The sequence below is a fragment of the Pleurodeles waltl genome, chromosome 7, assembly GCF_031143425.1.
Source record: "Pleurodeles waltl isolate 20211129_DDA chromosome 7, aPleWal1.hap1.20221129, whole genome shotgun sequence".
Classification (NCBI taxonomy): Eukaryota; Metazoa; Chordata; class Amphibia; order Caudata; family Salamandridae; genus Pleurodeles; species Pleurodeles waltl.
Genome location: NC_090446.1, coordinates 66,518,534 through 66,581,210, shown reverse-complemented (window position 1 = coordinate 66,581,210; position 62,677 = coordinate 66,518,534). Strand labels below are relative to the sequence as shown.

Here is a 62,677-nt window from a genome sequence, read left to right as displayed (position 1 = left end):
TCAACTCTTTTGAGAGAAAAGGTTCTGAAGTAGAAGAAAAACTGAGCAGAGCTCAGGGAGACTCCCTTCACACGACGTGCGGTAGAAAATCTGAGGAAGGGAGCTTCTCTGGAGAAGGTTCTAGAGGGTGCTGGTGCCTGATTGGACAGCAGGCAGGTTTGGGTCCTTTCACAAAAGGACATGGATAGGCTATGTGAGCAATTGCTGGCTCCATTATAGCCTATGGCAAAAACATTTTTTTTAATTAATTATTGCTATTTTATGTACCGTGGGACTCTCACTTTGACGATGGGGATGATTCAAGCATGTGAATTTATGAAAGATTCAATACTGGATAACCCAGCCTTCAGGAGGCCGAAGGTCCGCTCTATAATCCTCCTAGTTCGCCCATGGGCCTCTTGTAGCGTTCCTCTGCCCTTGTCCTGGGATTCCTCACTGGGGTCAGTAGCCATGACAGGTTGGGGTAACCAGAGTCACCTGCAAATGGCGAGGGACAACTGTTAGACACACACTAACTCATAGGGACATCCATAGACCGAGACAACTATTCCCACTGATTTGGGTCCAGGTGCTCACCTAATAGCCACTCCCTGTGCCTCTGTAGTTGCCCCATCACATAAGGGATGCTGCTATTCCGCAGGATGTAAGCGTCATGCACTGAGCCAGGGAATTTTGCATTAACATGGGAGATGTACTGGTCTGCCAAACACACCATCTGCACATTCATCGAATGGTAACTCTTCCGGTTTCTGTACACCTGTTCACTCCTGCGGGGGGACCAAGGCCACATGTGTCCCATCAATTGCACCTATGATGTTGGGGATATGTCCCAGGGCATAGAAGTCACCTTTCACTGTAGGCAAATCCTCCACCTGAGGGAACACGATGTATCTCCGCATGTGTTTCAGCAGGGCAGACAACACTCCGGACAACACGTTGGAAAACATAGGCTGGGACATCCCGGATGCTATGGCCACTGTTGTTTGAAAAGACCCACTTACTAGGAAATGGAGTACTGACAGCACCTGCACTACAGGGAGTGCAGAATTATTAGGCAAGTTGTATTTTTGAGGATTAATTTTATTATTGAACAACAACCATGTTCTCAATGAACCCAAAAAGCTCATTAATATCAAAGCTGAATATTTTTGGAAGTAGTTTCTAGTTTGTTTTTAGTTTTAGCTATGTTAGGGGGATATCTGTGTGTGCAGGTGACTATTACTGTGCATAATTATTAGGCAACTTAACAAAAAAATATATATACCCATTTCAATTATTTATTATTACCAGTGAAACCAATATAACATCTCAACATTCACAAATATACATTTCTGACATTCAAAAACAAAACAAAAACAAATCAGTGACCAATATAGCCACCTTTCTTTGCAAGGACACTCAAAAGCCTGCCATCCATGGATTCTGTCAGTGTTTTGATCTGTTCACCATCAACATTGCGTGCAGCAGCAACCACAGCCTCCCAGACACTGTTCAGAGAGGTGTACTGTTTTCCCTCCTTGTAAATCTCACATTTGATGATGGACCACAGGTTCTCAATGGGGTTCAGATCAGGTGAACAAGGAGGCCATGTCATTAGATTTCCTTCTTTTATACCCTTTCTTGCCAGCCACGCTGTGGAGTACTTGGACGCGTGTGATGGAGCATTGTCCTGCATGAAAATCATGTTTTTCTTGAAGGATGCAGACTTCTTCCTGTACCACTGCTTGAAGAAGGTGTCTTCCAGGAACTGGCAGTAGGACTGGGAGTTGAGCTTGACTCCATCCTCAACCCGAAAAGGCCCCACAAGCTCATCTTTGATGATACCAGCCCAAACCAGTACTCCACCTTGCTGGCGTCTGAGTCGGACTGGAGCTCTCTGCCCTTTACCAATCCAGCCACGGGCCCATCCATCTGGCCCATCAAGACTCACTCTCATTTTATCAGTCCATAAAACCTTAGAAAAATCAGTCTTGAGATATTTCTTGGCCCAGTCTTGACGTTTCAGCTTGTGTGTCTTGTTCAGTGGTGGTCGTCTTTCAGCCTTTCTTACCTTGGCCATGTCTCTGAGTATCGCACACCTTGTGCTTTTGGGCACTCCAGTGATGTTGCAGCTCTGAAATATGGCCAAACTGGTGGCAAGTGGCATCGTGGCAGCTGCACGCTTGACTTTTCTCAGTTCATGGGCAGTTATTTTGCGCCTTGGTTTTTCCACACGCTTCTTGCGACCCTGTTGACTATTTTGAATGAAACGCTTGATTGTTCGATGATCACGCTTCAGAAGCTTTGCAATTTTAAGAGTGCTGCATCCCTCTGCAAGATATCTCACTATTTTTGACTTTTCTGAGCCTGTCAAGTCCTTCTTTTGACCCATTTTGCCAAAGGAAAGGAAGTTGCCTAATAATTATGCACACCTGATATAGGGTGTTGATGTCATTAGACCACACCCCTTCTCATTACAGAGATGCACATCACCTAATATGCTTAATTGGTAGTAGGCTTTCGAGCCTATACAGCTTGGAGTAAGACAACATGCATAAAGAGGATGATGTGGTCAAAATACTCATTTGCCTAATAATTCTGCACTCCCTGTAGAGGGGGGACTCCTGTGGGATGGCGGATAGCTGACATCAGGTCTGGCTCCAACTGGGCACACAGTTCCAGGATTGTGGCACGATCAAGCCTGTAGGTGATGATCACATGTCTTTCCTCCATTGTCGATAGGTCCACCAGTGGTCTGTACACTGGAGGATGCCGCCATCTCCTCACATGCTCCAGCGGACGGTGCCTATGGAGGAGAACAGCGAGCACAGAGTCAACCAACTCTGAGGTACGTAAACACAGCTTACTCTGAACATATTAATAAATTGAAATTTGCCTGTATGAGTGGTTAGGCAAGGCCTAGGTATGTGTGATGCAGTCAAAAATAAAGCCATGTGGGCCCCTAAAAACTGGCGGCTGTCTGACCTGTAAGGTGGGACAAGGGGATATGAGGTAACTGCGCTGGCATTGTACACTGTTGCGGTAGGCGGTCGAAGACCGCAGCTCAATTCTGCATTGGTTAACATTGGACCCTATGGGTCCCAAGAGCCAATGACGATGTACCCTGGTGGTGATGGTACGCACCGCCGCGGACGTGACCGCCATTTTCTCTCTGTTCAATCACTCGATACCTGATCTTCGACAGGAGAGGACCTACACTGAAGGTGCTGATGTGACCTCAGTCTGGAAGAGACAATGGCTTGTGTGTCTATGGAAAGGGCCCCTGCTTTCAGCATGGAGGAGTTGGAGAAACTCGTGGATGGGGTCCTCCCCCAGTACACGCTACTCTCTGGTCCTCCAGACAAACAGGTAAGTACACTGTGAGCATGCTGTATGGGCAATGCCTGTGTGGAGTGGGGTGGATGAAAGATGGGGGGTGAGAATGAGGCGTGCATGAAACGACAGTGAGTGCATGTGCGTCATGGCAAGGGTAGGGATGCGGGCCAATGACTGTGACGGTGCGGACGGTAATAACTCTCTTTTCCCCTGTACAATTCCTGTAGGTCAGCGCCCACCAGAAGAAGGACATCTGGCATGCCATCGCCAAGGAAGTCCGGACCCTGGGGCTCTACCACAGACAGAGCACCCACTGCGGGAAAAGATGGGAGGACATTCACCGCTGGAGCAAGAAGACGGCGGAGGCCCAGCTGGGGATGGCCTCCCAATGTGGGAGGGGTGTCTGTCGCACCATGACCCCCCTGATGTTCAGGAACCTGGCGGTGGCGTATCCGGACTTCGATGGGTGCTTGAGGGCATCACAGCAGCAACAAGGGGGTGAGTACACTCTCATTCTGCTGATTCAGCACGCAGTTTAGGTGTCTGGGTGGAGGGGGTGGGCTGTGGGTTCCCCTAGGCCAGGGCGAGTTTGCTAGGCAAGGTCCCTTCTTCAGGCAGGCCCTGTGGCACCCCACCCCACCTGTGTACAGTGCCAACTACACCTAGTCAGGCTCCTGTGACATCCATGTGTGCAGAAATCGGCCATAGCCTTGTAAGCCATGTCCCTGGGATTGAATAGTGGACCCCAAGTGCGCGGCGTAGTGCAGGGGGCTTCTGTGTCTGTCGTGTCTGCCAACGGTAGCAGTATTGCATGCACTGAACATGTCTTTCTTCTGCCCCCCCCCCCCCTTTTTGAGGTCTCCCTGTACTTGTGTGCATTAGCATCATCAGGCGGAGGAGCAGTGGCACCGGAGCAGGAGGGAGCTGCATCCCACATGGCCCTGGAGGGCGAGACTACGGACTCCAAAATCACCAGTTAGATGGAGGGCGAGGGGAGCTCCATGGCGGGGACAGGAGAAGACACTAGCGAGACGGACTCCTCCTCTGATGGGAGCTCCCTTGCGTTGGAGGCCCCATCTGTGCCCCCTGCTTCTACAGGTACAGCCGCCACCCCCCCTACCAGCACCGCCCTCCCAGCAGCCCCTCAGGCTTTGCCCCGTGCCCGCTCACCCAGGAGGGTGGGCATTACCTTCGCCCCAGCCACCTCAGCCCCTGTCACCCCTGCTGCCCTCAGTGAGGAGGCCATTGACCTCCTCAGGTCACTCACTGTTGGGCAGTCTACCATTTTGAATGCCATCCAGGGTGTAGAGAGGCAGTTGCAAAAGACGAATGCATACCTGGAGGGCATTCATTCTGATCAGGCAGCCCTTTAGCGAGCTTTTCAGACTCTGGCCTCAGCACTGATGGCAGCCATTGCCCCTGTCTCTAGCCTCCCCCCTCCAACTTCCTCCACCCAGACCCAATCCCCAGTACCTCAGCCTATCCTAAGCACACCATCAGACCAGCATGCACACACCTCAACACACAAGGTAAGCTCTGGCAAACATAAGCACCACACATCCCACAGGCACTCACGCAAGCATCAGACACATGCAGACACACCAACATCCACTGCCTCCACTGTGTCCCCCTCCTCCCTCCCAGTCTCATCTCCACTCACACCTGCATGCACTACATCCTCAGCCACTGCGTCCATCACCAGCACACCCACCACCACACCCCGCACACGTGCAGTCACCACCCCACTACCATTCACACATCCCCTGTGTCCTCTCCCAGTGTGTCTGTGAGGCCACCTCCCAAGGTACACAAACAAAGCCACACACCCACCCAAAAGACATCCACCTCACGACAGCCTCCAGCCCATGCACCTTCACCCAAAGTCAGCAAACATACACCTCCTACAACCACAACCTCTTCCTCCACTCCCAAACCCCCTCCACCTACCCGTGCCAGTGTTCCTAAGAAACTTTTCCTGGCCAGCCTTGACCTCTTTCCCTCTCCTACCCCACCCCGTCAGTCTCCTAGGGCCCGACTCTCCAGGTCCCAACCTAGCACCTCAGCCACAACATCGGCAGGACCAGTGGTGCCAGTAGTCACCGGATTATGGAGTGCACCAGGCAGCAGGGCAGCCAGTGTGGCAAGGAGCCACAGCACGGACAGTCCCCCACCTGTCAAGCATCAAAAGTTGGCCAGTGCCCGGCGGGAGAGGGGAAAGAAACCAGCCACCAAAGCCGCTCCCAGGGGTACAGTTGGGAATGTGGAGACAGCTGCGACACCATCCAAGGTGGGAAAGGGGCACAATAAAACGGGGAAGATCAGCACGGTGGACAAGACCGCCAGCAGCTACACTGCCCAGGAGAAGACCGCCAGCAGCCCTGCTGCCACAGACAGGACCACCAGCAGCAGCCCCGCTGCCCAGGAGGTGACCGTCAGCAGCCCCGCTGCCACAGACAAGATCGCCAGCAGCCCCGCTGCCCAGGAGAAGACCACCAGCAGCTGAACCGCTGCCCAGGACACCGCCGCCAGCAGCAACACTGCCACAGACAAGACTGCCACCAGCTGAACCGCTGCCCAGGACACCTCCGCCAGCAGCCACACTGCCACAGACAAGACCGCCAGCAGCTGAACCGCTGCCCAGGACACCGCCGCCAGCAGCCCCGCAGGCCACAGACAAGACTGCCACCAGCTGAACCGCTGCCCAGGACACCGCCGCCAGCAGCAACACTGCCACAGACAAGACTGCCACCAGCTGAACCGCTGCCCAGGACACTGCTGCCAGCAGCCCAGGACAAGACCACCACCAGCTGAACTATTGCCCAGGACACCGCCGCCAGCAGCCACACTGCCACAGACAAGACCGCCAGCAGCTGAACCGCTGCCCAGGACACCGCCGCCAGCAGCCCCGCAGGCCACAGACAAGACTGCCACCAGCTGAACCGCTGCCAAGGACACCGCCGCCAGCAGCAACACTGCCACAGACAAGACTGCCACCAGCTGAACCGCTGCCCAGGACACCGCCGCCAGCAGCAACACTGCCACAGACAAGACTGCCACCAGCTGAACCGCTGCCCAGGACACTGCTGCCAGCAGCCCAGGACAAGACCGCCACCAGCTGAACCGCTGTCCAGGACACCGCCGCCAGCAGCCACACTGCCACAAACAAGACCGCCAGCAGCTGAACCGCTGCCCAGGACACCGCCGCCAGCAGCCCCGCAGGACACAGACAAGACTGCCACCAGCTGAACCGCTGCCCAGGACACCGCCGCCAGCAGCAACACTGCCACAGACAAGACTGCCACCAGCTGAACCGCTGCCCAGGACACTGCTGCCAGCAGCCCAGGACAAGACCGCCACCAGCTGAACCGCTGCCCAGGACACCGCCGCCAGCAGCCACACTGCCACAGACAAGACCGCCACCAGCTGAACCGCTGCCCAGGACACCGCTGCCAGCAGCCCCGCAGGCCAGTCAGCGCCAATGATGCCAATGCTACTGAGTCCGCCACAGGCAGGATGAAGCACTCTGGGCACAAGGCCCCCTCCAGAACCAGTGGAGAGATACATCCACTACCTCTGTCCTTGGCAGGATGAACCACTCTGGGCACAAGGCCCCCTCCAGAACCAGTGGAGAGATACATCCACTCCCTCTGTCCTTGGCAGGATGAAGTACTCTGGCACAAGGCCCCCTCCAGAAACCAGTGGAGACTGTTATCCACTTGAGAGACTGTGGCTTTGCACTCCCCAGGATTGAACAGTGGGCAAACCACCCATTGTAGAGACTTGAGAGACTGCGGCTTTGCACTCCCCAGGATTGAACAGTGGGCAACCCACCCACTGTAGAGACTTGAGAGACTGTGGCTTTGCACTCCCCAGGATTGAACAGTGGGCATGGAGCCCCCTCGTGGATCTGGCGTCGTGCACTCATCCGGCTGAGGTGCCACCCCTTCCTTTCCTCCTGAGGTGCCTGTTTTATTTCTTTTTGATGCCCCTGCAGTGTTCGCTCCATTTTGATCGGGTATTGAATGTGGGCCTCGCACATGCCTTTTGGGCCCAGTGATCGACGGACTATGATGGTGGAATCCCTTGGACTTGTGTTCTTGGTGTATATACTTTTATATAGTATAAATGTATGTAATTGTAAATATTTTTGATGTATGTAATTGAATATATCACAATTATTCGACTCATTTCCTTTTGTCCTTGCATTTTTCCAGGGGGGTTGGGGGTGTAACTGTTATGTATCAATATGGATTGGCATGTGTGTTGTAGTGGGTGGGGGTGGGGGTGTTGCGTGTGTGTCACTGTTGTTTTTTCCTCCCCTGTGTCGTAGGTGCAGTACTCACCGTTGTCTTCGCCGCTGGCGTTCGTCCTCCTGGTAGAGGAGCAGGAAGATAAAGGCTGGGAGTATCTGAATTTCCGGTTCCATGGCGTCCTGGTTCCTCGTGGGGTGTATAGAGGTGAGCGTTTTCCCTTCGAAGTCCTGTTTCCGCCGTGTTTTTGTTCGCGGGGAATCCGCCCCGGAAAAGGTGGCGGATTGGTGGGTTGTAATAGTGTGGGCGGTACATTGTCCTCCGCCTGTCTGCTGGCGGTTACCGCCACGGTGTTTGTTTGTACCGCCGTGGCGGTCGAAGTGTTAAAGTGTCTGTCTATGTTGGCGGTTTCTGCCACGGTCGTAATTCCATTTTTTTTACCCCTGGCCTGTTGGTGGTTTTACCGCCACTTTAACACCGACCGCCAGGGTTGTTATGACCACCTATGTGCTTGAAAACAAAACCCTCACCTCAGTTTTTAGTACCAGTGATAGTACCTTGTAAGCTTTTTAACAATGGTAAGGAAAACCTTAAGACAATGACAGTTCCTAATCAATATTTGGTCTATTTGAATTACTATAGTCAAAGTCAAAATCATACTTTATTCAGTTGCATCAGCAACCATAAAAGTGCAAAACAGTACATAAAAGTGGACGATATATGATAAAAGGCAAAACAATCAGTGAGTACAGCAGCAACATAACAAAAACATAAATGCATTTATTTATATATAAAAACAAACATTTCCCCACACTCAGGGCCTCATTTACGAGGCCTTAGCCGCACACTGCACCAGTGGAGCATCATTTTTCTTTATGCTCCACTGGCGTAGTGTGCCAGCCTATAATTACAAGGCCACTAATGGTCTTGTAAATGAGGACCACTTTCATACATAACACTGCGTGAAAGGGGCATTCAATTGGTGTTGCTTGGGGTGTTCCCACACAACACCCCTGAAACCCGGAGGAATCTGATGCATCCCCGCATTTATAAGTCTGGGAATGTGTCAGATTCCTACACCACCTCAGGGGTGGCGTAAGAGTGATGCAAAAGGGAGAAGTATCTCTATTTCTCCTAGATTTTTCCTTTTTGCTGGGTGCTGCATTCTGCAGCACACATGGAGAGAAGAACACACCACTTGTGATTTCATTTTATGGAGGAAGGTGTACCATCCGGCACAATAACAATCATTTCCACAAGGCAACGGTGCCTGCGTTGGCACATGGCAGTAATGTGTGGACCAGCGCAGAGGGAGAGGACAGAAATGCGCAGTATCTTGTAGTTACGGCACAGCATTGCCCAAATATTTTGTAACCATGCTTTAGAGCAGCATGGTTGCTGTGCAGCATTGCTAAAACCACTGAAAAAGCTTTATTATGATGTGTTTTGTTTTTTAAAGGTGATTTTTTTACCATAGCACTTTTTTATTGCACCATAATGTAACACGGAGGAAGGGAAGGGATGATGCAGGTGGGTGGAAAGGTCAGTCAAGACAGGATTGGGGCAACCACCAGGACAACTGAAGGTGGTTAAGGGTGAAGAGGAGCAGCCACAAGGACAACAGAGGTTGAGCAGAAGGGGCAGGGCAACCACACAGACAAAGTAGGGTGGGTGGAAGGGACGAGTGCAGGCACACAGACAATGCATTGTGGGTGGAAAGGGTAAAGGCAACCACACAGAAAATGGTGGGTCGGCACAAGTGGCAGGGACAACAACATAGACAAAGGAGAGTGGGTGGAAGGAGAAGAGGCAATAACACAGACAATGGAAAATGGCTGGGAGGGGCTGGGGCAAGGAGGCGGATCATGAAGAGCGGGAGGATGGTCCATAGGCAAGCAAACTGCCAACAGAGGGTGGAAAGGGCTGGGAGCAAGCACATGGACTATGGAAGGGACTGCAAAGGCACATGAAAGGAGAGTTGTACATGAAGATGACAGATGAAAAACACATGCACTCCTGTAGAGTGCTTCAACAAAAAGAAAGCAGTAGACCAAGAACAAATGAGCAGTGAAAGGACACAAGTAATACCTGATACTCCAGGGTGGAACAAATTCACAAAGAGAAAGCTGACAAATAAAAAGAAAGCAAATGGGAGTGAAAATGAAGCCAATCAACGGTAAGCAATAAGTGCCCCCAAAACCCCCATAAGATGTTAAAGCTGCCAAACTCTCAAATTGTTCTGATTAATTCTTCTGGATTGTAAGCATTTGGTTATTATTAGTCTGTTTCTTGGCCTGTTAAGTGAATATTTTACCCATTTAAAGTTTAAAAAAAACAAAAAGATTGTGCTCGAGGTACTGAAATCTATAATTAGTCATATTTTTTTCTCCTTTTTTTGTAAACGGAAGTTATTGTATAATGTAAGACTCACGTGATAAAGTTACGCCTGTGTTGGATGGGTGTGTGGTGGAGTGTAAGACCATCCCCCAGTGAGGGGCTGAAACAGTTAAGTGTCCAGCAGAACAATACATACCTCCCAAAATCCAAACAAAGGGACAAAGAGTCCAACCTGTGGGAATAGACAAAACAAACTAGGCACCAATGAGACTCTCAGTCTCTAAAGGCAATCATCAGGACAGCAATGAACAAGTGGAAAGGTGCAGTTGGCAGCACCCGGGCATCACTGGTTTTCATCTATAATTCAACCAGATGATTCTGGGCATGAACAGGTGTGGATTCAGTCCAGACCCTGCATCAGCATGTCGGGTGGGTTGAAGTCCACTCATACAATGTTGGTTGGTCCTGTCAGCTCTCACTGTGGTTTGGTTCGTGTCAGCAGCTCAAAATGGGGTGCATCAGGAGCATCAGTGGAGTCTGCTGCAGAGCTCTCTCTTGGGGTGCCTTGGCTCTGTGAAGAACAGCCTTATAAGAACTGGGATGGCATTGATGATGTTTGGGAGTCTTCGGCTGAAGCCCCAGTGCCTCCCATTATCAGCTGATGAAGCAGCTTCAGGGCCACCACTCGTGCAGGGATTCCCTTGAGGCCCTTTCCAATAGGTCGCCACAGGACCTCGTGGACTGAGCTGGGCTGTGTGGTGGCTGCACGGGCTGATGCAGGACTGCCAACAGAGCAACGGCTGAGTCACTTGTGCAACCACAAGGGTCGATGTCTTATAGTCGGGTGTGCTAGAGAACAGGACCCAGGTGCAGGTGGAGCAAGCAGATAGTCTCTGGATGACTGGTCCCTCACAGTGCCAGGGGTGCTTCCTTGGCCTCTTGATGAATAGCAGGTGCAAGGCTCCAATCTTGTGGTGAGATGCTCGTTCAGTAGTTATGATGATGCACGTGGCATGATGGTGTTGTTACCATTAGACAACCTGTAGGCTTCCCTTCCTGGAATATCCCCACCTCTCTGACTTAGTGGGGGTGGATTCTGGATGCTCTTCTTCCATTCTCTGCCATGCCCCTCTGACCCTTTTCTGATCACAACAGTGTGACGGGTTATGGTTGCTTTTGTGGTCTCGACTGGGTGGTGTTTCAAGATTTTCTACTTTGTTTCACCTGTCTGTCCTGGAAGGCATCACATATATGTTCTTGGCCGATGTAGAAATTTCTGGCTGCTGCTTGGAAGGCTCTATGACGTTTTGCAACAAGCAGAGGGTGGGGTGAAGCCTTTTCTGTCAGCTGCAGGTTTCTTTGTACTGAGAGGGGCGCTCTCTCACACAGCAGACTTGCAGTGTGCCCTCACCTGTCTTTCTTCTGCAGACAGGCGATAGTAGCAGCATCTGGCGGGCAGATAGTTTCACTGACTGGCAGAGACTGTAATTGGACTCAGTAGCTGGGATCTGCCCACGTCGGTCTCCAATCCTGTGCAGGGGCACTGGGGCTGCACTCTACTGGGCTTCTTTACCTCTAGCAGTCATTGATGTGCCCCATGCACCTGCAAGCTCTTGGTTACAGCTGGTGCAGAAGTTGGATTGGTACAAGAGGCAAAAGGTCTCTTCTACCTCTTCTCTGTGGTGGCAGCATGTGGCCACAAAGGGTTTAGTGCTCACATCAGTTGTCTCTGCATCCCATTTCAGCCCTCTGGCACCTCGGCTCAGCCTAATGTGCATGTAGCTCATCCAGCGGCACCTCAGCCGGATGCCCTCTTATGCACCTCGCTGCACTCCCCGCTGTCCCAACTGTCTCCATACCAAGTGCGGCAGTCCTGCACCATGCTCTCAGCAGGCAGATGCTTGTCCCAAATTCTTCCCTTAGGCCAGGGCAGATTTCTCCCCCTTCACAGCGCAAGGTAGACTTGTGTCTGGGTGAAGATGGTCACCACGGCAGACCAGCCATCCTTCTCCCTCGCTCTGCTTTTCTCTGGGCAGCCCTGCTTGTGGGGTCAGAACCCCCTCATCATCAATGTGACATTGTGGGCACTAGGCCCACATGGCAAAGTAAGAACAACACTGATACTGGAGCTATGGGTAATACATATGGTCCAGGGTTCACACGCCCACCCCCTTTAATTAGTAGGTGTCACGTCAAATGTGACGCCTGTGTTGGATTGGTATTGGGTGGGTGCTGGACCAGGCCCTTTTGCCGGGTTATCTCCAAACCTTTTGCCTTCTTCCTGCTATTTTTCTGACATATTTTTGTTGGCTTCAGGACTCTGGGCACTATCCCACTGTTAACCAGTGCTGAAGTGCTGTCTAAAACTGATTGGTGAATGGTTTATCCATGATTGGCATATCTGATTTACTAGTAAGTCCCTAGTATAGTGCACCAGGTGTGCCCAGGGTCTGTAAAACAAATGCAACTAGTGGGCCTGCTGCACTGATTGTAGAACCCACATGAGTAGCCCTGCAAACATGTCTCGGGCCTGCCATTGCAGTGCCTATGTGTAGGAAGCTGGCTCTGTATATACTATATCAAAGTGAGATATAGGGGGTCATTCCTACATTGGCGGGCGGCGGTCGCCGCCCGCCAAGCGGGAACCGCCACTTGGCCGCTCCGCAGTCAAAAGACCGCGGAGGCCATTCTGGCTTTCCCGTTGGGCCGGCGGGCGCCTGCCAAGGGAGCGCCCGCCGGCCCAGCGGGAAAGGCCCTGCAACCTAGAAGCCGGCTCCGAATGGAGCCGGCGGTGTTGCAGGGGTGCGACGGGTGCAGTTGCACCCGTCGCGATTTTCACTGTCTGCTAAGCAGACAGTGAAAATCATGCTGGGGCCCTGTTAGGGGGCCCCTGCACTGCCCATGCCAGTGGCATGGGCAGTGCAGGGGCTCCCAGGGGCCCCACGACACCCGTTCCCGCCATCCTGTTCCTGACGGTAAAAAACGCCAGAAACAGGGTGGCGGGAAGGGGGTCGGAATCTCCATGGCAGCGCCGCCATGGAGATTCAGCCCAGACAGGGGAAATCCGGCGGGAAACCGCCGGATCCCCTTTTCTGACCGCGGCTTTACCGCAGCGGTCAGAATGGGCAGGGAAGCACCGCCAGCCTGTTGGCGGTGCTTCCTTCATTTTAGCCCTGGCGGTCGCGGACCGCCAGGGTTAGAATGACCCCCATAGTGTGCACAGAGTCCAGTGGTTCCCCAGAGGCTTAACAGAGGCTAAAGTAGATAACACTAATGCTCTCTTTGTGGTAGTGGGGTTGAGCAGTTAGGCTTATCAGAGCGTATTGCAAAGCATTTGTTGTACACCCAGAAAACAGAAGAAGCACACACTCAATGACTTAACTCCAGCCCAATGGTTCTTAAATTGCAATATATTTTCTTAGTTTATTTTTAGAACCACAAGATTCAAGTTGCAGGTAAGTACCTCAAAAGTTTCGTATTTCACACAGGTATCATCAGTACTTTGTTTGAAATAGGTAAGTAGTACAGTTTTTGAATTATTGGCAAAAAGCTATTTTAAAAATGGACACTGCAATTTTTAAACAGTACCTGGGGGAAGAAAAGTTAGATCTGTTTACAGGTAAGTACAACACTTACAGTCTCAGTCTCTAGGTCTTAGGAAGTCCACTGGTTGGGGTTCAAGTTAACCCCAAACACCCACCACCAGTATCAAGGCCCAGCTATATGTAGAGGTCAAAGTTGAACAAATTTTAAGTGGGATACTATGGAGACAGGGGGTACTCGGAGTCCGGCCAGCCAGCAGGTAAGTACCTGCGACTCTGAGGACAGACCAGGGGAGATTAGAAGAGCACTGGAGGGGCCACTAGTAGGCACCAAACACACACTCTCAGGGGCACAGGGGTGGCCAGGTGCAGGGTGCAAGCAGGACGTTGGGTTTCCAATGCTGGTCTATGGGGGACCCAGGGGGTCGCTCAGAGGCTGCAGGCAGGGTCCAGGGGGATGTCTCGGGCACACCACCGGTTGGACAGGAAGGAGGGCCGTCTGCTGGGCGATGAGGCACTTCGGGTCTGGTTCTCCAAGGCCTGGGGGCTGCGGGTGCAATGTGTCAGTTATGCATCAGATATCTTTGTTCGGAGCTCGCGGTCAGGAGGGTCCTCGGGATACCCTCTGCAGGCGGTGGCGTGGAGAGGTGGAGCGGTCAAACCAGGGTGGGGGTGGGCACTTTCTCGCAATCGTCTGGGGTTCCTCTCTTGCTGCGTGGCCACCTGGACACCGGCCATGGGCGTCGGGTGCACAGGGGTCAAGACTCACGCATCCGGGCTGAGTTAGGAGTCCTTTGTTGTAGGTTTCTTAAGACAGAGCTGCTGTCCTCTGGAGTTCTTGGTCCTTTTGTGTCCAGGGCAGTCCTCTGGAGTGGGCAGAGGTCGCTGGGCCTGCTGGACGCATCGCTGGTCTTTTAGCATGTTCTTTGAAGCAGGAGGCATGCCGGTAGGGCTGGGGCCAAAGCAGTTGTCGTCTTCCTTCTTCTCTGCTGGGGTTTTCAACTTAGCAGTCCTTCTTCTTCTTCTTGGTCGCCAGGAATCTGGTGAGCAGGGTTCAAGGAGGCCCTTAAATCCCAGATTTATGGGCGTGTTAGGGGTCAGAGGGCAGTAGCCAAAGGCTACTGTCCTTGAGGGTGGCTACACCCTCCTTGTGCTCACTCCCTTTGGGGAGGAGGCACGTTCCTATCCCTATTGGTCCCTGTCCTCCATACCAAGATGGAAGATTCTGCAGGGAGGGGGTCCCCTCAGCTCTGGACACCTTAGGCGTGGTCCTGGCTGGGATGGTCACTCCTCCATGTTTTCCCTAATTTTCCCTCTGGATTTTCCACCAAAAGTGGGGCTTTGTTTTGGGGGGGACAGCTTCTACACTGGATGGAGTGCCCTGGGGCACTATAACCCGAGGCTTGAGCCTTTGAGGCTCACCACCAGGAGTTACAGTTCCTGCAGGGGGGGGCGGTGTGAAGCACCTCCACCCAGGACAGGCTTTGTTTCTGACCACAGAGTGCACAAAGGCACTCACCCCATGTGGTCAGAAACTTGCCTGAAAGTTGCAGGCTGGTACAGACCGGTCAGTCCTACACTAGCAGTTGGGCTAAAATACAGGGGACATCTCTAAGATGCCCTCTGTGTGCATTTTTTGATAAATCCCACACTGGCATCAGTGTTGGTTTATTGTGCTGAGAAGTTTTATACCAAACTTCCCAGTATTCAGTGAAGCCATTATGGTGCTTTGGAGTCTGTAGGAAGTTGGCTCTGTATATACTATTTCAAAGTAAGAAATAGTGTGCACAGAGTCCAAGGGTTCCCCTTAGAGGTAAGATAGTGGCAAAAAGAGATAATTCTAATGCTCTATTTTGTGGTAGTGTGGTCGAGCAGTAGGCCTATCAGAGAGTAGTGTTAAGCATTTGTTGTATACACACAGGCAATAAATGAGGAACACACACTCAAAGACTTACTCCAGGCCAATAGGTCTTTATATAGAAAAATATATTTTCTTGGTTTATTTTACACAGGTTCAAGATTTACAAGTCATACTTCAAATGAAAGGTATTTTACTCATATTCTAGGAACTTTGAATAATCATAATAGCATGTACAGTTTTGACAAACATGGCAATAAGCTATTTTAAAAGTGGACACAGTGCAAAAATCAACAATTCCTGGGGGAGGTAAGTAAATGTTAAGTTCACAGGTAAGTAAAACACTTACAGGGTTCAAAGTTGGGTCCAAGGTAGCCCACCGTTGGGGGTTCAAGGCAACCCCAAAGTTCCACACCAGCAGCTCAGGGCCGGTCAGGTGCAGAGGTCAAAGTGGTGCCCAAAACACATAGGCTTCAGCGGAAATAGGGGTGCCCCGGTTCCAGTCTGCCAGCAGGTAAGTACCCGTGTCTTCGGAGGGCAGACCAGGTGGGTTTTGTAGGGCACCGGGGGGGGACACAAGCAGGCACAGAAAGTACACCCTCAGCGGCACAGTGGCGGCTGGGTGCAGAGTGCAAACAGACGTCTGGTTTCTAATAGGAATCAATGGGGAGACCCAGGGGTCTCTTCAACGATGCAGGTAGGCAAAAGGTGTGGGGGGGGGGGGGGCTCCTCGGGGTCGCTCCTGCACTGGAGTTCGGTTCCTTCAGGTCCTTGGGGCTGCGGGTGCAGTGTGGTTTCCAAGCGCCGGGTTCCTTGAAGCAGGCAGTTGCGGTCAGGGGGGGCCTCTGGATTTCCTCTGCAGGCGTCGCTGTGGGGGCTCAGGAGGGTCAACTCTGGCTTCTCACGGGCTTGCAGTCGCTGGGGAGTCCTCCCTGTAGTGTTAGTTTTCCGCAGGTCGAGCCGGGGGCGTCGGGTGCAGAGTGGAAAGTCTCACGCTTCCGGCGGAAAACGTGTGGTCTTTAAAAGTTGCTTCTTTGTTGCAAAGAGTTGCAGTTTCTTGAACAGGGCTGCTGTTCTCAGGAGTTTCTTGGTCCTTTAGATGCAGGGTAGTCCTCTGAGGCTTCAGAGGTCGCTGGACCCTGTTGGATGCGTCGCTGTTGCAGTTTTCTTCGAAGTAGGGAGACAGGCCAGGGGGCTGGGGCCAAATCAGTTGTCGTCTCCGTCTTCACTGCAGGGCTTCAGGTCAGCAGTCCTTCTTCTTTAGGTTGCAGGAATCTATCTTCCTCGGTTCTGGGAGCCCCTAAATACTGATTTTAGGGGTGTGTTTAGGTCTGGGAGGGCAGTAGCCAATGGCTACTGTCCTTGAGGGTGGCTACACCCTCTGTGTGCCTCATCCCTGTGGGGAGGGGGGGCACATCCCTAATCCTATTGGGGGAATCCTCCTTCTACAAGATGGAGGATTTCTAAAAGTAAGAGTCACCTCAGCTCAGGAAACCTTAGGGGCTGTCCTGACTGGGGGGTGACTCCTCCTTGGTTTTCTCATTATCTCCTCCAGCCTTGCTGCCAAAAGTGGGGGCAGTGGCCGGAGGGGCGGGCATCTCCACTAGCTGGGATGCCCTGTGGGTTGTAACAAAGGGGGTGAGGCTTTGAGGCTCACCGCCAGGTGTTACAGTTCCTGCAGGGGGAGGTGAGAAGCACCAGGCTTTGTTCCTGGCCACAGAGTGACAAAGGCACTCTCCCCATGAGGCCAGCAACTTGTCTGGTGTGTGGCAGGCTGGCAAAAACTAGTCAGCCTACACTGGAAGTCGGGTATGTTTTCAGGGGGCATCTCTAAGATGTCCCCTGGGTGTGTTTTTACAATAAAGTGCACACTGGCATCAGTGTGCATTTATTGTGCTGAGAAGTTTGATACCAAACTTCCCAATTTTCAGTGTAGCCATTATGGTGCTGTGGAGTTTGTGTTTGACAGACTCCCAGACCATATACTCTTATGGCTGCCCTGCACTTACAATGTCTAAGGTTTTGCTTGGGCACTGTAGGGGCATAGTGCTCATGCACATATGCCGTTGCCTGTTGTATAGTGCACCTTGCCTTAGGGCTGTAAGGCCTGCTGGAGTGGTGACTTACCTATGCCACAGGCAGTGTGAGGTTGGCATGGCATTCTGAGGGGAGTGCCATGTTGATTTAGTCATTTTCTCCCCACCAGCACACACAAGCTGGCAAGCAGTGTGTATGTGCTGAGTGAGGAGTCCCCAGGGTGGCATAAGACATGCTGCAGCCCTTAGAGACCTTCCCTGGCATCAGGGCCCTTGGTACCAGGGGTACCAGTTACAAGGGACTTACCTGGGTGCCAGGGTTGTGCCAATTGTGGAGACAAAGGTACAGTTTAGGGAAAGAACACTGGTGCTGGGGCCTGGTTAGCAGGGTCCCAGCACTTTCAAATCATAACTTGGCATCAGCAAAAGCAAAACGTCAGGGGGTAACCATGCCAAGGAGGCATTTCCTTACAGAGTTCGTAATGACAAACTCCCAGAGCATATGCTCAAAATGGCCACACTGCATTTACAATGTCTAAGAATGGACTTAGACACTGTAGGGGCATATTGCTCATGCAGCTATGCCCTCACCTGTGGTATAGTGCACCCTGCCTTAGGATTGTAAGGCCTGCTAGAAAAGTGACTTACCTATGCCACAGGTAGTGGTGTAGAGGCATGGCACCCTGAGAGGTGTGCCATGTCGACTTTGTCGTTTTCTCCCCACCAGCACACACAAGCTACAAGGCAGTGTGCAAGTGCTGAGTCCCCTAGGGAGGCATAATACATGCTGCAGCCCTTAGAGACCTTCCCTGGCCACAGGGCCTTGGTACCAGGGGTACCTTTTACAAGGGACTTAACTGTGCGCCAGGGATGTGCCAACTGTGAAAACAAAGGTACAGTTGTAGGGAAAGAACACTAGTTCTAAGTTGGCATCAACCCTAGGGCAAAGGGGTGGGGGTAACCATGCCAACAGAGGCACTTTTGTACACTGCCATGTCAACCTGGCAAGCGCACCCACTTCCCAGGCCCAAACCTTCCCTTTTACTACATGTAAGTCACCCCTAAATTAGGCCCAAGGGAGGCCCATGGACAGGGTAAAGTGTATTTAAAAGGTGGGACATCTACTGGTGTGTTTTACATGCCCTGATAGTGAAATACTGCTAAATTCATTTTCACTATTGCAAGAACTATCTCACCCATATGGTAACATGAGGATTGTCTTGAAATATCTTTTATGTGTAATATCCCATTGGGAGCAAATAGAGCTATGGAGTTTGGGGTCTCTGAACTCACAATTTAAAAATACAACTTTTGGTGAAGTTGTTTTTTGAATTGTAAGTTTGAAAATGCCACTTTTAAAAAGTGGGCATTTTCTTGCTTAACCGTTCTGTGCCTCTGCCTGTCTGCTAAATACACATCTGGATCAGAATGATAGTTGGGCTGTTTGTGTATTCACTCTAGACAGTCACACAAAGGGAGCTGAGGTGTGCCCTGCATCACCTGATGGGTCTTCCTGAGCCAGAGTGGTGGGGGGAGCTGACACTTCCACATGGATAGGGCTGTGTCTGTCCTTACACAAAGCAGTCTCCAACTCCCTGGAGTGTGTCTGGAGTCAAGGCAGGAAGGCAGGGTCTTGTGTACTACAAAGACTTCTCCTTGAAGTCTGCCTGCTTCAAAGACAGAAATGGGTATAAGTACTGGACCTCTGACCCTACACAATTAGAATTCTTGTGGACTGAGGACATTCTGCCAGATTGAAGAGCTGGATGCTGTAGGAGGGTCTGCCACTCTGCCTTTAGTTTTCCTGTGCTGACTTGCTGCTTGCCACTTCTGTCCAGGGAGTGAAAGGACTGGACTTGGCTTTCTACACCCTGCTTCCAAAGATTCTCCAGGGGCTTGGACTGAGCTTGCCTCCTTTGAAGTAGTCTCAGGGTCATCAATGACTTCACCTGCCAGCACCTGGGCTCTCTTACTGAGAGTTTTGACTTGCCAATTGGTGCCAAACCCAGTTGCTGGGTCCTTGGGAGTGAGTTCTGCTGCAACCAAGAAGAAATAAAGCACATCAACTCCAGAGCGACTTTGGAACTGCCTCTGCCAGTGCTTAATTTGTAAATAAAAATGTGCCGGTGACCAAAGCTCGCCTTTGAAACATGCGGCTGCTGCACTTAAATACGCGAGCACAGAACAATGAGGCAGGGTAATCCTAAAGCCACCTTGGGCCTCTTTAATCCATTTACAGCCACTCCCTGCCTCTTCAGCTCACTCTTGCAGCTTTCTGCTTTCTCCCTTTGTGGCGCTTTTCTGTCTTTCTCTTCCTCCATCTTTCCCATATGTGGGTTTTGCTCACAGTAAATGCCTGATGCAGAAAAATAAGTGCTGGCCCTCAAAAAGAAGTGTCAGTGCCCCCAACCGACAACCACCGGCTCAAATTAGCACTGGCTGCTGTCTGACTCTGCGCTGCCACCTGCACCAGAGCAGTGGTCCCCAATGAGCGCAACAACCTCGACCTGCAAAACAGGCTCGATGCCGCAGCAGAAGCACCTATGATGTCCCGCCGCAGCGTGAGTCCTGACTGCCATGCCCAGAAGTCTGGGACACCGGACTATGCTGCAGCACCTGTGACCCCGTGGTGTGACCACGACACTGCGAAGTTGACGCCTCTCGTCTTGACCTGCTGGATTCATTGACCCCTCCAGATCATAAAGAACTAACACCTCGCCACGGACGCCGCATCACCCCCATTGCAACCGTAAGGAACCAACAACTCACCGCCCCTGCCTAGCAGTAAGGAACCGATGCAGCACCAGCTCTAGTGACACCTCACCTAACCTCTGTGCATCATCTTTGTTTCATCATCGTTTTCTAGGGTACTGTACCTGGGGTCCACGCGACTGCATGGCCGGCCCACCCACCCTTGCGAGTGGCATCGGACTGTTGGGAATGACTCCGTCAAGACGCTGTGACAGCCCAATTGGAGCTATTGTGTTTCTAAGTGCTATACTAAGTTTTGATCTTTGAAAATGTGTATCTTTACTCATGTGCGTCAGATTTTTGTAATTCTTGTCTTGTTTTACTCAGATAAATATTGGCTATTTTTCTAAACTGGTGTGGAGTACTTTTGTGGTGTTTTCACTGTGTTACTGTGTGTGTGCAAATACTTTACACATTGACTCCTAGATAAGCCAGACTGCTCATGTAAAGCTACCAAGAGGATGAGCAGGGGTTATCCTAGCTGTGTGATGCCTTTACCCTGACTAGAGTAAGGGTCTCTTCTTGCATAGGGTGCAAACCACTGCCAACTAGAGAATCTATTTCTAACACCCAGTGTAAGACCAACCCTCAGGGAGGGGCTTAAACAGTTATGTGTCCAACAGGACACTACATCTAATAAGACAAATTCTTTATCATAATGTCTATGATATTTTATTTTGTAATCAATGTGGATAAAAAATTGGCCAACACGTGCTTCCGACTGTTTCAATATCACGTCGCTTCATCAGGGCCACAGAATAGTTGCAAAACGTGTCATTCATAAATGTAAGTGTTCTTTATTTCAAAAATATTTTTATACCTCAGCATTACCTTAGAGAACGCTCATAGGTCCAAATAAAAACATACTCCTTTCGGAAATCCGTTCAAAGAGTAATATCACCATCACTTTAAGCCAACAATAAAAGCCTCAATCTCGCATAATCAACCCACTTAAACCGCCCTGATAACTGAAAAGCCATGCTCCCTCGATTAATTTTTAGTGACTATATTAAGTAGTTTCACGGTAACTGTTTCAATTTACAATAACAATTGTAAGTAGGTCTGATGTAACTGTGTCCATTTTAGGGGCGAGGTCATAGTCACGCGGGAGAGTAAGGGACTTAAATGAGTTAAGGGAGACCGTGCACTTCTGAGAGACTGGGGAGACACGAAGCTGTGGGGCCAATTTTAGGGCGGCTCAGTTTCCATTACCTGAAGGAACCCTCCTTTTCTCAGGCCTCCTACACATAAACGAGACAGTTCCTTCAAGAATCCAAAGCATCTGTGCGCCAGGAAGGGTTGGTGGAGGTGCAAAAAAGCTGCTCCTCTGCCTTTATATGCTAATACTGTAGGCTCAATTCCACTGTGGGTTAGAGATGGGAGTGCAACGGGAGACATGAAGGAGAAGGAGGTAAAAGTAGAGCGAGAGGTAAAGCAAAGAGGAGTCAAAAAACGAAATGAAGATCAGAGAAAAACAGACGCCTGGAATGTGTACAAAAAATTACTAATATGGTGATATACATACTACAATAAAGCATTGTAGGATTGAATAGAAGAAAGACTACGGTTTTGTAGGGACAAAACACTAGCGCGAAGACAGAGCATGGAAGAAAGACGAGAGTACGGACGTGCAGAGGGAAGAAAGACTGGATGAATTAAGTCGCTTAGAGAAGAAAGATCTTATGGTCGCAGATAGGACAGTGGAGAAGCTGACGACTGAATGAAAAAATGCAAGGATGAAAGTTATGTAAGGAAGCGAAAGAAAAAAGAGGAACTGATGCAACTAAGTCAAAAGGAGCATGGATAAAGAAATGAGGAGAGAAATTTAGGAGCCTAATGAAGGGGACAATAGGGTTGATTGAGTATGGTAGGGAAGAAATGGATGAACTAGTCAGAGGAGAAAGGGCACCTATGTCGGACCCTTCCTTTCTCCTGCTCCTTTAAATGTTAATGGCAAACCGTGTTTTACTCCTGGCAGGGGCGGTGGAGTGGGTGGGCGGGGAGAAGATGGGAAGGATAGGCGGGGGTAAGGAAGAGCCCGCCTCCTTCTATAAAAGCTGCGCGGGGGCCATTTTAAGGCAGTAAGACCGAAAGAGGAGCCAAGGACGAAGTAAGAAACCTACTGAGACCCTCAGGTTACCATCAACGGCCTCCCACCCCCCGCCTCCCCAGCACCCATCATCCTGCACCAGTACCACCTGTACCACCAGGGTGCCAGGCAAGGGGAGGGGGCGCGCCAAGGAGCCGCAGGGGGCATAGCAACCAGAGCCAAGTGTAGGCCCCCCCGGAACCATCAGCAGCCATGAGCGAGGTGGGAGAGAAGAGCCCGGCCCCCCCAGCAGCAGCACCAGCACCAGCAGCCCCACAAGAAGACAAGACCCCCAGTACTGCCACCTCCCCTGCCAGTGAACCCACCACCACCGCCCCGGACAAGAAAGTGCTAGGTGAGTATTAGGGGATGGCGGGAGAAGGAGAGCGCCCTCTCTTATTTATCACCTAAAAGGGCGCTGGTGAAGGGGGGGGGGGGGGGCATCGGTCATCTGGCGTGGGGGATGCTTTCCGCTCCTCCATTTGCCACAACCAGTGAATACCAATTGCAGTTTTATCATTAACCAAATTCGTATACGGCCATTTCCAACCCCAGAACAGGGACAGCCCTACAGTCGCGCATCACGCACTAGGGGACATCTTAAAAGTGTGGATTGGACGAAATTCACCAAATGCGGGGTGTCCGAGCGACAGCTGTGTTTTTTGTTTTTTTTAACCTTTTGGCTGGTCTAGTTGTACCCTGTTCTCGTAGGAAGTCCTGGCACCCACGTGTCTGCTACCAAACTTGAACTCATTAAGTGTATTAATAGGTTTCTGGGCCTCTGTGCACTGGTGACTCGGGGATGCAACCCCGTTTATTTTACGGGGGGGGGGGGGGGGGTTGGGGGTACAAGTGCCTGGGGGTGGCGCGCAGGGCACGCTTCCTGGACCGTTCACCTCCACGTGTCCTCTGGGTGGGGTCACTGAACTCCACGTGTTCTGAAGGCGAGTAGTGCGCCAATATGGCCCCGCCATGGCCTCGGGGCGCCTGATGCAGTACTTGCACTTTCCACGTGTACAGGGCGTGTTGAAGATATGGTGGAGGGGAGGTGAACTGTGGGGCTGCCGACTCTAACTAATTCTTGTGGTCTCACTGCCCCCTCTGCGGCGGCGGTTGTGGTCCCTCCTGGATCAGGCATGTGGGTGGCTCTGCGTTATTACTCGGGCCAGGGCGCCCCCCCCCCCCCCCCCGGCGGCGGTGGGCTGCTCTGCATGCGTCCACTAGGCCTCCCCTGTGCGCCCACGGTTGTAAGGGGATTGGGGTGTTTGGATTTGAGGCCTGTACCAATGCAGCCACGTTTCCCAAGTCTGTTCCCAGTCATCAGGGCGGGTGCATGATTCTTATGGTTGAGCTTTCTAAGTTGTATTTTGCCCACCCCAACTTTCGTTCCTTTGAGGATGATCAAGTTTGTGTTTGTGTGTTTATTTTTTTTATTTTTGTTCGCTTCTCGGCAAGCGCATATATGTGAATGCAGAGCGTTATGCGTGAGATGCCCGGCAGTTAAGGCTTATTTTGGGGGGCTAGTGTACGGTGCTTGCTTGTCTGGAGTATTCTACCGGTATGTTGCCTTCCGAGTCTCGGTTGTTGTTAGTGTGCTGTGGTGTTTGGGGGACGGTGCCTTGCAGCCTGTTGCACAGATCGAATTGCACAACTAAAGGCCGTTGTTACGCAATCAAGAAGTAGGCAGGCCCCTGGCGCCTTTGCATTCGACCCCCTCGGTCGCTTTATCATGCGTATTTACAATTTTCGTTTTGACGAGCAGCTAGCATTAACGTAGCTCCCAACCCTCCCGTTTTTTCGTGCTAATGGTCATGGGTGCCGGCGATTTGTCGCCTTCTGTGTTGCGGTAGATCTACGGACTTGGAGCAGTGCAGTTTTAACTGTAACAAAGTAGCTTACGTGTACAAATATGGTTGGGGTGTTAGCTGCCAAGAACAAGTCAGTTGTGTGGCCTGGAATGACCCAAGGCGGGTGAGGGGGCAGTTTCTGCTGTGCAGTCACTGCTGCCATTAGATGCACGTTCCACTCATCTCAGACCCCCACCCGGAATGGCGGCTTGGTGTGAGCTGTGGGGGGGGGGGGGGGCGCTTTCCTTATCCACCGGCCGGCTTAGGAAGCTGCCTCTGCTTACGATCGTCACTTCATATCCTAACTATATATATTTTTTTTATTGTGCTGTGCATTTGATCGTCTCGTGTACTCGCATGAGGGGGCAGCAGTGCACTGAGGTGCTAGGCGTGAAGATATTGCCCATCCTGCTTTTAATCAGTCTGGCCCACGCGAGGGCAGAGGGGTGCTGCTGTAGGGGTCCTCGACTTGTGGAAGCCCTGCGACCCTGGACACCTTGAAAGCTAGTATGCCTGGCTTGTGTCTAGGTGAGTGTATAAAAGCTGTTAAATGGCGTCAGAACAACTTGGTGAGCCCAGCCACACACAAACTAGCTGTTGTGGGGAGGGGGCGTGGGCGGATCCCCAAACTCTAGGCAAGTCCCCGGTAGACTAACACCCGCCTTTCCCCTGAATTATGATGTTCTAGTTCAGCACTTCAGAGATGAGCCGTCTACCCCATGTCAGTTTACACATTTATTTGCACGTCGTCTTCTGGACGTGCTCACATTGGAGCTGTGGGTAGTCTGGTCATTTTTGGCATCTTAGCTTGCTTCGTTTCCTGGAGCCAGGTAGGTAGAGAGCGGATGGGGGAAGGAGTGTACTGTCGTCTGCCCATTAGAACTTGGTACGGGAGCCTCTCTGGTATCTTGAATATCCCCGGACTTCATTGGTGGGCCGCTAAAGATTCTGGGGGTTATTCTGGCGACAGTGCCAAGAATAGTGGCTTGATAAGGACGTTTCATTGAGCAGCGCTTGATATGTTCTGTCAAGCGCGGGAGTACATACCGTGGCACAGCTGTAACCTCTCGTGGTACAGCTGTTCCCTCTCGCGCTTAGACCCTTACCGCAGTTTATCTGCACCAGGGGTACAGGTGGGAACGTCCAGTGCTCTCACTTGTCCACACTGGTGGTAGGCGCTTGTGGTACCACTCTTCGGCTGACTAGGGTTCTTGGTAGTCTGTTTTAAAGTCGCATAGACTTGTTTATATGCAGCGAGTTCTGAAAGCCTTCGCAACTTAAAAAGTTTCTGTTGAACCTTGCCCCCCCCCCCCCCCCCCCCCACACACACACACGCACACAAAAAAATGTGTGTCTCTCCCGTACTCCACTGTGTATTGATTGATGCGGCTCAGGTTGCACATCACCAGTGGCCTTGAAACGGCGAGACTTGGCACCTCTTGACACCGCTGCCTCTAGATTCCAACCTTTGCACCATGTCTGCTGTGTACATAGGAAAATCGCTCCGTAACAACTGCACATTTGTAAAGCTGACAGAAGTAGATTTACGGCGTCCCGGATTAACGACTAGGCCTCAAAATGCCACCTCCATAGTTTTGAGAAAAGCTGCTCTAAATCGGTGCCATCGTGGAGTTTAGTGGCCCCCCTACTTCAAAGGTACCTGCAGGTTGACGGGAACAAATCGCCACTCGTGACTACCTCTATCCTACTGTTCCAGGCCCAGCTGGGGCACACCATTGCCTCTGCACTTTGAGTCTGGAAGGCAATTCCTTGTCCCGGCCTTGTAGGGGTAGTCAAACGAGTTGCCTCTGCGAAGCATGCCACTTCTGCTAATAATGCGGAGATGCCCTCGCGCTAGTAGCTCCTTTCCTTGCGGACGGGTATGTATCTCCACGAATGTGCAGCGCCGGCCCTTGCCTACGTCCCAGCCTTCCTTCCCTCTGAGGGATTAAGGTCTCCACAATTTTCTGGGGAAGCTGACAATTCATCTCTTCAGTTTTTCTGGCCTCTGGTCATTTGAAGCTCTGTTCCAGGGGCTTGTGCATTCCTAGGAGAGACACAAATAGCCCTCTGCATTGGAGCAGGGTGGCACAGCTGCTCGATGGGAGGGGGCATAGGGGTAGCCCATGCCAAGGCTGACTGCTTGTAACAGCTGCACGTGGTCTGCATTGGTAGGCGAGGATGACTGCTCCCTTGAAAGGAAGAGTGGTACTTGCTAGCTGGCACGTAGCATGTTTTCCCTCCTTACTAACTATATTCAGTGGAGGATGGGAATGGTACAGTTACCAATGTGCCCCCTATCTGGATTGGAGCTAGAAGTGGATGAAAGTAACATACTGCAGTCTAGGAATCTGCATGGTGCACTTGACTAACCAATTTGACTCCTCCGTATTTATAGCTCGGTACTAATTGCTCGGGTTTTAGAGCCTGAAAGCATAATTACGGAGGAGTGGAATTAATGCCTTCATTGTTCCCTTGATTTTGCTGTAGACCATGAGTATCCAAATGTTTTAGCTCTTACCCAACCCCAGGGGTGCTACTAGTTTGCCCCACCTTGACTGACTTGGCTGAGGCCACTCATGGGAAGTGGTGGCGATGTGGATTTACCTTGGTGGAAGGCCTTTCCAACGTGGCCAGTTCCTTCTTGAAAAGTAAACTTGAATGGCACTGAATGGTGAAAGAAGCGAGTGCGGTTGAGTGCTTAGCTTTGCTATTGGTAAAAACACTTTAGAGTGACTTGTACTTTTCTGCTCTGAAATTATAGTACTAGCATGCGTGAGATTTTATTTAAAGGTAGTCTAAACCCGGCCTCCTAGAGGGTGATGAGCCTCCAAGTAGTGAACAGTATTGTCTAATGGAGGACGAGGTAATTGTCAGATTTTCTGGATAAATTGTGCAGGCAGCAAACCAAAATTCAAATCAAATCAAATCATTAGCATTTATAAAGCGCGCTACTCACCCGTGCGGGTCTCAAGGCGCTAGGGACAAAGGGGGTGGTTATCGCTGCTCGAACAGCCAGGTCTTTAGGAGTCTCCGGAAAATTGAACTTGTGTGTGCATATAGTGGTCCCCTTAAGTCTCATACCTCTGGCACGCTGAAACTGTAAAACCACTAGGATAGTACAATGAAGTTGGGTTATCACAAGGCCGCAGATGCAAATCCCAAATGACGTCCCGTTCTGAAAATTGACCACATGCATATATTGAGGAAATGTTAAAAATCACAAGTCGTGTGGCTTGACGAGCCCACGACCATACTGTCCATCATTTAACGTTATTTTCTAAATAAATGTGCAAATAGTTGGTAGGGGTGAGACCTGGTTGCAACACCATCCTCTCTTACGTTTTGGTCACCCCTCTGTGGGGCACGTGACTGAGCTCCTAAATGAGCAGGACCTGTTAGAGCCTCCTTCAGATTAAAGTTGGACCCACCCATGTTGAATTTGATCATTTCCCCCACCCACCTTGCGTTTGTTTGTTTTTTAGTTTGCTTTTTTGTTTCTTTTCGTTCCTTTAGCAACCAAAGTCCTGGGCACTGTCAAATGGTTTAACGTGAGAAACGGCTACGGCTTTATCAACCGGTATGTCCACCCGTTTATTTTCGTTTCCTTCTTGTTTTGTGCTATTTTTCAGTTTTTGCTGTTTCTGCTTTAAGCTAGTCATTGTCAGGTGTTGGGTTTGTGCAAAGCGTTGTATTTTTTTTTTTTTTTGCTTTTTTTTATCATCCCAGTTTAGGAGCAGTATATGTGGCATTGGCTGAGCGCTCGAGTGCTCTGCTCCAGGGGTCTTGCAATATAGTTTAAAAGCGGAAAACGGACCAGTTTGATTGTGGACATTTTCTGTCATCGAACAGAGATGCTTTGAAGTCTGGCCTCTTAAGAGGACGTTGGGGCGGAGCTCAGCCCTATTCTGCAGATTGCATGCAAGCATCACTTCTGCATTGCCATCCCCGGTGCTATGATGCTCCAGGTGACCGGCAGGCCGGCCTCCATTTCTTGGCATGCTTGGGTTTCTATGTGCCCAGGTGTGTAATGTAAGGAGGCAGAGTAAACGTTCCAATGCCATGTCTTCGGTGCCAGGCGCTGCAATCGGCTGGTTCTATCCTCAGGCCCTGGAACAGAGCCCCCTAGAGAGGGGAGTCCACCTCCTAACCTTGATTGGGTTCTGTACAACTGGCTCCCCCTTGTCAGCTACCGAGTTCGTTTTTCTGAATGTGAGCGTGTCAGTGCAGGTTTATGGCCCTCTGTCGTGGAATGGGATACTAATGGGTTTATTTTTTTCCCCGCTTCTGTTTCCTCCGCTTTGCTTCCTGTGCCACTCTTCCACTGAACCATCTGTCATTGACCGAACTCAATCAATAGAAATGACACCAAGGAAGACGTCTTTGTACACCAGGTGAGTACCTCTGCTGTGAAGTAACTGGGCACAACATTGTGTGCTTTTTAGTTTGGTTACGGTTTTGTGATCAGTACTTGGGTCCGCTGGAGTTCTTTGAAGCGCTATTTTGTGGTCCATATTTCTTGTCATGACTGGTACGTCCAAGCCCAGGTGTCTAATATTTAGAGGCAAAGAAAGCACCCAGTGCTGTAGTTTGTGGCCCCAGGCGCTCCGGTTGGGGAGGATAGGCGTCAGATTCGGGCATCATCATGTAAGTTCATATCCCTTCTATACCGGTTGTGGCTCTGCTTGGCGACAACAGTGGGATTCTGAACATAGCAGCGTTGTACAGCTTTTACACCCAGGACTCTCCATACCCACGTGCGTTCGAGCCCCGGGGGAAGGGGTTGGGGGGTGTCCACTCGTGTAAATCGTATCTATAGTCTGCATTCAAACTTCCGTTCTGATGACTGAAGTGAGAGGCTCTCGTTGGAGGGGCTCGAGAGTCGCAGTCTTGGGTGGTAGTCATGCCGAGCAGTCAGCAAGCGATCCCGGACGCTGGACTGTTTACGTTTCACAGCTCCTGCCCTGCAGGTTGGTTGAGTGAGTTGAGCAGTCAGTGACGCCTGCTCTGCAGCCCCTTGAAAGCTCTCTGCTCCTGGTTCCTCGGGGGTTGATTCATTATTAGTGTCACCTGTTCAAAGTGCCAAAACTGTTCTTAATTAATGTAATCCAGCGCCGTGACTGATTCCTGATTTCTTTGTTAACTAGACCGCAATTAAGAAGAACAATCCCCGGAAATACCTTCGCAGCGTAGGAGATGGCGAGACCGTGGAGTTTGATGTTGTGGCCGGAGAGAAGGTGAGCAACAGCCCCGCGTTTGTATCCCTGGCGCTCTGGTTCCCCCCGCCCCCCGCTCACCCTGAAGCCAGTTCGTCCCACCAGCGGCTGGCTCTCAACCTGGTGGTCCAAGTCGTTGTAAGATGGTGGTGGGGCCCATTTTGTCTCCGTCAGGGTGGGCGCCTGAAAGGCATAGTTCTGCATCCTTTCTGGACGCACACGCTGTGCATTATTCCGCCATCTAGTGGCTGGGTCCGGAATACTCCTACTGGTAAGTTACAAATTTCGTTTGTGTGTAATCTCTGAAGAGTCGGGGCCGCACCTGAATGTTTAGTTTACACCAGCGCCTAGCGCCAGAGTGGCTCTTTCGATTAAATCCTTGGCGGGTCACTGCTCTGGTTTCCAAGCAGTAACTTAAACTGTCGCATGTCCTTCACTGCCCTCCTCACAGATTCTCTTCCACTGCAGGGAGCGGAGGCGGCCAATGTCACCGGCCCGGACGGTGTTCCTGTGCAGGGAAGTCGCTACGCTGCAGACCGACGCCGTTACCGACGACGCTATTACAATAACCGCCGCCGTGGGCCTCCGCGGAACGTAAGTCACTGCCCTGGCCCTTGGGTGCGCTGTGGGGTCCTGCATGAGTCCAGGGAGCTGATAACCGCGCGGCCACTAGTGCATGGGGGCAGTGGCTTTCACGAATCCGAGATCACTGTGTAAGTGAAGCGCCAGGGGCGCATTATGTGCTGCAGCGGGGCACGGCTTGTGTGTGCATGTGCGGCACCGGAAGGGACTGGTGCCAGATGCCACCACCCAGGTACTGGCAGAAAACCAGGAGCTCAGCTACCATTTAATGGTGTTGGGAGAGGCTGATAGTCACACAGTGCCTGCGTAAACCCTACCCCTAACAGTGTGGCCTGGTGCATAAGTAAGGGTGGTCCCGCTCCCCTTAGCCCCCACCTCTTCGTTGACACGACGTGCATTGGCGTGGCTTGGTGCATAGATGCACAATGGTCCCCACTCCCAGTAGAACCACATCCCTGCACCCCGACCCTCGCCTGGGTATCTTTGTTATGAACCCCTGGGTTGCGCCACCCCCCTTGGTTGTGACCCCCCGTGTATCGTCTTTGCTTCCTCCGCACCAGGGGGAGGAGGAGGAAGATGAGGAGGAAGAAGAGGAAGAGGAGGGCGGTGGCGGCGGCCACCCACCGCACCAAGCTGGCGAAGGAGACACCCCCCGGGGGCAGGGGCAGCAGCGGCGCCCACAGTTCAGGCCGCGGCGCTTCCCGCCCTATTACGTGCAGCGCGGCTTCAACCGCCGCCCCCAGGGCCCTGGGCAGCACTCCGGCGCACAGGTAATGACTGCACTGCACACAGCCTTCCTCCCTCACTGGTAGTGATAGTCCCTCTAACTCTGCAGCTGCGCAGCCCAATAGCAACACCCTGCGCCCTGGAGAGGGCACAGAAGCATTGCAGCTTTCAATTTCTCATCTTAAGATGTGGTAGCAAGTGCCGCGGTGGTGTAAAGGCTTATACCACATTACACCTGGATTAAACTGATTGGGCTGTTATTGCTGCTGGCCCCACAGTTTGATCTGACTGTATCCTGTGTAGAGTTGTGCTGCCATTTTTTGGGAGGCATGAAATTACCCGAAATAGCCAACATCGGGCCGTTTCCTGGTGGGGGGCACTTAAAGTTGCATTCCCGTCTAATGCTTTATTTTAGATATTGCCCTTAAAAGTTACTTGCGATTGGGCCAACCAGACTGAATAAAAAGGTTCTTGGTGCTTTGCTGAAGTAGAGGCAATGTTATAAACTTGTTTTGAAAGCTAACTTGTTTGTTTTTTTATTTTTGAGGCTGTATTGCAGGGTGGCGTGCCTGCTCTGCAGGGGTTGCTGACACCTGTCCTTGTACCTGCTAAGTTTAACTAGTGATGCTGCTCTGGGCTATGTGGGGGCGGGTTACTGCATGGGGTGAGTTACACAAGCACGACAGCTGTCTGGAAAGATTGTCAGTTTGCCCATGTGCTCCACCATTGGCACGCAGTAGGTCACGCTTAATCCTGTGTGCGCTCAGTGACTGTCGTTCCTTTTCAGGCTCTTACGCCCCCCCCCCCCCCCCAATATAATTCGCGTTCCCCTGCGCTGAGCGCCCCGAGTGAAAAAGCCAGCAAACACGAAACTTCTTGAGGTATTTTATCCGTAGAGGTACCTTCTGTGTCCCCAGATTCATGTCTCTATGGAAATGTAGTAATCCCGAGTGTGCTGCAAGGGTGCGGTATCCTTGCTGTGCAGATCCGGAGCTTACACAAGCGCTACAACGCAAGGTTGTGCAGAGCAGTTCAATGTTGCACTGTTACTCCATGTGTAGTCGTCACCCCCCCCCCTCCCCCCCCCCAAAAAAAATATGGTCGCATCAGCTGTGAGTGAAAAGATAGTACGTGCCCGCTCACCTGACCCATTGGTTCAGCCTATTGTACATTTGTGGTGACTTACCATGGACATTATGCAGATACAGCATTGCGGGCACTTCTCTGCAAGACTGCCAGTCAGTTGGGGGTCGCTTCTGAGACTAGATATTGTGCTGCACCTGGTGCTCCTGCCTGCAGAAACATCACTGATGGTGCTTTTCCGAATACTGTTGCAGGTGACTTGTCTGTCTCCGTCAATACTAAGGTGTAGTGAAGCCTCCCGCCCCTTTAGTTTGCTCCAGATTCCTCACATCTGTGTCTCCGCAGTCTATCTTAATATTAGTGCCCGGGCTGTGAACCTCTTTAGCCCTACAAGTGGCGCCCCAGTTGTGGGGTTCCGTGTGTTCAGATTCTTGTGTGTCGGTCCTAAAGCCTTGACTGTAGCTGTCTCCCTCTTAAAAGCTTGAGTGCGCATCTCTTCTAGGGAGGAGAAGGTGAAATCAAGGAAGGAGGCGAAGTAGGGCCAAATCAGAACCCGCAGCCAGGACGCCAACCCAACTACCGCCCACGGTACCGCAGGTGAGGAAGCAATGCATGCGTGCGGGAGGGCTGATAAATGCCTCTATAATGTACAGCTCTGTAGCTGATCCTGAGGGATTCCAGCGGGCATCAGTGGGATTCTTGCTGTTTAATGCGAAATATTGAAGCTGGCTGCGGTGGTGGTAGGGGGGGGGGGGGGGTGGAGGGGTTGTAGTAGTAACGACCCATTGGCGAGCAAAACTTTTTTTTTTCCAATCTGTTATCTATGCTGCCGATTGTGGCAAACGCGTCAAATCCACGTTTATGCGAGCAAGTTGCAGAATCTCATAATTTCAGTGGCCTGGTGTATGAGCATCATGCTGCAACCCGTTGAGAGCCCCTGTACTCATGGTGGCGAGGAACTTGTGCTAGTTAATGAGGTGTGGCCACAGATCAGACCCATAGAACGGGATGGGTGAAGCTGTAGTCGCGGGGTGCGAATGGAATTCTAGAAATGCTAACCTCAGGTTAAACTTGATTGCCGCAGGTGCCATGTACATTCACAGTCCACTTTAATTCCACAGAGGACCCCCTCGTCCAAGACCACCGCCTGTTGCAGGGGAAGGTGAGAACAAGGAGAACCAGGGTGAGAACATTGCCGTCTCTGACCAGCAGCACCAGCCCCAGAACCGACGTGGGTACAGACGCCCCTACAACTATCGGCGCCGCCCCAACCCGCAGAACACCCAATCCCAAGATGGCAAAGAGGTAATTCTGAAGAGCAAAAGGCAAGGACTCCAGAGCTAGGCGCCCTGGAGCCATATACTAGCTGCAGAGCTAGGTACGAGAATTGACTCGCCCACAGTTGTATTGTTGGTAAGATGTGGTGTGCACACTTAAGACACTCCAGTGTCGGATCTTCTCTCTCAGATCTTAGAATCCGAGTTGGATTTGAGTCGTGCACTCTGTTCTGGGGGTGATGCCACTTACTAAGGCTGCAAAGTGCTCTGCCAAGTATCTAGTGTTTATGGATAGTTGAAGCTATCGGGTCTTTCAAGTCAAATACAATTTAGGTGTTGCAGTCTATCCTGCCTGTACCTTGTCTTGCTGTAATCTGCCATGCCTTTGTGGCTGTTATCAAGGCGATGCAATTAGTGGCAATACATTAAAGGTGATGCGGTACAAAAAGCCACAGGATGAAGTAAAGGACTGTCTTGTGGGCTACGTCAGTGAATAATGTAACAGACCATAGCACGCTTGCTCACACCGCCAATGAATGGGCATGGCTATCGGAGAATTTCAGGTCAAATGGCTGTCTCCTGGCTGGTGCTTTACTAATCTCTTAATCCTGTTTCCAGGCCATCTTGGTTTTAGCTTGGAATGGTCTTTTGGGACTAGATTGCGGGGTTCCTGGAGTAGTGATATGTTCGTAGCATGTGTTGCTGTAGATACTTTGTGCATTCTCCTGACATCTAGTGTTGGACTTGTAAGTTTGAAACCTGTCAAGGTTGTGGTATAAGGTGACGAATTGTGTGCATGGCGCGTGGGCAAACGTGTTTCTTCTTTTTTTTTTTTTTTTTTTTTTTTTTTTTTTTTTTTTTTCTTCTTTCGTTTGGTGCAAAAGTGGTGGTCAGGGGTCCAGTATTGACGTGGCATTTGACACTTATTCACTGGTCGCTCTTTTGACAGATTAGAACAAAGACATATCACTGCAAATTTTCTAAAAGACCTCCACAACTCAAAGTATCGATATGCTTTCCAATGCAGGGCTATAGTCCTCTAGCCCTGAAGCCTTTATTCAATGATTTCTCCTTCAAGAATGCATAGCAGGTAATGGAACAGACCCAGTTTCAACACTGCCCACGCTGTAAACAAATACCCCTGACCATAACCAGGTGTGTAATTTGTTTTTGTTTAAACACGATGACCCCAAGTGTGCGGCCTGTCTGTCGGTGGGTCGAAAGACTCACTGAAGGGGCAGTGTAGTAAAGTAGACTTTCTAGCTTGGTTACCCCCACTTTTTGGCTTGTTTGACTGTTCACTGGCATCCTGCTAACCAGGATGCCCGTGACTGTGCTCTCCTCCAAATACTTAGGGCATTGGGGGGCATAGCTTCCGGGCAGACTAGTATGGAGTCTACCCAAGGTGCAGACTGCCGGATGCTGCGTTTGCTCATGTAATGTTGCTGGAAGTCTGTGTAGGGCATCTGGTGAGTGCAACACTCGTGCCGAGCTCTACTTGAAAGCACTCCCTTTACTTTTTTTGTTGTTGTTGTAGTTTTATGGTCTTCATACGCAGACAGTAAGTGAGATAATAACCATTGCCTTTCTTACAGGGCAAGGTGGCCGAATCCACACCAGCGGAGAGCCCTGCTGCTGCAGTGGTGGCCAGCGGGGAGAGCAAGGCTGAGTGAGGTCCGGCTCCCCAGGACACCTCCACCATCCATCCAGGTAATCCTACTGATTCTGGCTCTGTGGGGTCACACTTCTTGCTGAGGGGGTTGGGGACAGTGGCCATAAAGTGTGTGGCCATTATTTAAGTAACTTACCTCGATGTTGCGCCCCCCCCCCCCCCCCCCCCCAAAAAAAAAAAAGTCCATGGCTGGTGGTTCTGTGAGTCAGTGGCCAAACCAGCGCCTCGCGTTGTTTAGTGACAGTGCAAACTGCTAGGTTTATACACCTTTTTTCCAATCTGAAGCTCCTTCAGTTACCACCATCCGATTACCTCCCTCCTCGGATATAGAGGTGTGCAAGCCTCTGGTATGAACATGCTGCTGTGCTTGGCATACGGTATCTAGCCACATGTCACCTGTGCTTGTCGCACGCTGGAGGTTAAACCATGCTTGCAGAAATAAAGTACCCAATGGTGGTTGCACAAGTTTGGTTTGTCTTAATTATTTTTTACTCCGGGCTTAAGTGTCGTGAAATAGATCTGTTCCCTCCAACACACGCCCTGTCTGGTGTACGTCCTCGGTATGCAAGAGCATTGCCTCCGGGAGAGTACTAGACAGCTCTACATCTTTAACGCTGGGGAGAGGCATCCCTAATTTAAAGCCCAGCGACCTGAATACTTTACCCTGACACCCGCTGTGTGCCCTTAGCTGCACTACGGCTACTAGCAAGTGGACCGAATAGCCTATGTCGCGGTGACCAACGGCAAACGTTTTTGTAAAAGGACCGATTAAGGCCGAGTGCATTTTCACTTGACACTTTGCTTCTAGAAACGTTATGTTCTGTAACCTTACTTTGAGTTTATTTCCTTTCATTATAGGTGTCGTAAATTCAACCGGAATTAAAGGGAAATTAAAACCGGAATTAAACATCAGTAAATTTGAAAGCAAGAATAAAATCATGATGACACCAGGAAATGAACACCAAAGATTTGAAATGCAAAAGCTAACATCGGAACTGAAATTCTAAAAGTGGGGAAAAATCCAAAACCGCTTTAATCGGAGTGAAGAAACTCGAAAAATGGGGATTAACAGCTGACGAGACCCGCGGAGAGGCTCATATGCGTGAATTGGGCAAGGGAAGGCATAAATGAAATAATGTGACACCTACCCAGGCGCAAAGGGAAGTGCAAGGTTTGCCACAGCCCGTTCCTTTTTCACGTTTTTCATTTAATTCAGGGTTTCTTGTAATACCAAATTTTCTACTTAAAATGAGAGGAAAAGCACATTTTTAGAGAATCAGCTCATCTGGTGCTAATTCCCCCAGGTGTGGCCTTTTTGTGTAAAAGGGGAAGCTTATTTTTGTAAAATTTTGCGCCGCATCCCGGGGCTGTTTACTGCAAGCTCACCATGGCAATAGTTTTTTTGTGTAAATGAAAAACGTGAAACTGAAAATGGGTGTACTCTCTGCAGTCTACTTCGCAAGCAATAAACACCAATTGAACTTGAGCTGCCTTCTGCGTTTTGTCATTTGCATGTGTGTTTACTCTCAGCTGCTGTCTTAAGAGGACTGAACTGCGCTGTTTGCTGACACCTTTCCCACCGCTGCCTATGGACTTAACTGCTAATTACATGACCTATTAACTACTCTTCGCCCACTCACCATAACATTGGCCACACCTAGCCTTTTTTTTTTGGTTCCTTCTTCCAGAATTCTGGTTTTGCTGCTTGGAGTTTGTCTAGGTTTTTTGAAAGTCGTCTGACCCTTGCTGTTCAGTTCATATATTGGCCTTGCGCCCTTTTAAACCTTTGATTCAGCCTGGGAGTACCCCCTCCTCCATAGTCTTGATTCTTTGGAACTGCCCCCTTTATAAAAAGACCATCCAAAGAGCAGACATGACTGTATTGTGAATGAAATGGGCTCCGCATCAATAAATATGCGACCCGAGAATCAAGTCACGCTTAATATAACAAGGTTTATATTTTGGGTGACTCATTTTGGTTGCACTGATCCAGTCCGCACAGTGCGGGTTAGCTTGCATCTAAACTCGGCAGTTGGGAATCTGCTTTTCCACAGTAAACGGTTCAGAGAGCTTACTATCCGCATATGTAAAGTGACATGACCTGCACGTAGCATCCTGCTTTAGGACTCGACGTCTCTAATGGGGATGAAAAGGGTGATAACTCTTTTCTTTCTCCTGTCCCTCCCAGGTTGCCACAACCAGTGTTGTGTGCATGTTTGTGAGTCCAGATTACATACCCTGGGTACCATTGACTAGAGACTTGTTAGCTCTAGCTCAGACAGTTGGGTAAAACACAGCTTGACATACCAGTTTAAAGGTTTCGTATCTCCCTGGGAACTGGTTTCTCATTCATAAAGGTGATGGCTAAAATTGAGTAGTAGATTGGCGGGATGAACATAACTCGATGCCCTGGGTAATCATGTCGTCCTCCTGTAATTGACGGTTAAACTGTCTGAGGTGGGTCATGTCCGGCAATGTCCAACATGCTTGAATCTTCCCATGCTGAAGAAAAAGCCCATACTTTATCCAGTCTATCTACTAGATACATTACATTAGCTAATCCTTTTGCTATATATTAATAGGTTGAGTTATGTGGCGGCAGTTATAAAATTGAGGCAAGCCGCCAGTTAAGTGCAGCCAATAAGTCTTAGGTCTCAGCTGTTTCAGATGTGGTCAGCAGCGTCCATTCTGCCAATCACTGACTCACTTCTGATCTTTCTAAGTAGTTCTGTTTATAGTAATGTTCTTTCTTTAGAAAGATCACCTAACAAAGCACAATTTTCTGTGGGCAGACCAACACATCTATCAATATTCAGCTACCCAGTGGAATCTTAACTTCTCCCAAAGGATAGATTGAGGTGTGGCGAAACCTTCACCATATCCTTTCTACTTGTACAATTTTAATCTAGAAAAGTGGTCTAGAAAAGATTCTGCTAAGTTAACTATGGACACGCGCAATATAATTGTCCAAGCAGGCGGAAGTAATTGTGCATTTTATCTTTATTACTGGGTACACTTGACATTTGGATTTATATGTTCTCCCAGAAGCTCGCACCCTTTCTAAATCAAAGGGGGGGGTCACCAACTCCAGTGTACACTCAAAGCAGAACCGCCGTGCATTCGACAACTGACAGCAAACATTTGTAAGCTTGATTTCCAATTTATGCGGCGTGATTTTCTGTGTGCAGTGGCCCTTTGCTAAGGTTATCTGGAGCCGTTCTGGAAAGAACATACGTTTTCAGTTTCATTAGAAACTGTTGGCTGACATTTCTAGCAGGATTTGAGGCTCATTCATGAGCAGGGCTGATGGACAGTTAGGCGGAGATGATTTGGCCCTAATCTTCATTATTCCAAGCCAGTCTACCTTGACCTAGGTTCCTACCCTACCTAGGGAATGAGAATGAAAATTGTGTTGTATCTTGCTTTTGTTACTGGGGGCCGATATTGCAGCACTGCTGCACAACCGGCCCCCACCCTTCCAGACCACCGGGAAAATGCCCGCTACGGCCAGTAAGGCCCTGGGGAGGAATGGGAAGAGGTGGCAAAGTTAAACTTTAAAAGGCATAATGGCCTTAACAAGGTGAACAACTGTCCTGGGGAGCGGGGCAAAACAATGCGAAGTCCAGCATGGACTTCACCAGGCGCACAGCAAGTCACATTCACAATTCGTAGCCTCATGGACCAGACCCTGTTAAGATTCTGCCCTTGGTGCCACTCCAAGTATCCCTACACGGACCAACATCTGGTTCATAACCTGGGTTTGTCTCATCAAGAGGAAACCTGCGAGGCCTGTAGATCCTTCCGCTTGAAAAAGACTAAGACCGAAGAGCGCAAAGGTTAGAGATGGCGTCCAGAAGCACCCAACGCCTTGACGCAGAAGAAGAGATGATCCACACCGCCGTGTCCGTTCGGGGGTCCAATTCCAAACCAGTCTGACATCGACCGACCCAATAACAGCAGGCCAGCACGTGAGTACGCTTGCCCCGACCCAATACAAGGCCTTTGGGACGCCACTGCCAGAAGGCCATGGCTCCACCTGTAAGCGGCCGGTGACCAAGCAACATCTTCAGCACCGAAGGCCACGCCAACAGCAAAGCCTTAGGACTCTAGCTGAGGCACAGGCTCTGAAATTATAAGGCACTGACCCATCGAGACCAAGTACTCCTGGCCCTTCGGTAGTGAATAAACGGCTTCGGAGCCGAAAAAGCATACATACACTGAGGAGCATGGACTTTCAAAGCAATTAAAAGAAAGACATAAATTTGCTGAGGAATTGAAACGCATGGAGTATTTTGATGAGAAACCGGCCCGAATAAAAATCTATAAAGACACTGGCAAAATCCTCACGGTACCTCCTCAGAGGAAACTGGCCTTCCATGGACGTTTGGACACTGATCAGCATACCTCCTTGGCATGGTTATCCCCTGACTATTTGCCTTTTCTGATGCCAAGTTATGATTTGAAAGTGTGCTGAGGCTTGCTAACCAAGCCCCAGTGTTTCCCTAACCTGTACCTTTGTTTCCACAATTGGCACACCCTGGCATCCAGGTAAGTCCCTTGTAACTGGTACCCCTGGTACCAAGGGCCCTGATGCCAGGGAAGGTCTTTAAGGGCTACAGCATGTCTTATGTCACCCTGGGGATCCCTCACTCAGCACAGACACACTGCTTGCCAGCTTGTGTGTGCTAGTGGGGATAAAACTCAGGGTGCCATGCCAACCTCACACTGCCTATAGGTATAGATAAGTCACCCCTCTAGCAGGCCTTACAGCCCTAAGACAGGGTGCACTATACCATAGGTGAGGGCATAAGTGCATGAGCACTATGCCCCTACAGTGTCTAAGCAAAACCTTAGACATTGTAAGTGCAGGGTAGCCATAAGAGTATATGGTCTGGGAGTATGTCAGGCACGAACTCCACAGCACCATAATGGCTACACTGAAAACTGAAGTTTGGTATCAAACTTCTCAGCACAATGAATGCACACTGATGCCAGTGTACATTTTATTGTAACATACACCCCAGAGGGCACCTTAGAGGTGCCACCTGAAACCTTAACCAACTACCCGTGTAGGCTGACTAGTTTTAGCAGCCTGCCACACACCAGACATGTTGCTGGCCACATGGGAAGAGTGCCTTTGTCACTCTGTGGCTAGTAACAAAGCCTGTACTGGGTGGAGGTGCTTCTCACCTCCCCCCCCCCCCCCTGCAGGAACTGTAACACCTGGAGTCACTGGCCAGTCAGGACAGCCTCTAAGGTGTCCTGAACTGAGGTGACTCTGACTTTTTAGAAATCCTCCATCTTGCAGATGGAGGATTCCCCCAATATGGATAGGAATGTGCCCCCCTCCCCTCAGGGAGGAGGCACAAAGAGGATGTAGCCACCCTCCGGGCTAGTAGCCATTGGCTACTAACCCCCCTGACCGAAACACACCACTAAATTCAGTATTTAGGGGCTCCCCAGAACCTAGGAATCTAGATTCCTGCAACCTAAGAAGACTGCTGAGCTGAAAAACCCTGCAGAGAAGACTGAGACACCAACTGCTTTGACCCCAGCTCTACCGGCCTGTCTCCCCACTTCTAAAGACACTGCTCCAGCGACGCGTTCCCAGGGTCCAGCAACCTCTGAAGCTTCAGAGGACTACCCTGCATCTAGAAGGACCAAGAACTCCAGAGGAGCGCTGCTCTGTTCCCCAAAGACTGCAACTTTGCAACAACACACGTTTCCTGCCGGAAGCGTGAGACTTTGCACTCTGCACCTGACGCCCCCAGCTCGACTTGTGGAGAACAAACACCACAGGGAGGACTCCCCGGCGACTACGAGACCGTGAGTAGCCAGAGTTGAGCCCCCACAGTGACACCTGCAGAGGGAATCCAGAGGCTCCCCCTGACCGCGACTGCCTGCTTCAAAGACCTGACACCTGGTAAAGACTCTGCACCCGCAGCCCCCAGGACCTGAAGGATCTGACCTCCAGTGCGGGAGCGACCCCCCCCCCCCCCCCAGGTGGCCCTCTCCCTTGCCCAGGTGGTGGCTACCCCGCGGAGCCCCCCCTTGCCTGCCTCGCTGAAGAGACCCCTTGGTCTCCCATTGATTTCTATTGCAAACCCAACACTTGTTTGCACACTGCACCCGGCTGCCCTGTGCCGTTGAGGGTGTACTTTCTGTGCTGACTTGTGTCCCCCCGGTGCCCTACAAAACCCCCTTGGTCTGCCCTCCGAAGACGTGGATACTTACCTGCTGGCAGACTGGAACCGGGGTACCCCCTTCTCCATTGAAGCCTGTGTTTTGGGCACCACTTTGACCTCTGCACCTGACCAGCCCTGAGCTGCTGGTGTGGTAACTTTGGGGTTGCTCTGAACCCCCAACGGTGGGCTACCTTGGACACAAACTTGAACCCAGTAGCTGGTTTACTTACCAGCAAAAACTAACAAACACTTATCTCCCCCAGGAACTGTTGAAAATTGCACTAAGCGTCTAGTTTTAAAATAGCTGTCATTTATGAGAAAACTGTATATGCTATTTTGCGAATTCAAAGTTCCTACATGAAATACCTTTCATTTGAAGTATTACTTGTAAATCTTGAACCTGTGGTTCTTAAAATAAACTAAGAAAATAGATTTTTCTATACAAAAACCTATTGGCCTGGAATTGTCTGAGTGTGCCTCATTTATTGCCTGTGTGTGTACAACAAATGCTTAACACTACCCTCTAAGCCTACTGCTCGACCACACTACCACAAAATAAAGCATTAGAATTCTCTTTTTGCCACTATCTTACCTCTAAGGGGAACCCTTGGACTCTGTGCATACTATTTCTTACTTTGAAATAGTGCATACAGAGCCAACTTCCTAAACCAAGAGAAATCTCCACCTCCTCAATTTTCACCTCACCAGTCTCCTCATTCTCCTCATCTGGCTCCCTGCCTGCAACACCCACTGCAGTCTCCATCACACACAATGCAATCACAACACGATGACACGGATCCATGAGATCTCTATGATCCAGTTTCAGATAATAGTCCGGAGTGCTATCCGTCACAGCCATCAACCCCTGAGGATAGCAACTCGTATACATAGTTTCTAGCCAGGGCAGCAGCATTTCACAACGTGGCCATGCGCGCACAACCTCTTGAGGATGACTTCTTATTCAACACATTGTCCTCAACTCACGTCACATACCAAAGTCTACCCAGGCTTCCTGGCATGTTAAAACACCAGCCAGTGTGACTAAATCTTTCTCCCAGTGCATTATGTGCCTATGTTAGCCTTGTGTAAACTGAACATATTGTATCCTCCTTACTGAGCTACAGCCTTCCAAATGAAAAGAACACTTTGACGACCCTTGCCTGAGTGTGTGCCAAAAGAATTTCTTCAAAACCTTCTAAAGAGGATCAAAATATCAGTTACTTCTGTATCGCAGTCACCTGTGATAAGTCTATATAGAGCCATGGAAATGGCCTTATTAAAAAAAAACAGTCCAACGTTTTGATGTGTTGGTTCTCACTTGTAATTAGGTTCTGTGTAAAGCTATTTGACCCACGCCCCCCAATTTAAGTCTTGTCTGCATGCTAGAAAACTGCAATATATATATGAATGAATGACTAGGGCAAATATTGGCACTAAACTGATTGAGGTCACTCTGGTCTACACAAGTCTTACCAGAAGTTGAAGCCGGCAATTTGAATGGGTAGCCACATAAAAATTCTAAGGGGAATACTGATAATTTAGTATGAGGTATTTGATCAGGCTTTCCAGTCTCCTGAGCCTCTTGTAAATGTGAGAACTGCCAATATAATCTGCACACTTCTACACATCCGTCCTGTAAACTGTATGCATGTCTAAATTTGCTACCCCACACCATGTACTGTAATTTTGAAATCTTTTGCCAGGAGTTTATATTTAAGCACCCCATAAACTCTAAACTAAGATCACTAAACCTCTGTCTAAAACTGTGTTCTTGGTAGCCTTTTGTGAACCGAACGGAAGTACTATTGTAGGAGGCTGGCCTGGTTTGTAGTGGGTACCCTAGGTACTTACACCTTATATATTTACCCATGGTTCTAATAATGTAGTGTATGTACATATATGTGTATTCATGTGTGTATGTGTATATGTTTCTGTGCTTGGCATGTTCGTGGGTCATTGCATGGCTCCTGGATGGGTTGTTATACTGGATATCTATGAATCCCTGCTCTCATCTTATCACACCCATCATCAAATGTCATGTCTCTATCAAATTATCCACCATTCCCACTCTGACTCATCCCAAATCCTTTCTACTACTTTCATCTCCTAAATAACTCTGCCTAACCTCTTCCCTCCGCTTCCACATCTAACTCACCAAACCTCACTCTACTACCATGACCTCCCACACAACCCTACTAAATTCTCCCTCATTTATCTCACCCGGCTACTGTGCTCTCCATAACCCTTCCCCACACTTCCCTCCTCCATCCCCCTTTACTCATCCCAAGCCTTTTGGTTGAGTAAATGAGGGATATACTCCCAATTAACACTTCTGGATTTCTTTCCTCCTCCACCCCTCCATTACTCCGGTCAATAATAATACTAAAACTGTACTCATATTTCCCGATACTAATCCATCACTAATTCTTGTTGGGTTCCAGAGTAGCATGCTACTTACCGAAAAGCACTTCGACGCCTCGTCAGGGGTAGTAAGCGCTATATAAATACTATTACAGTACAGTACAACAAATCTTCCAGGAACCAGTTAAGGGAAGAGCCATAACTCTTACGGGTAGAAAAATGTAAGTCACCACCCTCAGACCCAATTTTTATTACACAGCAGCTACCCACAGATTCCGTAGTGGTCAGCGCAGCAAAGAAAAGGGCTAACTCCCTGTCCTCTGGAGACGCACCCCCTTCAGATACGGAAAGTGAGAAATTCGATGCTGCAGGGAAAAGGGTGGGGTCACAGGCAGCCAATCAATGGCGTATAGCCAATTTGCAGGCCCTAATGGCCAGATATAACTGGGCTCACTAGGATGAGATGAAAGACATTATTCGGCATCTCCCCATGGACCAACAGAAGAGAGCCCAGCAGATAGAGGGACAAGCAATCAAACAGCCAAATCAAGTCAGCGTTAGACTCCACTGATACAGCTGCAAGAACTATTAATTTGGCTGTCACCATTAGGCGACATGCATGGCTAATGTCATCCGGATTTAAACCTGAAATCCAGCAGGCTGTCCAACATGCCTTTTAACTAGCAACAGCTATTCGGCACACAAGTTGATGCAGCCATTGACAAAATGAAAAAAGACGCCAGCACTGCCAAAGCTATGGGGGCGCTTTATTCATCCCAATACAGAGGCTCATTTCGAAAAGCCTCAATATAGGGGAGGCTTTAGACCCCAACCATCTGAGCCATCTACCTCACAAGCCAAACCCTCTTACCAGACGCAATACCAGAGGGGGTTTTGGGGATCCTACAGAGCGACAATTCCCCAGATCTAGAAGAAAATACCAGACCTCAAAGCAACCCAGTCATACAAAACTGACTTTACCACCACCATCCCACACCTCACTTCTCCTGTGGGAGGAAGACTGCAAAAGTTCCACACCCACTGGTTACCCATCACAACAGACAATTGGGTGTTCTCCATTATCCAACATGGTTACTGCATAGAGTTCACACAAACTCCTCCAGACATTCCCCCAAAAACGCACAAATATCCATCTCCACACATTTCAATGTTGCAAACAGAAGTACAGGCCCTATTACTCAAATAGGCCATAGAACTTGTGCCACATCAGAAAGGAACAGGGGTTTACTGCCTGTATTTCCTCATTCCCAAAAAAGGACAAAACATTGAGACCAATATTAGATCTCAGGACTCTCAATCTCTACATCGGATCAGAACACTTTCACATGGTCACACTACAAGATGTAGTCCCACTGCTACAACAGCAAGATTTTATGGCAACACTGGATCTAAATGATGGTATTTTCACATACCCATCCATCTCACAGAAAAGATCTAAGATTTGCAATACAAGGAAACCATTACCAGTTCAAAGTGTTACCTTTTGGGATAACAGCTCCCAGAGTATTTACAAAATGTCTTGCCGTAGTCGCAGCATACATAAGGAGACAACATATACATGTCTTTCCATATCTCGACAACTGGCTAATAAAAGCCAACACTCAAACACCTTTCATATTATGTGATATACACCCTACACACACTAGGGTTCTCAATAAATTACCAAAAATTGCACCTACAACCAGCACAAATTCAGCAGTATTTAGGAGCCACATTAAACACCAAAAAAGCACTTGCAAGCCCAAGTCCACAAAGAATGCAATCGTCTCACAGCATATTGCCAAACTTTCAGCCAAATCAGCAGTACACTGTCAAATTTGTCATGAAACTGTTGGGCATGATGGCATCATGCATCGCCATTGTCCCAAACGCAAGATTAACCTATTAGCCGCCCCTCCTCCCAGAGCTGAGCCCTTTTTTGGCTATTTGGGGTAGTTTGTGCTTAGGCTTTCATAACTTTTTGTCCACATAAGCTATCCATGCCAAATTTGCATCCTTTGTGTCCAACATCATAGGGATTCTAAAGGTGCCCAGAGTTTCTGGGTTCCCCTGGAGGAGACCAAGAAATTAGCCAAAATACACCTAAAAGTTTTGTTTTTTTTTCTTCAAAAAAATTGGAAAGAAGAGCTGTCGAAGAAGGCTTCTGGGTTTTACGCTGAAAATGGCACCAACAAAGGGTTTGCGGTGCTAATATCGCCAGCTTTTAGGAACAGGTAGAGTTAAATCAGAAAACCAAATTTTTCAACAATTTGTTTGGCATTTTACTGAGACCTAATTCATTTTTACTATTTTTGGTGCTTTCATTCTCCTTCCAGTTAGTGACGAATGGGTGTGAAACCAACACTGGATCCCAGAAAGCTAAGTATTTCAGATAAGTAGACAACATTCTGAATTCAGCAAGGGATCATTTGTGTAGATCTTACAAGGTTTCCTACAGAAAATAACAGCTGAAAAAAAATGTATTGGAATTGAGCTGAAAGAAAAGCATTTATTTTTTCAGCGTTTTACTCTTGAACGTTTTCCTGCAATGTCAGATTTTTTTAAAGCAATATACTGTTGTGTGCTGGACTCTTCTGGTTGCAGGGATATATAGGGCTTGTAGGTTCATCAAGATCCCTAGGTACCCAGTGCCAATAAATGAGCTGCACCTTGCAATGGGTTTTCATTCTATACCGTGTATACAGCAATTAATTTGCTGAAATATAAAGAGTGAAAAATAGGTATCAAGAAAACCTTTGTATTTCCAAAATGGGCATAAGATAAGGTATTGAGCAGCAGTGGTTATTTGCCCATCTCTGAATTCCGGGGTGCCCATACTAGCATGTGAATTACAGGCCATTTCTCAAATGGACGTCTTTTTTTACACACTGTCTTACATTTGGAAGGAAAAAATGTAGAGAAAGACAAGGGGCAACAACATTTGTGCTATTCTGTGTCCCCCCCCACCCCCAAATCTCCCGATTAAAAATGGTACCTCTCTTGCGTGGGTAGGCCTAATGCTTGTGACAGGAAAGGCAACATGGACACATCACATTTTTACATTGAAATCTTTTTTTTTTTTTTTTCGCAAAGTGCCTAGCTCTGGATTTTGGCCTCTAGCTCAGCTGGCACCTAGGGAAACCTACCAAACCTGCACATTTTTGAAAACTAGACACCTAGGGGAATCCAGGATGGCTGACTTGTGGGGCTCTGATCAGGTTCTGTTGCCCAGAATCCTTTGCAAACCTCAATGTGGCCAAAAAAACACATTTTCCTCACATTTCGGTGACCGAAAGTTCTGGAATCTGAGAGGAGCCACAAATTTTGTTCCCCCAAGTCTCCTGATAAAAATGGTACCTCACTTGTGTGGGTAGGCCTAGTGCCCGTGACAGGAATAGATCACACAACAGTCAATGTTGGTACTTACATGAGGCAACTGTTGACCCTGGGGGTGATCCATTCCTTACGCAGGCACTAGGTATAGGCACTCAAGTCGGGTAGTGTTATTAGGACAGGTAAGGAATCACTGGGTTGTAGGAATTTTGTGGCTCGCAGCATATTCCTGTAGTTTGTGTGACAGAAATGCAAGATTTTTTTTTTTTCTCTCAACATTTCAGCTTTGCAGGGTATTCTGGGTAAGAAAACTGTGGGGAATCCACACAAGTCACACCTGTGGACTCCCCCGGATGTCTAGTTTCCAGAAATGTTTGGGTTTAGTATGTTTCCCTGTATAGCTGCCGAACCCAGGACCAAAAACACAGGTGCCTGCCTTACCAAACCAGTTTGTTTTGTGATAGATAATTTTGATGTCTCCGCAATACAATTTGGGCAGTGGAATTTGGGGCTGAACTAAATTGGGTAGCTCCCAAGAGAGCACCCTCTCTGTGCTTGCCCCTGCGTTCACCTGCTCTCTGGGTTAAGCTAGCCCACTATTGCCCTGTTGCACAGACTGTGCTTGCCAAGGGACAACAGGACTGCCCTCATCACCTCCCTCACAATTTACTGGAAGGAGTTATCCAATGGGACTCCTCAAACTGAAAAATCACTCCCAGAGTTTGCGCCATTGTCCTATCCCTCAGATGCTGTCTCAGTCTCTGATCCTATGTCACAGCTGTCCTCTAAAACCTGAGTGATGTCAGCAGCAGTCATCCAACAAGATGCCATCTCTGATAGTGGCTAAACTGTTGCTCTAAAACACTAGCCTACATAGACAGTCACAAAATTGCTTGTGTGTGATATGTGCAACAGAGGCCACCTTACCTGTGCTGCTTCCCTCAATCCGCACGCTCGTTCAAGACTCAAACACCTTGTCAAGTACCATTCGTCAGTCTTTAGCACCTCCTGCGCCCAGTCCAACAATCATTATTGGTGCTCCCACTCCCATGTCGTCGTCCTCTGATTCCCTCATTACCACCCAGCAAATGTACTCTTTATCTCTCCATAGCCACCCCCACCCTGCGCATACATTTCATTTGTATTATAGCGCAGGTAGTGGCTGACTTTACTAATGTACTCCGCTATTTACATAAAATACAGATTTGCTCTTTGCAGTAGTCATATAAACCTTCTGCGCTTCTTTATGGCACTAAAACTGCCACTAGACAAAAGTCTGATCCATTTGTAGCAGAAACATAATCACAAGACTTGACTTTTTTATTGCTGCCTAAAAGCTACAGTTGAAATGCGTCCGTTGAAGTATGTGCACTGCTTTGAAGACGCAAGGTGCAACTGCAAGACAACGGGTGGCAAATATATATATATATGTTCGATGGCATGTGCAGCTGCAGATACACATGCTTTGCACATCCCGCCATCTAGTGTTGGGCTCGGAGTGTTACAAGTTGTTTTTCTTCGAAGAAGTCTTTCGAGTCACGAGATCGAGGGACTCCTCCCCTTTTGGCTCCATTGCGCATGGGCGTCGACTCCATCTTAGATTGTTTTTTTTCCGCCATCGGGTTCGGACCTGTTCCTTTTTGCTCTGTGTTTCGGTTCGGAAAGATAGTTAGAATCTCGGAAAAATCGACGGTATTGTTTGCGTTCGGTATCGGGTTAATTACTACAGATCGACACCGATTTTTGAAAAGCTCTGGTGGCCCTTTGGGGTTTTTTCGATCCCCCCGTCGGGGCCTGGTCGGCCCGGCCGCGTGTATCTTCAAGGCTGATGGAACGGACCCCATTCCGCTTCTGCCCAAAATGTCACAACAAGTATCCGTATACAGATCAGCACCTGGTCTGTAACTTGTGTTTGTCTCCAGAACACAAAGAAGATACGTGTGAAGCCTGTCGAGCGTTTCGGTCGAGGAAGACATTAAGAGACCGAAGAGCGAGAAGACTGCAAATGGCGTCGGCGCCGACAGGACAAAGGCATTTGAAAGAGGAAGAGAAAAGCTTCTCCATCCAGGAGTTGGACTCGACGAGCTTGATCCCGAAGAAACGTCTAAAACAGTGAGTAAGGCGTCGAAACATAAAACTCACAAGAAGACCACAAAAGCCCAGGGGACGCCACCACCAACAGGCCATGGCTTAACCCGTAAAATAGGTGACCGACCATCGGCACCGAAAAAGGGCACGCTTGTGTTGAAGTCATCCGACTTCGGGCGAGATACCGGCACACAGCAATCTCGAGCCCAAGACAGCGGCTCCGAGCAAGTTCGGCACTGAGACAGCGGCACCGAAATGGGTCGGCACCGAGAGATCACGACGCTGAAAATAAAGAGTCGTCGGAGCCGAAAAAGGCTACTGAAAAGGTTTCTGTTCCGAAACATCCAGCCTCGGAACCGAAATCAGGTTCCTACACAGAGGAACAGGGATTGTCCTCCCAAATGCAAGGACAACAGTTCGGACAAGAACTAGAATCAATGGAGCCAGACTACACTCAAAGGAGGCTCCACATTCAAAAGGACACAGGGAAGATAAGCACTCTTCCCCCAATTAAGATGAAAAGAAGACTTGCCTTTCAGGAAAAGGACAAGCAGCCACAGGCAAAGGTGGCAAGAAAGACAACTCTGCCACCATCTCCACCACCATCAATGCACACATCACCGGTAGACATTCCACCACTGATGCAATCCCCAACGCATACTGCAATAAGTCAAGACGATCCCGACGCATGGGACCTTTATGATGCGCCAGTATCGGATAACAACCCAGACTGTTACCCAGCGAGACCTTCTCCACCTGAGGACAGTACATCCTACACGCAGGTGGTCTCAAGGGCAGCAGCTTTTCATAATGTCACCTTGCATGCAGAACCGATTGAGGATGACATTTTGTTTAATACACTATCCTCCACTCATAGCCAATACCAGAGCTTACCTATGCTACCGGGAATGCTAAAACACTCCAAACAGGTGTTTCAGGAGCCTGTGAATGGCAGGGCCATAACTCCAAGGGTGGAGAAAAAGTACAAGCCACCACCTACAGATCCTGTGTATATCACGCAGCAATTAACACCAGACTCTGTGGTAGTAGGGGCAGCTCGCAAGAGAGCAAACTCTCACACCTCGGGAGACTCACCACCTCCAGACGAGGAGAGTCGCAAATTTGACGCTGCAGGAAAAAGGGTTGCAGCGTAAGCAGCAAACCAATGGCGCATTGCCAACTCACAAGCACTTCTGGCAAGATATGATAGGGCTCATTGGGACGAGATGCAGCATTTCATAGAACACTTACCCAAGGAGTTCCAGAAAAGGGCACAACAAGTGGTGGAGGAAGGACAAAGTATCTCAAATCAGATACGGTCAGCAATGGATGAAGCAGATACAGCTGCAAGGACAATAAATACTGCAGTAACAATAAGGAGACAATCATAGTTGCGTACATCAGGATTCAAGCCGGAACTACAACAAGCCGTGCTGAATATGCCTTTTAATGGACAGCAGTTGTTTGGGCCGGAGGTGGACACTGCTATAGAAAAACTTAAGAAAGACACAGATACGGCCAAAGCCATGGGCACACCCTACCCCCCACAGAGCAGAGGCACATTTAGCAAAACACAGTTTAGAGGGGGGTTTCGAGGACAAGCTACAGAACCCACAACCTCACAAACAAGGCCCACTTATCAAAGTCAATATCAGCGGGGAAGTTTTCGGGGACAATATAGAAGGGGGACAATTCCCCAAAAAATAGAGGGAAGTTCCAAAGCTCCTCAAAACAAGCAGTGACTTCCAAGTCACAAATCCCCAACACATAACACCTGTGGGGGGGAGACTAAGCAATTTTTACAAACATTGGGAGGAGATAACGACAGACACTTGGGTACTGGCAATTATCCAGCATGGTTATTGCATAGAATTTCTCAGATTCCCTCCAAACGTTCCACCGAAAACACACAATATGTCAAAACAACTCATGGATCTTCTAGGACTAGAGGTCCAGGCATTGCTACAAAAAGGAGCAATAGAATTAGTACCAATGCAACAAAAAGGAACAGGAGTTTACTCTCTGTACTTTCTCATACCCAAAAAGGACAAAACACTGAGACCTGTATTAGATCTCAGAACATTAAATACCTACATCAAATCAGACCACTTTCACATGGTGACATTACAAGACTTAATCCCACTGCTCAAACAACAAGACTACATGACAACACTAGACCTAAAGGATGCATATTTCCATATACCGATACATCCTTCACACAGAAAGTACCTAAGATTTGTATTCCAAGAGGTACATTACCAATTCAAGGTGTTGCCATTCGGAATAACAACTGGGCCAAGAGTTTTTACAAAATGCCTGGCAGTAGTAGCTGCGCATATCAGAAGGCAGCAAATACATGTGTTCCCGTACCTAGACGATTGGTTAATCAAAACCAACACACTAGAGCAGTGTTTACAACACACAAAGTACATCATAAAAACCCTACACAAACTAGGTTTCTCAATCAACTACACAAAGTCCCACCTTCAGCCGTGTCAGACACAGCAATACTTAGGGGCAACAATCGACACAGCAAAAGCGATTGCCACTCCAAGTCCACAAAGAGTACAAGCATTTCACAATGTAATACAGGTCATGTATCCAAACCAAAGTATACAAGTCAAAATAGTAATGAAACTACTAGGCATGATGTCCTCATGCATAGCCATTGTCCCAAACGCCAGATTGCACATGCGGCCCTTACAGCAGTGCCTAGCATCACAATGGTCAGAGGCACAGGGTCAACTTCTAGATCTAGTGTTGACAGACCACCAAACATACACCTCGCTTCAATGGTGGAACAATATAAATTTAAACCTAGGGCGGCCTTTTCAAGACCCAGTGCCTCAATACATAATAACTACAGATGCCTCCATGATAGGGTGGGGAGCACACCTCAATCAACACAGCATTCAGGGACATTGGGACTCTCGGCAAAAACAGTTTCACATAAATCTCTTAGAACTATTGGCAGTATTTCTAGCGTTAAAAGCATTTCAACCAATAATAAGCCACAAACACATTCTTGTCAAAACAGACAACATGACAACAATGTATTACCTAAACAAACAGGGAGGAACACACTCAACACAGTTGTGTCTCCTGACACAGAAAATATGGCATTGGGCGATACACAACCACATTCGCCTAATAGCACAGTTCATTCCAGGGACACAGAATCAATTAGCAGACAATCTCTCTCGGGATCACCAACAGATCCACGAATGAGAGATTCACCCCCAAGTACTACACACTTACTTCCAAAATTGGGGAACACCACAAATAGACCTGTTTGCAACAAAAGAAAACGCAAAATGCCAAAACTTCGCATCCAGGTACCCAAAACATCAGTCTCTGGGCAATGCGTTATGGATGAGTTGGTCAGGGATATTTGCATACGCTTTTCCCCCTCTCCCACTCCTTCCATATCTAGTAAACAAGTTGAGTCAAAACAAACTCAAACTCATACTCATAGTACCAACTTGGGCAAGACAACCTTGGTTCACAACACTACTAGACCTCTCAGTAGTGCCTCATATCAAACTACCAAACAGACCAGATCTGTTAACTCAACACAATCGACAGATCAGACACCCCAATCCAGCATCGCTGAATCTAGCAATTTGGCTCCTGAAGTCTTAGCGTTCGGACACTTAAAACTTACACATGAATGTATGGAAGTCATAAAACAAGCTAGAAAACCAACCACTAGACATTGCTATGCAAATAAGTGGAAAAGGTTTGTTTATTATTGCCATAATAATCAAATTCAACCCTTACACGCATCTGCTACAGACATCGTAAGCTATTTGCTACATTTGCAAAAGTCAAAACTAGCTTTTTCATCCATTAAGATACATCTTACCGCAATTTCAGCTTACCTGCAAATTACCCACTCAACTTCACTGTTTAGGATCCCAGTCATAAAAGCCTTTATGGAAGGACTAAAAAGAATTATACCACCAAGAACACCACCAGTTCCTTCATGGAACCTCAACATTGTCTTAACACGACTCATGGGGTCACCATTTGAACCCATGCACTCATGTGAAATGCAATATTTAACATGGAAAGTTGCATTTCTAATTGCCATCACATCTTTAAGAAGAGTCAGTGAAATCCAAGCATTTACCATTCAAGAATCATTTATTCAAATACACAAACATAAAGTAGTTCTACGGACAAATCCATTTTTTTTTTAATCAAAAGTCATATCACTGTTCCCCTTGAATCAAACCGTAGAACTACCAGTGTTCTTCCCACAGCCAGATTCTGTAGCTGAGAGAGCACTACATACATTAGACATCAAAAGAGCGTTAATGTACTACATTGACAGAACAAAACAAATTCGGAAAACAAAACAATTATTTGTTGCTTTCCAAAAACCTCATACAGGTAATCCAATTTCAAAACCAGGCATTGCTAGAGAGATAGTTAAATGCATTCAAACCTGTTATCTCAAGGCAAAAAGAGAACTGCCTATTACACTGAGGGCACACTCAACTAGAAAGAAATGTGCTACCACGGCCTTCCTAGGAAACATTCCAATGACTGAAATATGTAAGGCAGCCACATGGTCTACGCCTCATACATTTACCAAGCACTACTGCGTGGATGTGTTAACAGCACAACAAGCCACAGTAGGACAGGCAGTACTACGAACTTTGTTTCAAACAACTTCAACTCCTACAGGCTGAACCACCGCTTTTGGGGAGATAACTGCTTACTAGTCTATGCAAAGCATGTGTATCTGCAGCTACACATGCCATCAAACGGAAAATGTCACTTACCCAGTGTACATCTGTTCGTGGCATGAGTCGCTGCAGATTAACATGCGCCCACCCGCCTCCCCACGAGCCTGTAGCCGTTTCGAAGTTGATCTTAAACATTTGTAAATATATCACTTTAAACTACATTATGTACATACATGTTTCTCCATTGCATGGGCACTATTACTATAATACACAACTCCTACCTCACCCTCTGCGGGGAAAACAATCTAAGATGGAGTCGACGCCCATGCGCAATGGGGCTGAAAGGGGAGGAGTCCCTCGATCTCGTGACTCGAAAGACTTCTTCGAAGAAAAACAACTTGTAACACTCTGAGGCCAACACTAGATGGCGGGATGTGCAAAGCATGTGAATCTGCAGCGACTCATGCCACGAACAGATGTACACTGGGTAAGTGACATTTTCCATATATATAGATCACTTTTTATCTGTGGGTCTGGTTTTCCTGGGGGCCGATCGCAGCCCCCAGGGAAACCACACATGCATTGACAAGTGATCACTCTCTCTAAATATATATATATGTTCGATGGCATGTGTAGCTGCAGATACACATGCTGTCCACTGTTCCTGCCATCTAGTGTTGGGCTCGGAGTGTTACAAGTTGTTTTTCTTCAAAGAAGTCTTTTCGAGTCACTGGACCGAGTAACTCCTCCCTTTCGGCTCCATTGCGCATGGGCGTCGACTTCATCTTAGATTGTTTTCTTTCCTCCATTGAGTTCGGACGTGTTCCTCTTCGCTCTGTATTTCAATTCGGGAAAGTTAGCTAAGTATCGAAAATTCGACAGTATTTTTCTCGTTGGATACCGGTTTAGTGTTAGTGTATCAGCACAGACATCAAGACCGCTTCGGTGAGTAAACCTGCCCCGTCCCAAACCCAGGGTCACACCAAGAAACTCAAGGCCACGGGGACGCCACCGCCAGCAGGCCATGGCTCTACCCATAGGAGAAGATGACCTGATAACATCAGCACTGAAGAAGGCCAAAGAGTTGCCGAAGACTTCCGACTCCGGTCGAGATTCCGGCACTGAAAGATTTCGACACAGAGTGGTCGAATCAAGCAAGCCCCGAAAAAGCTCCTTGAACCGGAAGACTATTACATTAGGAATTTTGGTACTGAAAAAACCGGCCTCGGAGCCGAAACGAGCCTCATACACTGAGGAGCACGGGCTTTCAACGCAACTCAAGGAAAGACAGAGATTTGAGCAAGATTTGGATATAGAAGAACCTGACCAAAGGCAACAAAGGTTACAAATCGAAAAAGATACAGGCAAGATTCAGACTATACCTCCACTCAAATCTAAAAGAAAACTTGCCTTTTAAGAATCAGAGATGCAACCAAGAGCCAAAGTGTTTAGAGACAAGTCACCATCACCACAGGGCTCACCACAACCATCCCCACTGCACTCACCACACTTGTCACCCGTGGGAACACCGATAATGCAGTCACCCACACACATTGGGATGACCCAAGATGATGCTGATGCATGGGATTTATACGATCCACCAATATCGGATAACAGCCCAGAGTGTTATCTAACAAAGCCGTCACCACCAGAGGACAGTACAGCATATACCCAGGTACTAGCCAGGGCAGCTACGTTCCATAACGTAACAATGCACTCTGAACCAGTGGAGGATGACTTCCTTTTCAACACTCTGGCATCCACCCACGCATCCTATCGAAGCCTGCCAATGCTACCGGGCATGCTCAAGCATGCACAATCACGCACAACAGTTCTTCCAAGAGCCTGTAATGGGAAGAGCTATTACGCCCAGGGTTGAAAAGAAATACAAATCATCTCCAACAGACCCAGTGTTAATAATGCAACAGCTCACACCGGACTCAGTGGTTGTAGGGGCAGCAAGAACGAGGGCGAATTCACAATTGTCGGGGTATGCCCCACCACCTGACAAAGAGTCGAAAGTTTGACGCTGCGGGCAAAAGAGTGGCATCACAAGCAGCCAATCAATGGCGAATTGCGAATTCGAAAGCCCTACTTGCACGCTACGACAGGGTGCACTTGGACGAGATGCAAGACATCATCTAGCACTTGCCCAAGGAACACCAAAAACGTGCCCAGCAAGTAGTTGAAGAGGGACAGGCCATATCAAACAATCAGATAAGGTCTGCATTGGGCTCTGCAGATACAGCAGCACGAACTGTCAACACGGCTGTAACCATTCGGAGACATGCATGGCTGCGAAGTTCTGGATTCAAACCAGAAATACAACAAGCAGTACTAAATATGCTGTTTAACCAACATCAGTTGTTTGGGCCGGAAGTAGATACAGACATCGAGAAGATGAAAAAAGACACAGACATGGCCAAAGCCATGGGCGCGCTCTACTCCCCACAATTCTGAGGCACTTTTAGGAAACCACAATTTAGAGGGAGTTTTTGGCAACAGACATCTGAACCATCCACCTCCCAAACAAAACCCACCCACCAGTCACAATACCAAAGGGGGGGTTTTGTGGTTCCTATAGAAGGCAATTCCCAAGAGGAAGAGGGAAATTCCAGCCCGCCAAACTAAGCCCTAGCAAACAGTGACTTCAATGTCACACTACCCCAAAACTTGTCACCAGTGGGGGGGGGGGGGGGGAGGCTAACCGAATACTTCCACAATTGGGCACACATTACCACAGACACGTGGGTCCTATCAATTATCCAACATGGTTATTGCATAGAATTCACAACATTCCCTCCAGATGTTCCACCAAAACCACACAGATGGGCTCCACAACACTTAGACCTATTACATATAGAGGTCCAAGCACTACTGCAAAAAACAAGCCATCGAGCTAGTACCTTATCACCAGAAAGGAACAAGCGTTTTACTCCCTGTATTTCCTTATTCCAAAAAAAGGACAAAACATTAAGGCTGATCTTAGATCTCAGAACACTGAATCTCTTCATCAAATCAGATCATTTCCATATGGTCACGCTTCAAGACGTATTTCCCTTACTAAAAAAAGGGGAATAGATGACAACACTGGATCTCAAGGATGCATATTTCCACATACCCATCCATCCATCACACAGGAAATACCTCAGGTTTGTAATACAAGTCAAACATTATCAATTCAAAGTGCTACAGTTCAGAATAACAACAGCCCCCAGAGTATTTACAAAATGCCTATCCGTAGTAGCAGCTCATATAAAGAGGCAGCACATACACGTATTTCCATATTTAGACGATTGGCTAATAAAAGCCAACACTCGGCAACAATGTCAAATTTGCACGCAATACGTCATAGATACTCTACACAAACTAGGGTTTTCTATTAATTACCAAAAATCACATCTACAACAATACTTGGGAGCAACACTCAACACACAAAAAGCAATTGCCCCTCCAAGTCCACAAAGAGTTCAGTTGTTCCAAAATGTAGGATCAAGCATGCAACCAAACCAACACTACACAGTAAGTTTTGTAATGAAACTACTAGGCATGAGGTCCTCATGCATAGCTATTGTCCCAAACACAAGAATACACATGCGGCCCTTACAACAGTGCCTAGCAAAACAATGGACGCAGGCACAGGGTCAACTACAAGATCTAGTGTTGATAGACCGCCAAACACACTCCTCGCTTTAATGGTGGAACCCTGTAAATTTAAACAAAGGGCGGCCTTTTCAAGACCCAGTGCCTCCCGCCATTATTACAACAGACGCTTCCATGGTTGGGTGGGGAGCACACCTTAACAATCACAGCATACAAGGTCAATGGGACAATCGGCAAAAACTACTTCACATAAGTCACTTGGAACTGCTAGCGGTGTTTCTAGCATTAAAAGCGTTTAACCACTGCTAGCCCACAAACACATTCTTGTCAAGACAGACAATACGACAACAATGTATTATCTAAACAAACAGGGGGGGACACACTCGTCACAGCTGGGTCTCTTAGCAGAAAAAAATTGGCATTGGGCAATTCAGAACAACATTCCCTTGATAGCACAATACATACCAGGCATTCAAAATCAGTTAGCTGACAATCTCAGTCGAGATCAACAGCAAACTCACGAATGGGAAATACATCCCCAGATTCTACAGAATCACTTCTACCACTGGGGAGCACCAAACATAGATGTATTTGCAACAAAAGAAAACACAAAATGACAAAACTTTGCGTCCAGGTATCCACACCCTCAGTCCAAGGGCAATACTCTATGGATCAGCTGGTCAGGGATATTTGCTTACGCTTTTCCCCCTCTCCCGCTCATTCCTTATCTGGTCAACAAACTGAGTCAAAACAAACTCAAACTAATACTTATAGCACCAACGTGGGCTCGCCAACCGTGGTACACCACATTGCAGACCTATCAATTGTACCACACATCAAACTTCCAATCAGGCCGGACCTGTTGATACAAAACAAACAACAGATCAGACACCTCAATCCAGCAATGCTCAATCTAGCAATCTGGCTCCTGAAATCTTAGAGTTTGGATATCTACATCTTCCACCAGAATGTATGGAAGTGATTAAACAAGCAAGAAAACCTACCACCAGGCAGTGTTATGCAAACAAATGGAAAAGATTTGTTTTCTACTGCCAAGCGAAACAAATAACGCTCCTAGACGCAACCGTACAAGACATTGTAGGTTATTTACTCCATCTACAAAAAGCAAATTTAGCTTTTTCATCCATTAAAATACATCTCACAGCAATTTCGGCTTATTTGCAAAATATACAAAACAAATCTCTATTTAGAGGGCCTGTCATCAAAGCTTTCATGGAGGGTTTAAAATGTATCATAGCTCCAAGAACGCCCCCAGTACCTTCATGGAATCATAATATTGTACTCACATGACTCATTGGTCCACCCTTTGAACCCATGCACTCCTGTCAGATTCAATTCCTAACATGGAAAGTAGCATTTCTAGTGGCTATCACTTCATTACGAAGAATTAGTGAAATACAAACATTCACTATTGAACAACCCTTTATACAAGTACACAAACATAAGGTAGTACTTTGCACAAACCCTAAATTCCTACCTAAAGTCATCTCACCGTTTCATTTAAATCAGACAGTGGAACTTCCAGACTCTGTGGCAGAGAGAGCACTACATACATTAGATATTACAAGAGCTTTAATGTATTACATTGACAGAACAAAATCATTCAGAAAAACTAAACAGCTGTTTGTTGCATTCCAAAAACCCCATACTGGTAATCCTGTATCAAAGTAAGGCATAGCCAGATGGATAGTGAAATGTATTCAAACTTGTTACCTAAAAGCTAAAAGACAGCAGTTAATAACACCAAAGGCACATTCCACTAGGAAAAAAAGGAGCAACAATGGCATTTCTAGGAAATATACTGTTGACAGAAATCTGTAAAGCAGCCACTTGGTCAACACCCCATACATTTACCAAGCATTACTGTGTAGATGTGTTAGCAACACAACAAGCCACAGTAGGACAGGCTGTACTAAGAACACTATTTCAAACAACTTCAACTTCTACAGGCTGACCACCGCTTAGGGGAGAAGAACTGCTTTGTAGTCTATGCATAGCATGTGTATCTGCAGCTACACATGCCATCGAATGGAAAATGTCACTTACCCAGTGTACATCTGTTCGTGGCATGTTCCGTTGCAGATTCACATGCGCCCTCCCTCCTCCCCTGGAGCCTGTAGCCATTTAAGTTACATTTAAATTTGTACGTATGTATATACATCTCTAGTCCATTGCAGGACATCTCTTTCTTCACACTCTATCACTGCTACCTTTGCGGGAAAACAATCTAAGATGGAGTCCATGCCCATGCGCAATGGAGCCGAAAAGGAGGAGTCACTCGGTCCCCATGCCTCAAAGACTTCTTCGAAGAAAAACAACTTGTAACACTCCGAGCCCAACACTAGATGGCAGGACTTGTGCATAGCATGTGAATCTGTAGCGGAACATGCCACGAACAGATGTACACTGGGTGAGTGACATTTTCCATATATATATATATATATATATTCTCTCTCTCTCTCTCTCTCTCTCTCCCTCTCCCTCTCCCTCTCCCTCCCTCCCTCCCTCCCCCCCTCCCCCTCGCAAGTAAGTAAATTGTGTAGAGGAGCTAGGAGTACTAGGCAACCATACAGGTAAGTGATGCAGAACCTCCCCTCCAACCGACCAGGAATGCAGGATTAAATCACTGGATTTCCCACAAACCACCCCAAAGGATGACACCCAGAACAGCCTGCACGAAATTACAGTGGATTACTGAAGATCTGTGCAGAGAGGGGACTAAGTCCAGAAGTTTCTGGAGTCCAGGGGGAGTAGGAGATAATACTCACCCAGAGGTACCTTTTGGAGTTGGTCAAGGAAAGACAGGTCAGCACTGCAGCACAGAAGCTGAAGAAGAGTTCCTAATGGGTGATAAAGGGGTCCCACCGTGGAAGTTGGATTGTAGATGGGTGTTGGTGAAGGATTTCCACTAACGAGCCTTGGCAAACGCAAACTCGTGGTTGGAGGAAAAGGGGGTGCTGCCGGGAACCACAAAGGTCCAGGAGAACTCTACCCTGGAGGGGGAGTCACAGGGGATCCTCTGTGTTGCAAAGGGCCCACAGGAGCAGAGGCAGCACCCACAGGACAGGGACACAAAAGTAGCCAATGCAGCACTACAGAAGTTGCTCCCATGTCGCTGGAGGACCATGCAGAGGCCCAGGGGTTGTAGGAGGGAGAGCTGGGGGCTAGTGGTATCACCTGAACAAGCCTTGGCAGCTGCAAAGGACATGGTGCACGGGGGTACTGTCTTGCGTGGAGTGGAAAGGAATTACCACCACCAAAGTGCAAACATTGGTAGAGTGGACAAAGGGCGACACTCTGGACCACCAATTGTGATGAAGGAACCACGCCACTCAGAATGAGGGGAGATCCACACAGCCGGTCGTTGCAGTCAGGTACCTGTAGTTACAGGGGAGTGATGCCTTCACCCCAAGGGATATTCCTTCTTCTTGTGTAGACTGAAGAGTTGCAGTCCTCTTCGGATGTACAGCTGGGGAAATGTTTTAAAGCGGGCAGGAATTCCAGATACAATGTTGCAGAAGTCTTACTCGTGGTTTTGCAGCTCGTAGATTCCTGGAGGGACCAGCTGTGGTTCCTAAGGCCAGAAGTTGAAGCAGAGGTTGCAGAGGAGTCCTGTTGGAGTCTTGCAAGCCTATTCGGAGGAACAACTACAGGGTAAGACCCCATATAGCCCGAAGAGGGGGCTTAGTCACCTAACCAGGTAACTACCTATCAGAGGGTGCCTGACGTCACCTGCCTGGTCTGGCCCCTCAGATGCTCCCAGAGTTGCCTGCTAACCTTGGAATCAAGATAACAGAACACAGTGACCCCCTGGAGGGGCTCTGGGCACCACCCCTGGGGTTGTGATGGATGGGAGTGGTTGCCCCCCTTTCAGGTGGTGCCCGAGTGCCTGAACCGGTGTGGGCTGGCTTATGCATGGAGGACACGGAGAGCATAGTCACTTGAGTCCTGATTAGCAGGATCCCAGTGAACACAAACACACTGACTGGCCAAAAGTGAGGGTAACCAAGCTAGAAGCCAGTGGCTTGGGGTGGCTACTCCTCCCACGCCACTCACGCCTATTTCCAAAGGGAGAGGGTGTTACCTCCCCCTCCCAAAGGAAATCCTTTGTTCTGCCTTCCTGGGCTTGATCAGATCAAGCAGCAGGACGGCAGAAACCTGGATGAGGGGTGGCAGCAGCTGGGCTGCCTGGAAAACCCTTTAAGACTGGTGGTAGGACTGCTGGGGGTCCTATATTGAGCCCCCAGAGTGCATGGAATCATACTTCCAACATTATTGGGGTATGATTCTGACATGTTTAATACCAAACATGCCCTAGTTTGGAGTTACCATTATATAGCTGTAATAGGTAGTGACCTATTCCAGTTCACATATAAAATGGTGTCCCTGCACTCATGAAGTCCAGTAAAATGGGGCAGGAGTTTGTGGGGGCAGCTCTGCTAGTGCAGGGGGTGCCCTCACACAGATACCTGCACCCTGCCTTTTGGGCTGAGAGGACCTAACATTGGGATGACTTGCAGTGACCTGTAGTGAAACCGGGTGCGGGCACCCAGTTGACTCAGACTGCAATGGCAGGCCTGCAGAACCCTTTGCATGGCTTCCTATCAGTGGCAGAATAACTGCTGCAGCCCATAGGGATCCCCTGGAACACCAATGCCCTGGCTACTATATACGAGGGACTTCTATGGGGGCACCAGTATGCCAATTGTGGGGATACAAGTTACCAGCAACCAAATTTAGAGGAGAGCACCGTACCTGGGGTCCTGGTTAGCAGACTAAGACTCGTTGCCCTCGGAGGATTCCCAGGACACCCTGGGAAATGTTGCAGTTGCTGGAAGGAGCCGGAGAAACAATGATGCAGAGCTGAGTTGTTGCTGAAGTTGCAGATTGTCTGTTCCTAGAGGGTCCAGTTGCAGTCCCAGTGGCCAGAAGATTAAGTAAATAATGCAGAGTAGTTGTGCTGGAATCTTGCATGTCGAATCTGAGAACCCACCCGAAAGGGAGACTATAGCCCAGGAAGGGGGAATTGGTCACCTAGCAGGGTGACCACCTATCAGGAGGGGGCTGTGACATCACCTATCTGACCTGGCCACTCAGATGCTCCCAGGGGCCTCAGCCCACTTTGGATTCAAGATGGCGAATCAAATGGCCACCTGGAGCAGCTCTGAGCACCACCCCTAGGGTGGTGATGGACAGGTGAGTGGTCGCTCCCCTTTTCTTTGTCCAGTTCATGTCAGAGCAGGGACCGGGGGTCCCTGGACTGGTGCAAACCAGTTTATGCAAGGAGGGCACCAAATGGGCCTGTTAAAGCATACTGGTGGCTTGGGGGGGGCTACCTCTCCCGAGCCACATAACACCTGTTTACAAGAGAGAGGGTGTTGCCTTCCTCTCCCACAGGAAATCTTTTGTTCTGCCTTCCTCTGCCTGAGCTGGTCAAGCAGCAGGAGGGAAGGAACCGTCTGAGGGGTGATAGCAGAGCGGGCTGCCCGGAAAACTCCAGCAGACTGGTAGCCCCCAGAGTGCATGGATCCATATAACCAATATTAGCAACAGTATTGGGGTGTGATTCTGACATGTTTGACACCAAACATGCACAGGTTTGGAGTTACCATTATGTAGCTGGACACAGGTAGTGACCTGTGTCAGTACACTTGTAAAATGTCTTCCCTGCACTTACGAAGTCCGGTGTAATGGAGCTGGAGTTCATAGGGGCACCTCTGTTCATGCAGGGGTGCCCTCACACACAGGTACCTGCACCCTGCCCTCTGGGCTAAGAGGGCCTACCATAGGGGTGACTTAATGACCTGGTGC

General features: G+C 48.9%; 1 protein-coding gene and 1 non-coding gene across 3 annotated transcripts; both read left to right on the top strand.

The window, feature by feature from the left end:
• Nucleotides 1-22,169: 22,169 nt before the first annotated feature.
• Nucleotides 22,170-36,067, top strand: YBX3 (Y-box binding protein 3). Of its 2 annotated transcripts, XM_069242946.1 has the most exons (10): nt 22,170-22,533; nt 27,542-27,605; nt 28,386-28,419; nt 29,173-29,262; nt 29,710-29,835; nt 30,384-30,593; nt 32,135-32,229; nt 32,754-32,937; nt 34,505-34,619; nt 35,440-36,067. In XM_069242946.1, the coding sequence occupies exons 1-9, from the start codon at nt 22,392-22,394 to the stop codon at nt 34,580-34,582; spliced, it is 1,023 nt and encodes a 340-aa protein (XP_069099047.1). In that variant the 5' UTR covers nt 22,170-22,391; the 3' UTR covers nt 34,583-34,619; nt 35,440-36,067. The 2 variants fall into 2 exon arrangements, with proteins under 2 accessions (XP_069099047.1, XP_069099048.1); XM_069242947.1 differs by lacking the exon at nt 30,384-30,593.
• Nucleotides 28,010-28,146, top strand: LOC138247510 (small nucleolar RNA SNORA57). The gene has a single exon (XR_011194542.1). It is a non-coding gene; the product is annotated as a small nucleolar RNA SNORA57 (small nucleolar RNA).
• Nucleotides 36,068-62,677: the final 26,610 nt, after the last annotated feature.

Bases quoted from the DNA above. Each gene is read 5' to 3' on its own strand.
- YBX3 (XM_069242946.1), top strand. From the start codon at position 22,392: ATGAGCGAGGTGGGAGAGAAGAGCCCGGCCCCCCCAGCAGCAGCACCA. The intron at 28,420-29,172 runs GTGAGTACCTCT...TTTGTTAACTAG, and splicing joins AAGACGTCTTTGTACACCAG to ACCGCAATTAAGAAGAACAA. The intron at 32,230-32,753 runs GTGAGGAAGCAA...TTAATTCCACAG, and splicing joins TACCGCCCACGGTACCGCAG to AGGACCCCCTCGTCCAAGAC.